Source organism: Rhopalosiphum padi, chromosome 1, assembly GCF_020882245.1.
Source record: "Rhopalosiphum padi isolate XX-2018 chromosome 1, ASM2088224v1, whole genome shotgun sequence".
Taxonomy (NCBI): domain Eukaryota; kingdom Metazoa; phylum Arthropoda; class Insecta; order Hemiptera; family Aphididae; genus Rhopalosiphum; species Rhopalosiphum padi.
The window spans coordinates 12,118,465-12,173,420 of NC_083597.1; the positions used below are offsets into that span (position 1 = coordinate 12,118,465).

Here is a 54,956-nt window from a genome sequence, read left to right on the forward strand (position 1 = left end):
TTATTGGTACTTACACATTTGTAAGAATTTATGATATATCATAATCATAAAGGGTTATGTAGGCACCAGGTACATGCTTCGTATGCTTAGTACCACGAAGGCTAAATCAATCTAACCTTCATGGTTCGAACACATTTATTAGGTAGTATTAAAATAGTTTGAGTTAATTTTTTTTCATATCTCATCTTATATAATAAATTCATTAATATTTAGGTGTAGAAAGATAAATAAATAGTTATTATAATTTACAATAAATATCAAATACTAGATATCTAACATATTATAATAGATAATGATAAGTACATGGATGGTTAATCCTAATGGACATTAAGTGTTTCATTTTTTCGATTAATTCTATTAGTTGACATATTTCATAATTATTATTTTCTTATGATCATTTTGACCATTGACAATCTTATCAAATATTAACACAAATAATTAATTACGTATTTTTATAATAGATCCATAATAAGTAGTTAATAATTAAATTAATTTATATAAATAAAAAATGTATAAAAAAAATTGTTTAACATAAGTAGTATAAGGTATTATAGAATACAACTAACATAAAAACACACAATATTATTCATGTGGCTTATAAGTAGAATTTAAACATAACTATGTAAAATATTTCTGAATAACAATAATAATTATAATTGTCATGCTTATAATTATTATGCATATACTTAGATATCTATAGTTTATTTAAACGTAATATTAGAACTTACCTACTGAGAACTTAATTCCGCTATAAACATTAATTTATATTTTATTACATAGCTACATATCATTTAAAAACCAATACTTTTTTTTTAATGTTAACATCACAATGTTTTATGTCATCACAGTGTATAATAAATACTAAATTGTTGGATTACGAATAATTAAAATAAAAGCCAATGGCCTTGGTAAATTATTTTCTTATGTTTATACAAAAAAAAACTATATTGTCTAATTAATAATTAGTAAATCAGTAACCATCTCAATTGACCAAATCGTAATATTACCGTTTAAATCACGTAATTAAAAAATGTATAATGAATAATTATCGTAAATAAGTACTAAAATAACTATTCAGTCAATGATACTGCAGATACATTAATAGTTCAAAATAGAAATATTATAAACCAGTTGGTATGAAATATATCTGTGTCTTGTATCTTATTTTTTTTTTTAAGTATTCGTCATACATTATAAATAAATAATAATATGCACTCAAATTTCAATGTAAAATATTTAGATATTATTATCTAGCTTAGTTTCAGGTTCGATATTATTCTTTTTCGGATTATTAGGAGTAACGCGAACTAATTGTTTAAACTGTCCGCGCATTATCGTTGTAAATGATTTTGGCGTTAGGTCCAAACCAAATTCTTTGCATGTATCCTCGTAAGTGTCTTTTAATAATGGAATTAAACTATGATCTAAAGCTGGAAACAAATGGTGTAATGTATGATCGCCAAATGTAGCTATTGTTAAAAATATATTATTGATCGGTTCGTTTCGTTCTGCGCTGGTTATCATTTGATGTATTCCCCAATCGATATATTCATCACTAAAAAAAAAAAAAAAAACAGTATTGGTATTCAGACAAAACAAAAGTTCGTAAAGGAAACAGTACGATGTTATAATTAATTAAACTTCTGATACCATTACTATTAGATACCAAAAAATAAAATAAATTATGACATTCGAGCAATGACGAAAAAAAAATAAAGCTATTATTATGATTTTTATTTTATTTTTGGGTGTAATGGTGGTATCATTAAATAGAAGAAATAAAGAACATCACAATCATATAAAAACAATATAATTCTTGTAATATTGTTTATACTCTAGTCTTTTGTACTACGAAAATCATTAGTTGTACAATAGCTTATTAGTTTATTACACAAAAGTTAAATTCAGTAAAGTTATTTTAAGACGTTTTTACATCGAACAACACCTATTAAATAATAATAAGATATAGGTGATTATATAAATGATTATATAAAAGTCATTATAAATATATATCGATATATATATTATTTAGAAGTTAGTTGGCAGATTTTAAATATATTCATAATAATTGTATGTCACTTCAAAGTTCAAATTATCTTATATTATCAACAAATATGATACCATCTAACTACTATTATTATAGTAATAATAATTTGCAATAGATTATGCACTATAACGAACATTGGTCTGCAATAAAGATCGTACATAATGCATAACATTGCAATAAAAATAACAGAAATATTATTTTAATGTTTATAAAATTGTTATAAAGTTGTATGGGGCCCAGTATTCATATGTATATGAAATTAAATTAAATAAATAAATGTTTACTGTACATAAAGAGTCATAATGTACCTCAATCTATTATAATTATTTATGTATATTGTATAACTACACAAATACCTACCCATATATCGAGTATATTTAATTTTCAGTAAAATGTTCTTTACATATTTATATTATACTATTTTAAATTATAACAACACTATATTATCATAATTATTAACATTTCTTCCTGTGTAAACTATATCTAATCATTTGAATTGTAAATGTAATTTGTTTTTTTTTTTACTTGACATAGTCTCCATCATGAAAGTTGTCCGGAAAATGATGAGAAGCACTAAACCCAATGAATGTAAACATAAAACTACTTGTCAGAACTACGATAAGCCAAGCGATAATTATAGAACTTAAGGTCATTTGGCCACAAAACATCAATATTGCAGGTATAACAAACATTAGAAGATCAGCTTTGTCATTATTGCACTTGAAAGTTCTAAAACAATATTTATATAATGCACAATTACAATTAATTTGTTATACAATTAAATTATTTATATACGACATAAAATACCTAATGACCAATTGTCCAGGTATAATAAAAGGGTATATAACGGGCGTAAGATAAGGGAATAAACGAACAGTAAACGGTTTGTCGTTAGTCGGAAACCAATGGATAAACGGATACAACAGTGACATCTCTAAGTCTTGTACGGTGTTTGTGTATATATGATGACTAAGTATATGCGATATTCTCCATTCACTAGAAATAAAAATAATATTACATTACGTTAACAATTGTTTTGTTCCATAAGTTGTAATAATATTACAACAATATACGTACTATATAGTAAATAATATATTGTACAACTCACCGTACAGACAATAGAACCAATTGCACGTAATACATCCTCCAGTTGTCCTTAAGGTGCGTGAAATTGTGGGCTGCAACGGTCCCTAGTGCTAATATAATGCCAGCCAACAATGCTAGGAAAAGGTTTTCTGTTTGAGCCACTCCGACGCACAAAGCCAGTGCTAGGAGAAAATATGTATCGACGACCAGCATAGACTTTATGTGGTAATTATTGCTGTCCACGTAAGACAACTTCTTTGTGACTCTAGACTTCAACACGTTATAAAATCCGTCTGGCTTAAACGTGAAAGGCGATTTCCTGGGCGACTTTGCCTGTCGCACATAGAATTTGTTCATCGCCGCCGCTGCAGCTTTGCCATTTATATGGTGTGATTCAAATAACTCTGTGATATCGGTACCCTATACATTGTGTTACAGAAAACTATGGATAAAAATATTATTCTGTGGTAATATATTTAACACAGTAACTTTTTTACAAGTAAACATTTATTGATTTGTATAGTTTATCAATAAAATTTGGTTTCGTTTTTTGTTGTAAAAGCATCAGTCATTAGTTTAGAATATCCACCTGATCGTTTGATTCTTAATTTTTGTAATATTTTATGGACAGTTATTTGAAATTGAATTTATTTTTTTCTTACTTTAAAGGAATAATATTTATCCTTTATCCGAGCATTATAAGGCCAAATTAACTTCAAACATAAAATTATCAAACAGTAAATTAACTTCAATAAAAATAAAAATAATGTTTTAATGTTAAACAAAATATTTTCCTATTCACTAATTTATTGCCTACTCGGGGCTATTCTATACATGCATTTTAAATTTTAGTAGATAAATATAAGTTAAATTTATTTCACCCGCCGATAAACATATTTTTAATTAATGACAGATATACTGTACCTAGTTATAGTATGTATCTTTAAATATATTTTATATTATAATTTAATATTTTAAAAGCAGAAACTATATGTGTTAACCGATAAATTATTCTGACTTCGTCATTCCGAATTTTCTTTAATTAAATCAACCGTCAACTATTATGTCGTTTACCTAACATTATCGAACATGGTGCCTGTTTTGATAATAGGTAACAAACATAAAAAAAAATTATACAGGGTCCTAAAATATTCACTGATCTAACGTGTTTCAAAAATATTAAATTAAAAGTAGTATTTTTTTAGTGTAATTTCTTTTGAAGTACTTATTATTATTTATTTACATTATTATACATAATTAGATATTATTTTCATTCATACAATTATATTTGAAATATACATTTTTAAGTAGGAAGGTACCTACTTTTGTAATTTCCAACCACTGTGATCCTCCAGGGTGCTTGTGAATCCATTGTTCAAGATTATACAACCCATCGTGAATTCTCCACAACTCGTCTGCGCCGTCTTCCTTTCGGCGTGCTCCAATCCAATCGTCAGCCGATTTTATATTTTTGTCTGTACTCAATATACCACTCCATACAGACCAACTACTAGTTCTCGGCGCCATAATTTAAGAACTGTTTAAAATAATAATGATGAAAAGTGTTAATTTTAATGACAATTTACGGTGTTCTGCAATTATTCAATTTTTAGTCCACGGCCAGACATGGGAAATTAAAATTTTTATAAAATGTATTAAATAAATTCTCATAAAATTCATATTTATTAATGACCTTAATATAACATACCAAGGATGGTTAAGTATTATACAACGATACTAAAACATCCAGTCACTTATCTCCCGTACCTGCTCGTACTATTATATTTTACGTCGCTATCATGCACGAGAGTATACTTAGCGAGAACCCGTGTATTATATGTTTATGAAATTTAATTAAACAATTATATGTTTTTTTCATTTCGGTATTTTTTATAGAATGACAACGGCACCATACCTGGTAGTTATATTTTAATATAATAACGCAATTGTAATATTAAATAATATATAATATTTATTTCATAGTAAAGATTCCGAATTACCAAAACAATTATAAGTAGTTTATAACAATTAAGTAGTTTGTTTTTCGGATTTAATGTTCGGATAGATTACAACAAGTGTAAATTGAAAACTAAAAGATTGGAAACTGGAAAGAAAAAATATAATATTTTAATTTTTAATAACATCGTTTATTTTTTTAATTCTGCAAAAGCCTATATGGGCCATCATCTAAAATATAAAATGTTATGCAATTTATTACTGTTCAAAAATCCACAATAGTGTGAAGGTGAACTATTCGTATAGATATAATTATATTTAAAATAATTATACTATTAAAATTACTATTTCCATAGCGACTGAGTTAAATAATAAAATGTTTGAGCTGTGTACGTATATAGACTACAGATTATCTATTAATCTAACAAGTAGAAGATAATGTAGGTTATGTTCATTCGTGCATCAGTCATGACTATGTTACCGTGATTACAATTAGGTGACCATCATTATTTGTTATGAAAACGTATTTTTTTTATTTTGCATACTTACACTATATTAGAGATTGTATATGTAATGACTGTATTTAATATTATATTACTTATCATTGATATTGAATAAATAAGATATTCCACATATTATATTTCATACATTTTATACTATAAAATATTTTTTATTCATTATAGTAACTAGTTAGTAGAAAGACCACGAAAAAAAATAATCAATAGATAATTTGCCTAATCCCGAAATCCTAATAAGATACATATTTTGCCGAAAATTATATTTTATTACTCAACATTGATAAACATGTAGGCATATTGATTGATTTATTTAAGGTATCGTTTACTTAATTTATATTATTGAGTACCTGATTTATTATACATAGTTAATATTTGCTTATGCTTATACGTTTATATAGATTAGTTGCTTGTTGTATACATTGAAAAAAAAATGTAATTAAAATTTCATTTAATAAAAAAAAATTTTAATTTATTAAATTATCTTAAGCTAGCTATGACAAAATGTCAACTAAAATCTAACGTTATAACAACTATATGAACTTTGTTCCGCAGAGCGAAATGTTTTCGGTCGTTTTTTCAGTGGACTTTTTTCATTACCTATATAGATTCTAAATGATTCGTACTTCATATTCATATATTATAGCCTATTATTTAAGTATATAATATGTTATTATTTTTATTTTATTTTTAACATGTAAGCATATATAATTAGGTTTAACAAAATAATAACGCATTGATTACCTATTGATTATATAATATACGATAAACATAATATTATACTCATCCATTGCGGCGAATAGAAAGAACGAGTAACTATCATAACTTATAAGTTAACATGATCTAATGATTAGGCAAGTATTTATCTAGCTCATGTGCAACATACACCTATTGTTTAAATTTTATCAGGTAACCTACTGATATGTAGGTATTATAAATTTAAAATTAACATAAAATTGATAAGGAATATTGTATTCTTTGTTCATTTACAAACAACAAAAAGTAGCTTTGGTAACAGGTATACCTATAACTACGAAAAAAAAATGTATTATACACAAGTAGCTAGAAATATATAATATAGATTATTATAGTTGTTTACGTAAGTACCTAAATAATAAAATAAAAACAATTTGATTTATTTTTACCTGCGACTATAGAACAATTATGTAAAACTAAGTAAAACAAACGAAGGCAATGATCAGAATCCAGCGATCGAGGTAGATATACCTACTTGATAGTCAATTAACCTATTTTATAATAATTATATATTAGCATTTAATCAACTTTTAAGGTTATGTGAATATAGATACCTATAATTTTGTTTATGTATAAGTATAATATACTTTATACCTATACAAGTGTATAAGGTGTAACACTATAACATAGGCTTATGAATATTAACATAACGACTAATCAAATTATATGGTATAGCTGATTTTAATGTTTTATCAATCATTATAATATTTTTAAGTTATTACATATGTTTTTCAAGTAAACAGTTCGACAGCAAGGCCTTGTTGTACCTACCTTCTACTACTTCCGAAGTATATAGGTGTAAGTAGGTAACTAATTCCTGATTCGAGACACGGATGCCAAACAAATATACCTATACATTTTATATCGTCATTCACGTTTCATTCGCTTATTTACATATTATTTACAATATTACAATATAATAAACATTAGATAGAGGTACCTATTCTAACGTAAGTATTGGATATTGAATCATTAAATACCTGTCTTTTTTATTATATTATATTTTTGATGTCTATGAGTTTCATCCAATCCATGACACGAAACATCATAATACATTTTATATTTTATTTATAATCTTTATAACAAGTATTTATATATAACTATATAAGTTATCATCTATAGTCTAACTGTCTAAGGTATACCACCAATATCTATAATCGCTACTATAAAGGTATAGGTACACCGGTACACGTTTTTGGTATAGCAGGTCAGCTATAGATGCTTTCTATAATAATATTTTACGCGTACCCACTCAAGGTAAACCACAAATAGCAAGTATATATATATTAGCTCTAAAACAAAATTATATTCAATGTCAATTATATTGAGTATAATCAAAACAACAAATTAAAAGTATTGTATCGTTTGAAATCTGAATAATATACCGGCGCAATTTATTTTATGTATTGATAAATTGATGAAAAAATAATTTTACGAAAATTTAAATAACAGGATATTTATTTAAAAAGATATTAATAATAATTACTCTAGTGTTAAAACAATTAAAATTATAGGTATATAATACTTTTATTTCGGTTACTCATTCATCTAAAGGAGTATTGAGATGTGCAGTAAAACATACAATATGAAAGATATGGGAACATACAAAATATACTATATTATGCTATTCGTATTGCAAAAATCACTTAAAATCAATATTATTTAATAATGTTTAATACTTACAAGCAAATAAATACGTGATAATCGTGATATTGGTACGTTGCAACGATTGAGTGTCTAGGTCAATACCTAGTCTATGAGATTTCAAGATGCATACACCAGAAAAGTGCAATTAATTTAAAACCGAAGGCAATAAAATTATTTACCTATTATTGCAATTTAAAATCAAATTTTTCTAATAATTTTTTTGGAATTATTTTGATCAAAGCTGGATATTAGTCTAGGTTTTATTTGAAAAAAAAAATGTTATAATAATTTTATCTAAATATAGAGTTGTAGGCGTTGTAGTACATTGAAATTGTTGAGTTTCTTGATAGCTATATTCATTAGAAAATCAACACTCAGCCTATATATAGATTATAGGTAGATAATATATAAAATTACCTTTTAATTATATACGGGCATAAAAGTATTTAACATGCCTGTATAATTTGATAAAAGTTCTATTGTACCTAAATAATATTATTTTTTTAGGTTTTTCTATAAAAAAAAATATATTTTTTATATGAATAGGACAGACAATACGTCATAACTCATAATACACGCTAAATATGTACGTACAACGGAATTTATATTTAATTAGTGGATAATTCAAAGTATAAACCTATATCGACTTTAAATTACGTGACTATTGTTTTTATACAACAATAATATATATTATTCTTTTCTCATTTTTTTCACTGAAATTTCTTTAAAGCAATATTATTGGAATCAAATTCCAGAAAGTATAATCGCTATTCGGTTGCAGATTCAAACTATAAGTTATAATACTAAGTGTTCATATTTTATGTAGGTACCTAATTAGCTGATAATATAATCTCCAAAGTCCGAATATTTATTTTCCATGTAGATTAAATTGCAGCGGAGACATACTATAACATCGTATAAGTATTATAGGTAAGTACAATAAATTGTATCTAAAATACATAAAATACGTCGAAAAAAAGAAGAAACTGTAGACAAAAATCTTTTCGGTTCTTTGTCATTAGTCATTATACTATGCATTTTTATATCGGTGCCATTTAGCCTTTGAGATACTTATATAAATATTTTTAATGAAAAAACCAATAATGCATATTAAGCTCCAACATAAAATGTCATGTCAATGTTTTATAATGTACCCATATATATATATATATATATATATTTTAAGGAAATATTATACATTTATATTATTAATATTATGATAGGTATAATAAATAATAATAGAGGTTTAGTGCTTCCTATAGTCCTACATCTACTTTACTTTATTGTTCGTAAACATTCAAATTTATCATCAACAATTTTTGATAAGTTATGTCTACAGCTTTTGAATTTTTCTACAATGGTATATCAATATATTATAGCTAAGTAAATAATCTATAATATACTGCTGTACTCACGTACATAACGCATCAAAACATTCAGTGTTTGATTTATACAAGACTAATGAGCAATTTTGAGATGATAGTAAAATGGTGGTCTATTCTAACTACACTAGACACCTATTGTTGGCCTGTATATTATTATAAATAATATAAATATAAATTTCAGCGTTCCTCTAATGCAACATATGTCTCAAATACGTAACTATAAAAAATACATATATTGTATTTTAAACAACTATAGAACACGATTATATTATTTATTGAACATCGGAATAAAATATGTAAGCTTACAATTTTGTATATACCAATAGACTACTAAAGCCGGCAATTGTAAGCAAAATAAAAACATTTTATTCATAAAATAGTTTAACTTACTTAAAACAAAATTCCATAAACCTATGTAAACAACAACAGCGACTGTAAATATGAAAATATTATGCACTTTTTATCACGTCGGAGAACGAAAACTAACTGGCATATTTGGTGCATTGAATTATTCGTATGAAGTTCATACGACCATGAATAAAACATAGGTTTGAAGTCAACCGGTACTAGACCGTTTATACACCCAAGGTCAATCAATTTTACCACTCGTTTTTTCTCAAAATAAAATAAAAATGCTTTGTAGTTAATGTAGGTACAACTTCTTTTATTACCGAAAAATCGAAAAATTCGAACCAAATATACACGTAGCATTAGGGCTTTGGGTATTCATTCGATGCGCAATAGTAAACCGATAATTATTAGTGCATACTAAAAACGATTTATACATAGAGATTATGTTATGGGTGTAATTTATTGAATTTCGCCTTTTCTAAGACAAATTGTTAGTTAAGATTCATACATTTAACAAGTTTTTAATAAACAATTCTCTACGTAAAATTTAAATCATTTACAGCATGTTTTTAACGTCATATTCAATCATTTCAACCTATCGTTTTCCAGCACATACTGTAAATGCAGTAGTTAAGGTTCAGATTGTCAGTTTTTTTGCACCGATTAACACACCAGTATAGAAGTTAATAAAATCATTCGACGTCACATTGACCGATCATTTTTGTTTAGATTTACCAAAACAATCCCCATCACCTCCATACCGGCATCGACCGCAGAACATACCTACTATTAAAACACGAATTAATATTGTTCGTCATCGCACTTGACATGACTATAACACCTAACATTCTTATACGGTTTTTAAGTACCTACCTATCTAACATTTTGTATAGACCATCTAATATATATATATTGTTGTGAAATATTATAATAGGAAAGCATCTAAAGAAATGTACCTAAAGGAATACCAAAACGGCAAAATACAATTGTATTAAAAAAAAATTAGTTTTATGAATTTTATAAAAATGTAATTGTAAAATATGTATTTTAAAAGTATTCTAATTCACTCTTAAAATATGTGTTCTCTCAATAATATATAAATAAATAAAATTATTTTAAATATAGTAATACTATATAGTAGTTGTTATGCTAAATATAATACATGTATATTGTATATAATATGTATATATATTATATATATACATATTATACAATATTATAGAGTGCAAAATTAAATTTAATAGGAAAAAAATAAACGTTAGTTGTTTTTTTATTTATATCTAAGTTACGAGTTTCTGTAACTGGTCCAAAATCTTATCTAGTTCGGTGTGCAATTCGTCCATGTCCTTGTCATCAACTGGCTCTCTGGCGTAGTCTCTACTAGCGTTGAGCCACACCGACGACTGTTTGTTAACCGTAATGGAAATTTTGTCGGGAGACTTAAGGCCCCCACCACCACCACCACTTGACTGCCTGTTCAGAATATCGGATAAAACTGACGATGGCGGTTCGGACTCGGATCTGGCTGGCACGGCAACAGCCACTGCAGCATCGTTTTCTTTGTCGGTGTTTACTGGTTTTTCGATATAAGTTCCGTCCAATTCTCGGTTCTTGGCGGCGGCAATTTTCGGACCCAGCCAGTAAGAAAACTCGTTCGGTTCAGAGACCAAACCTTCTCCAGCCGTCCTCTCACCATACAACGTACTAAGTGCATCCAGACCAGAGCAGCTACGAACAGTGCGCGATGACGCCTCGGCAGAAAATATTGGACTCAGGTTGACCGCGGGGATCCCATTACCTTTACTATCGGGTCTTGACACGATGAGAGGCGTGCTTTGCATACGCTTCATCTTTCCACGTCCGAACGTACCGCTCAAATGGTTCTATAATATATATAGAATATTATTATTATTATTTATTACTCAGATATGAGTAATTTCTTTAAAACGTTTTTTCAACAGTCACCTTACATGTCTTACAAGTCACCCATAGCTACTAATTCATTCCGTTGTTATTTGTGTATCGTAAACAAATACCAAATATCATATTTAATTTTCATATTTCATAAAATTGTATTTATGTTTTTACGCTAGTAAGAAAACTGTTCATTTATAACTAGTAGACCAACCAGGATTACTCTAGTTATACAGAAGAATCTAAAATTGAAACCAGTATCGGTATATTTCCGATATATTATTTCAACAATACAAATGTTCAAACTCCAAATTTCTGTTCAATTTACACAGTAGATGCCTGCATGATTTCTCACCACTAGAAATATCAAATGAATAAACAAAATAAAATAGACAAAGCCCCTCATACTCCCCAAGTGCTCTAAAGAGTTTCCATATTCATAATATAAAACAACCAAACACCATATCCAGAATAATACAAAATCAGATTTCTTTCCTTAGTTATAATAATCAAAACGTTATATGCTGATATGGATTCTTAGCCATATTGGAATTCTCAGCAATGAGATAGTTAACATCTGCGGCAAAGGAATCATAAATTAACTTGAAACCACCTAGGCCCAAATCTGTTCTTTAACTTATATCAAGGGAGCCATACGATGGCACTACAATAGTAGCAACAACGTTGGGCATACATACCTACATACAAAACTCAATGTAATACAATTATTAATAAACCCTTGACATTGATTTAATATACTAGTATATTTAATCAATGTCCTTGGCCAACATTCTTTACCAAAAGACGTACTTCATGAGGCATAAAAATCCAGGCTTATGCTTCAACCTGTGTGGAAATTCTTATAACCGTAAAACATGTCCTACTACACAGTCGAAACTATGCAGCTACCAGAACAATCATATTACGAAACATCTTCAAGAAGAACTAGAACCCGACCAAGAAAACACCACTAAAATCATTCAATTCTTAAAAATAACTAAATTATTTAATTCTATTCAACTTATTTTTCTCTTTCATCTTATATACCTAAACATAACTATTGTAAAATTCCATTCCGTTATATTTAGTCTCATGGTGTAAACTTTTATATTATTATTGTTATTAATAACATTATTGTAAACTAATAACCTGCAGAGTAGTTGAAACTCTATAAAAATTGATACAAAAAACAAAATTAATTTTGAAAAAAAAAATTATTTTGCGTAAAAATAAATTAGTAAATTATTACGAAAAGTGCGAGAAATTTGAATACTCTAAGTACCAACTAGATGCACTTTCTTATATCAGAAAATATATTGAAACATTTTATTTACTATCAAAATTGTCTTCAAACATAAAAAACACACTATTGTAAAATCAACACATTTATTGCTCCGTTAGAAAATGCCTCTCATTCTCTCAATAATTTGTTAGTTTTAAAGTAACGCTGAAAAACATTAGTTGAATATGTAGTAGATATAATTTGTAATATAATAAATTACACTAAATTTAAGTAAAAAAACTAAACATAGATTTATTTTATATATTAAAATATTAACCACCTTTAAATGTTTTAGACGTATCAACTGTCTTTCGATTTTGCTCCGATGTTGGTCTAAAAATGCTTCGAACTGAGAGTCACCACGTTTCAACGTATTGACTTCAATCTCCAACAGTCTGAAATACATAATAAATTCATTATTTATAAGTTATACAATATAAATATGAAATTTATAATTATTATACCATATTGTACATTTACAACGAAAATAAATTGAAAAAATTTAGTTTTATAAAACTAAAATATGTATACAGACCAAAAATTGGGTCATAAATATAAAATAAATAACCTGCATGGGTACTCGTTATGTTGTGCTCATATATTTATAAGTTTCAAACATAAGTAAATAATTAGTATAATCTCAACTGTATCAAGGGTATGCATGTTTTAAATATATCTAATCATTGAGTATGTAACAGTTAATGGACGCGTTAAAGAAATATAAAATACAAATTTAATTCATCATAGGTATTTTATAATAAATTTATATAACTTTAAATTATATTATTGTTATTAGTTTATTGCGGTATAATTCAATACTGACGAGGTTTGAGTAATTAAATCTTTTGAAAATATCCCTATACATTAAACATATTATATATATAATGTGGAAAACTTTCAAGTCTTTTCGAATAATTTTTTTTGAACTACATTAATTACAATACAGTACCTAAAGTTGTTATTTGAGGTTATTAATATCCAATTTCAATATTTTTTTAAATTACTATAAGAATAGCTTTTAAAGAAAGTTGTATTACATTCAAGCTTTTTCACCGAGAAAAATCTTTTTATCAACGTCTATTAAAGGACCATCCAAGATCCAACTCAACAAATTCGCTTTGACTTAAACTATAGTACATACTAATACTAGTATAACTACTGGCTACAACGACGAAAAAAAATGATACCACTAAAATTCACATGTGACTATCCGTTCGCTAGTTCTCATGATTTTTAATATTGCACGTGCCATATATAATAAACGGAAATTACTAATTACTTATCCGTTTTGGTTTAACGTAAAATAACTGCTAATGATAAATATTTTACAAAGTATATTAAGTCTGAAATATTTTATTAAAAATAATTTATGAACATTTTTAATTTAAACAACAGTTAATCGTTTTTGAAATACTAAACAACAAAATCAATTTTGTATTCATATTAATATTTGTAATTTTATTTTTTGACCTGTAGCTAAAAATAAATGCAATGTGTTACCAGAAACCAGACTAAATATTGAAGAGTTAAGCTTTTTTAGTGCTACAAAAAAGTACCGCTGCAACCGCAGAAAATAACTTTTATAAAGTTAATATAATACATATTATGTAATATATCGTGTTTCTAAAATGGATTTTATTTTATTTTTAATAATATGGTTCCCCCATTTATTTAACAAAAAAAAAATATTAAATTTTATCATTTTAATAATCATATTAAAAAAGATATACATTTCCATGACTATTTTGTGAATAGTTATTTTATGTCTTAATACGTTTACACTGTTAAGCTTGAAACAATAATTAACCATTCACCTTTTAACTATTTTTTTCTTTAATCATAAATAGTTCAACCATTAAAATTTAAATAAAAGATCAAACAAAAATACTAGGCGGTATTTATTTTTGATAAAATATTTATATATTATGTTTCATGAGTGAATAAAACATAAAATCAATTTATAAACTCTATAAATTCGTTTTCATTAAATAAACAGTAATTTAATAAAATGCTTTAAAATTTTTTTTCATTTTTCTATACAACACTACCGGACTACCCCAGTAAGATTATTCATTGCTAACTATATTTAACTTTTGAAATATATAATAATATACGCTGTTTTCCAATTATCCTAGTTTGGTCAGCACAATCTCTATGTCCTGGCCAGTCATTAAGTTAATAGGAACCGAGTTAATATAATTTAATAATAAAAATATAAAATAATATTTTATGCTAAATTATTCAAAAATTATAAATTTAAAAATTGTACCAAAATTTTACTAATAAATAATAATGTATTCATGTTATTATTAATAAATATTTAAATAAAAAAAAGAATATACTTATTTGATATTTCCATATAAACATTATACCAATTAACTAATAAATATATTTTAAGATAATATGTACTCATAATGCTATTAAGTAATTTATTTAATAATTAGTAACATTTTTAAATTCATTTTTATCAATTAAATTGTATACCTATAGAATATAATTATACATGATAATAAATTTTGACTTCTCAAAAGTACCAACTAAATCTAATTTGCTACCACTCCCAAAGTTAAAAATTGAACAATTATTCTAATATAAATTGTAGACCCATAAAATAAAACAACACATCATTGCAAAATCATACATTTGTTGCTCTGCTCAAGATTTAAAATATTTTTGTTATATTTTCTATAAATATATAAATAAGTGTATTGATTTTAAAATTATGTTCAGCATAATCTAAATATAGACTAATAAAAAATTATGTTGTATAAACCTATATAGAAATTACCAAATGTAATAATTAAAAAATGTTAGTTAAATATTTTTATAGTTTTACACGTGCTTTTAATTTTAAATATTGAGAACTCTACCAATAAAATATTTAACAGAATTAATTTTTTTGTTGATGTATATTATTCAATTACATTATTTTTAAATATATGCAGTTTTCTATTCAATCAAAGATTTATTATTTCAAAAATTAATTTATTATTATAGATAATATTTCCGTACCTATTTTCTCTTTCTATTTGTGATATAACACTCTGCAATTCTTGACGAGGTGATTTGACAGCAATGGAATCAATTGAAATACTACTCGTTTCCTTAACACTAAAAAAAAAAAAATTGAAAAAAAGTATATTAAAAGGTACATCACGCTTGACAATAACAATTATACAAAAGTTAATCAATTTTATTTTTAATAGAAAATGTTGTATGGTATTTGGTAAAGAGAAGTTATTTATAATATAAACCAGTGACAAGAAATTATTTGGATGATGACTCTCTAAAGAGAGCTTTGTCTTTAGTTAATAGTCAAACTAGTTAAAAATTTTTTCTAATTTGAGTTTTTGTTCTGTTATATTTAACTTTCTGGAGCTTACTATATAATATTAAAATATTAAATACTGTATAATTTAATTTATAGATAATCAATGTGTTATTATATATATAAATATGTCATTATGTGTATTTCATTAATATGTACTATATTGTAAAAGCCGTATGGAGTTTAAAATTAAATAAAATTAAAATTAAATAATAAACTAAGAATGTAGTAAGCCAAGTATGATATATGAATATAGATGTTGAAAATTTTTTAAATATTATTTATTTCCATTTAGTTTATTTCTTCATTAGTATTTTATAATTAAATCTAATATATAAGCTATGTTTAATTTGTTAAATAGGTACTTGTTTTAATATAAATCCAAAGACAAATATTGGTTGAATATATTATATAACAATTATATTATGATTGATATAATAATATACACGAACCAAAACTTCTTACACATTAGTATTATATTCGCTATTTTTTTTTTCTTGTAGTAAATATTTAACAATATATTAATATATTACATACATCATAAAAGTACTTGAAAAGAGCTAAAACAAGATAATTTATATAATCTCAATTGTTTAAAAATAATCATTTAAGTAGTATAACTAAAAAATATTTAAATCATCAATGTCATAGTTTCTGTCTTTTTTTTAGTTTACTTTACTTTTATCATGATACATTTTTATTAAATTAAAAAAAAAATCAAATAATTAAATATAATCTGTACATTAAATGTATATACACAAAATAAAACAATTAAAAAATAATTTAACTGGACAATTAAATTAATTTTCATTAACACACTTATGTTATCAATTATTATTTATTACCAATGTCCTCCCCTCTTTTTTAAAGCAATAAAGACGATAAACTAAAAAAACATGCTTAAAATTGAATCAATATCTATAAACAAACCCACTAGTAAGTTTAAGTTTAAAAGTAATAGTTACCTAACTATCAAAATATTGTTTGTCAAAAACATAATAATATATTATTCAATATTAATTTAATTTCTAGTATAAAAATAAAGAACTACTTAAATATTTTTACAACATTTTTATATTATGGTAAGATATTTTTTAGACATTTATTTAAAAAAAAATACTTTATTATTTTTTTTTAATAGGATAGTGTAATATATTCACAAATAAATTTAACTTTACCTAGTAATTATAATAATGGACAAGAATGTGAAGACATCCGTCAGTATGTTTTACAGCAAAATATTTTACGAACAGTGAGTTTTACTAAAATATTCAGTCTTTATAATAATTGATTTTATTCTTACACGAATACAAATATTATTTTTTCTTTCTATTTAAATTATAATTGATATGTATTTTGTTTTATGATATCTAATACTTAACTACTGAGAATTTTTTTTCTTAGTAGTTTTTTTGATACAAATATTATACTTTAAAATTTAAAGAATTCTATAAATAATAAGCTTAATAAAAATAATTTTAAAATCATTAGCTAAAATGTAGAAACTTTAAATTTCTAAATAATTACAAGATAACTAGAGTTCAAATGCTGATTGTTTTTAAATTTAATCGATTAATTAAAAAGTTCACAAATTTAATATTTTATAAATAATGGATAACAGATTATATTATAGTTTTCTACTATTGTTTCTACATCAATATAATATACGAGATAACTATAATTATTTAAATAATTCTTTAATTATTACTAATTGACTTATATTTATTTAGAATACTGTAATTATTTTGAATATATATTAATATATTATATTATAAATGTTAAACATTTTTAAATTACAAATACTCTAATTTTAAAACAATTACAGGATGTATACCAATTAAGAACAATGTTTTTTTATGTATATATATATATATATATATATATATATTTATGTTGTAGCTATTTTGTTGATCTTTCATAAATATTATTGTATATTTTATGAAATGGAAATGGCTTTTTCATAGTTTGATATTGGGTAAATTTTTCACAATGATCTTTCACTTTGTGAAATTATTACAATTATTATCATGATTTAACTTAAGTATAATTAAATATTCTGGGAAATATTCTTTATTATTATTTAATTATGTAATATTTAAAATCATACCTAATTTTAAACATCCATAAATTATAGGTGTATATGTATGAAAATTAAAGATATGTTGTAATTAGTAATATTTAATATTCTAATATTTATAAATAATTAAGTCAAATTAATTAATCATAAAAAAAATTATTTATTATAAAATAAAAAAAGTAGTTAATATATTATAATAGCCTATAATGAAATTACTAATTTTTAATTATTTAATACATATTAGGCAAGACTATGAGCACTGGTAAAGCCGGTGTTTTATATCATGATATACCTTTATAACAAACATATGTCAATCTAAACAATAATATGCATGTCACAAAATATGTTAATTTCCTGATATCACTTTGTACAATTTCATTTTTTACAATACATTTTATTATTTTTGCTTATCTAAAATAAAATTTGTTGTGACATACTGCATATTTCCAGAATTGGACTATGTGAGAATGAAAAATGTGTTAATGTAGAATATAACATGATAATTGTGCATTTTAAATATGACGTTTATCAAAACCAATAGAATTTACAGATTTTAGATACTCAGATAATAAAACTAATGTGTATCAAGTCATGGGTTTCAGTTCATATAAATGCTTTTAACACTAAACAATGGGCATGTATATAAGTTAATAGGAAATATAACAGCCATTGTCATAACTTGGTGTTCAAATTAAATAAATAAAAATTGAATTAAAATATAATATACATATATAAACTTCGTTTTTCCCTTTTTTAAATAAAATATATTTACATTTTTACATTATTAGATTATTAAACTTAATAGAAAAATGTTAAATATGATTATGTATAAGTTAGCTGATGTACAAAATCTTGAATAGTATTAAAATAGGTATTTTGATTTTAAAAATAATTAATAGCTGTCTATTATGTAAATAAATAATAATTATAATAATTAAATGCAATAATTAATTGTCTTTTTCATAAAGTCAATGACCACATTATAAAAAAACAATTGCATGAAGTAAAATTGAAATTATCATTTTTGTAATTTACAAAGTGTGAAAGATACATTTCATGATATGAAAATTACTCTTTAAGAAAATATAAATTGCATGATTGCATGAAGTTACTAGGACATATTAATATATATTATTTATGAATAATAATCTATTTAGTATAATATAGTCTTTGTATAAAATGTTAATGATTATTTTTAAATTTTTTTAGACTATTTTTAGATAATTATAATTACAAATGACCGTATATTCAAATATACCTTGTAAAAATTGAAGTTAAGACTAAATAGTGATATAGAACTAAAAAATTAATTTTAAAATGTCTTAATGGTAATGCAATAGTTCAATAAAATAATGCAGCATACTAGTTTATGTAAAAACAATTTTTTTTAAAAAACTATGTTTAACCAAGTTTACAATTTTGATTTTTAAGTTTATGAATTTCAAAAGATATTAACTTTTTAAGGTAATAATAAAACATATTAGTTAATAATAATATATCTAAACAAAATTAATTGTGACAGTGATCTAATTTTTAAACATAGAACATGATTATTTTCACAAACTAGTATTTCGGTTATTTATTTTAAATTCTTAACATTAATAATACATCAATGGATTTATTTGTGGTAATAAATTAAATAAATGTTTTTAAAAATTATCAATTTTTAACTATAGATGTTATTTTTATAAACTTAAATTATTAAATAATCATATTTGTTGTCTAACATTAAAATAAAATAATTTTAACTAATTCATCAGAAATAATTAAAAATTGTTTAATAAAATTGTTATATAAAATAGAAGAAAAATATTGAATAAAGCAAAATATCTAAACTAACATTAAATAACTGAAAACTTGTTCATAAAATATTATTTTGTTTATAGAAAACATTTAAAAAAATTTGTTCATCAAAATTAATTTTACTTAATTAATTATATGATTTTGAATATTAAATAACCATAACTAATCATGGAATTTACATTTTTAGCCTAACAACAGAATTACAATAGATTACTCACAAGATGATTATAGAAATATGATTATTACAAAACCAACTATTTCAAGAAAAAAAAAATCAAAAGAGGAAAAAAAGTCTCAAAATGTATCAAAAATACTTTGAAAATACTTATAGAAATATAATAAACACATGTAATATTACCATGTATATTAAATATATATAGACCAATTTCTATGTTTTTGGCAATGAAAAGTTGTATAGTAATTGTATCACAAGAATTATGCATCATATGATATCAATAATAATTAAATTTTTCTTTTAAAAAGTGAATACAATAAATAAGATCAGATATCACATAATAATTTGTTAAATATAATAAAATATATGAAGTATATTTACTTTTGTTTTATTTCAATGACATCAATAGGCATCTCAACAGGAAGATATCGAATTTTAGATGTTAAACCAAAAATTCTTCCTAAATAGGATTTTAAATATTGTGTGTATAACTGTTGAGGTGTTTCCTAAAAATTACAATAAGAATAAACATTAAAATTGTATTGACAAGGTTTCTTTTAGAGAATAATAAATAAAATATTATCTAATATACCAACCATCCAACAATATTCTTGCATAGCATGTTTTAATTTATGTTTTTTATTAGTGGCACCAATCAAGAAACAGTTTTGACACTGATTATAATTTACACATTTTAAACAAAAATAGCGTAATCCTATCACAGGTAATTTGCAAACTTTACAGTTCACTTCATGATTGACTGAAAAAAATAATAGTTTTTATTATGAGTGTCAGAGCTAACATATTTTAGTACAAAAAGCTTGTCATACAATAAAAACTTTCACGCCTCATGAAATAGTCAGATTTTGATTATTTTTTTTTTTTTAAATAAATACTTTGTGCTGGTTGAATTCAGCGCCGGATTGGCAAGGTATCAGCCTACCGAATTTGATTACAGCTACAACTACTACACAGTTTATATAATTCTAATCAATTATATTTTCTACCAATGTTAGTACTAATTTATCACCATAATAAAAGAAAAAAAAATACGACCAAACACTCAAAACCATTCCATATTTTAAGTGGCCCATCGAATTTTCTTTGGTAGCTCACCAAGCCAATCAGGCCCTAATTGGATTAAACTCTAATTTAAAAATAAATAATAATATCAATATAATACAAATGTTTGTGGTTTTTAATTTGTTGGTTTGTATTATACTATAGCTTTTTAAAGTTAACTAAGAATTTAATCTACTGAAATCTAAATAAAGTTTTCTTTTTTTTTTTAAATAAAAAAATCCAACTAATCTGAGGTATGCTTGCTTTTTCAGTAAATTAATTTTTGATTATTAAAATGGATTGATTATATTTTTCATGTATAGCTAAATGAAACTAAAGTTACTCGAATTTTAACACTTTAATAAATAGTCAGCTCATATAAATTTAAAAAAATAACATATCCAAATTTGTTGTCTTTATTGTATAAAAGCATAATTCATACTAAAATTTACAATCAGCAATTTTAATATTATGTTTTTAGCTTACATATTAGAGTATGATAAATATTAAACTTAATGGTAACATCTACCTAAGTCAGAGGGTTTCCACGCTACAAAATTTACTTATTGTGTATAGTAATATTACAGATAGTAAATATACTTGGATTTAAAAAAAAAAAAAAAAAGTAACATAGTTATTTTTGTTATTTTGCCAGTTTCTTACAATAGTTTAATTTTCAAGTTAATTATGAACATATTTATATATTAATATTTCGCATACTCGTAACTGACCAATAAAAATTAAAATATCAAAAAAAATAACCAATGATACAACACAGATAATGGTTTTAGCTTATAATTAGATAATGGGTCAATTCACTAATATTTTAGCTTATAAAATAAAATTTAAACTGCTGATTGAAAATGTGGTATACTTCATGTTTATAAGGCAAAAACAACATATGCGGTTGTGATATCCTCTTGATAATAAATATAATTAGTTTATTTAAACATATTATATTTATCAGTAAATCTATGATTATAAGCATGAATAATAATATAATAATCAGGTATAATATTTTATTATCTATTAATATTATAATAACACACTTCAAATTGTATGTTATTATAATATAATATAATCATATGTTTAGAACTATTATGCAGATCTTGGCTAAGAGTCTAACTTATATTAGACCTAAAAATGAAAGTATTTTTAATTAAAATATCACTCTCATAATTTAATCTTTTAACCTTACCATTTTCTGCCATTTTTATTCTATATAATATTTGTAACCATTCTAATACTGGTGGCTCAGTCATAAACCATTGCATGAATTCAGCTTCGGTCATATAATTTGGGTTTTTTAACTAAAAAAATTAAGCAATTATATATTATACATATTTATTCTGTTACTACTTACTTACATTTTGGAAGCAATTATCAATTATATTATTAATTGAAGAGGACTCAAACACATTTTTTTCTGATAAAAAGTTTAGTAATAAACTGAGATCCCTTAAAAAATTTCTAAAACACTCTTTTGTTAATCCAAGTTCATTTTTAAGACAATTTAACTGGAACATATAACCCAATCGTACACGAAGTCTATCACATGATAAACAAGCTATGACAGTTAGTGCAGATCTTAAATTTATTTGTTTATTTGTATACCTGAAAAAATATTTTAAACAACATAATTAATAACTGTTAAACTATTACATTTAAAATTAAGCAATGCAATGTATAGAAGTAGGATCATTTAGAATACATAGGTAATAAAGAGGAATGACTATCATACAATATACAAAGCAAGCAATGTATTAAGTTTATATTATATTCACTACATACAATAATTAAATATCAAACATAACTTAATTAATAATAAAATGTATAAATACAAAAATATTTAAATATTTTTTTTTCAACTCACTTTGAAAATATTTGACCCAATAACTGAACTAAAACATTAGATACTATTTCTCCATCAAAGGTTAAATCTGAGTACTCTTTTTGGACTGCGAAATAGATATCAGATACAATATCATCTAACACAACCTTATCGATCAGATTCAGGTTTTTTCCTTTATGTTGTTCATAAACACCATTTATGATGTACAATGACACTTTATCCACTAAAATACAGAGAAAAATGATTAAAAATGTATGTTTGCATTAAGAATTTTAATTTAATAGATAAGAGAGTAATAAATTAGTAAAATTCAATAAAATCAATGATTAACTACAGAACACAATATTTTGAAAAGTAGGTACAAAAATGAAAAGCTGAAGTTAAGATAAACCATAGTTAAATTTGTACCAAAAAAAAATAAAATAACAATTTAAGCTATATCACATTTTTACATAAGAGTTATAAGTGTTTAAGCTGTTTAAGGTATTTAATTTTGAATGAGAAAATATATTTTGGTAATTTTATAATAGGTATACCCAGATAATAATATACTCTAAACTTACTCTTAACTATTTTAAACTATTTCTACTCTTATTATTCTTTTAATTATCAAATAATTTAAATTTAATAAAACACAAGTTTTAATTTTAAATTAATAAGTTTTAAAAATTAATTTAATACCTAATGTATTACGTTAATGCATACATATTTGAAAACAATAAGTTACCTATCTCATCAATATGTTAAAAATGTAAGGTCATTTGAAATCCATAAATAGCTTTAATATCATATTCAAACTATTGAATGACTTTTATCACTAAAAATGATCATGCATTATTACCTATACCAGGGGTCACTGCATAAGGATGCGGACCGCAAACACTTTTTTTACGGACCCTTGTCCGCAAAGCAGATTTTAAAATTGTTAAAATATAAATAAGTACAAATTATAAGTGTGTCATATAAAATTTATATTACGACAAAAATTAAATTAATCTGTATTAAACAAATGTAGAAATCAATCAATATAAATACTAATTTTTTAAAAAATGTATTTATTAACGTGTGTAAATTATTAAGACTTTTATAGGAACCGCGGCCAGTATGATAAGGTTTCAAAACGGACCTCTGTAGAAATTAGTTGTGGTGACTCCTGGCCTATACTATAAGTAACAAAAAAATGTATTTTAATAGTTGGATTATAAATTTCTATGATTTGTAAATCTCAATGAAATTATTGATTGTTGTAATATTATAAACATGAAAAAAATACTTTACATCAATGTTTTTTTTTTTTTTAAATTAAACTATATTAATATTTAAATAGTATTTATTTTCAAGGAAAAATTTTAATTTGTTAATGTAATCTTGTATTCTTGTACTTTGCATTCAATGAATTACACATTTGCAATATGACAGGTAAAAGGTATTAACAAAATGTATTAATAGAAACAAAGGTACATAATTATCAAGAATACTCTTCTCTACATATTGATACATATTATATGATCAAAATTTTCTTCTTGAAAATCTTTCTGAACAATTATTTTGCAAAATATATTTTTGAAACAATTATTTATTATTAGAACATAAAGTATTTCTAAAATGTTAGCACTGGTTTTTTTATCACTATATAATGATAAAAATGATAACGTTTTGACATCAAAGCAAAACACTAAAAGTAAATACTAAAATAAATTTGAATTTTTTTTTAATTACATTCCAGTTATAAAATAAATAATTTTCAATACATTTATAAACATGTCTCAAGTGGTCACTACAACCAACCTGCCAATGTATTCAATTCAAACATTCCTCAAGAACTATATACTAGTGGCTGGTGGTGGTGGTTCTAGCAAAACTGGTATAGCTAATGGATTTGAAGTATTCAAGTTAAATAGAGATGGTAAAACTATATCAATGACAAAAGTAATTCGCCATGATAGCGGTCCAAATGTAATTATGAATTGTTGTACACATATTAATGGTAATACAGTTTATATTGCAGCAAATGAGAATGATAGTTGTCGACAATATATGGCTGATATAATAATAGAACCAACATTTCATAATGGTAAAGCAGGAAAAGAAATTAACTTTGAAATAAAAACAGGAGAATCAGTACTAACAGACTTCAACGAAGATGAACCTTTACAAAGAATTGTGAAAATTAATAATGATGGAAACTTTATGGTAACTGGAGGTACTGATGGATGCATTCGTCTTTGGAACTTTCCAATAGTTAAATCAAAAGATATTAAACCATTAAAAACATACAAATGCCATACTAAAGAAATTGATGACATAGATATAAGTCCAGATGGTAAATTCATAGTAAGTGTAGCAAAAGATGGAAAAGCTTATCATTGGAATACTGTTACAAATGTACAATCAACTCTTATTCATCCAGATTCAAATAATGATAAACAAATTTTCAAAAGATGTAAATTTGGTGTAATTGGAAATAAACCTATTTATAATATATACACAATTGCAAATGGTCCTAAACAAAAATCATACTTACAAAGATGGTCAGAAAATAATAAAATAATTTATGAGTTATTGTTTTCTGAGCCTACATCAGCATTAGCAGTGCGTACAGATGGGTTATATATTGCTGTGGGTACAATGTATTCGGGAAGTGTTAGTATACATGAAGCAAGTAACTTAAAAATGATTTATAATGTTAAACAAGTTCATGCTATGTTTGTTACCGGATTAGAATTTTTGAATAAAGATTTAATGCCAGATATGAAAACGGCAGTATTATCAATATCAGTAGACAACCGTGTGTGTCTTCATAGTATACCATCGATACAATTAATCCCATATTGGAAAATGTTCATCATAATACACTTCATCCTACTGCTATTTTATTTTATTATTTTTATCTTGTAAATAAAAATGTATTACTTAGATATATATTTGTTATGATTAAAAATCTTTAAAAATTATGCTCATACTGTTAACTAGATATTTTATAATATTTTTAATTAAATTTAAATAGTGTAAAAATAGTTATGGTTAATTTTTAAATGAATGATTTGTGCATATTTCATTAATTCATAAATATGTCTACCTGTATCTTCCTGTATTATATGAACAAAGTCAATTTTTGACCAAATTGAGCTTACAATATATGTGGTAAGACTTATATTTACCTTGTTTTATAAATTACCTACCCCAAAAATAACTTTTATACTTGTATACCTAATAATCCCTTAATACATTATAAACAACAAATGGCAATTTAATGTTATTAATAATCATTGGCCAATCATACATTGTATTATTTTAATTAAAAAAAAAAAAGTTATTTTCAATTTTTAGGCACCTATTAATTTATTAATTAATATTAATTTATTGAGCTACATTTTTTATAGGATAATAATTTTAATCTAGTATTAAACTTGGGATTTTTTTAAATACATGTCATATCACCAAAGAATTAAATTAAATTGTATAAAGGTTTAAAACTATTTTTGGCAATAAACAATAATTAGGTAACTTATGAAGACTTAAAAAATCATGCTGAAAAATATGTTACTAATATAATATATGAATAAGTGTAAGAAAATATAAGGTAAATGCCTAATTTGAGTTAGTTACCTACTTACATATTCCAAGTATGTTATTTTAAATTTAAAACAATTACCTACAAAAATTATAATTGTAAATAAAAGGTTTTCTGAATATTGTATTAAATACAGATAAATTTATTTTATTTTAGACATTTAATATGAACAAACATGAACACAATTTAGTTATTACATGTTAAGTAATTTTTAATAAATAGATAAGTCCCTACAAAAAATTATTATACTTTGAAACAAGTAATACTATAGGTAATATATTTATAGAAAACAAGAAATTATGTAGGTACCTAAAGTTTCTACTGTATCTTTCATATGGAACCATCTGAAAAACATAATATAATGGGCAAAGTTATAATAATATATGTACATAATACAAATTTATTTGGAAATCATTAATAACTTTATAGGTGTTCAGTATTATTAAAAAAATATAACTACTTTTCAATTAGTACTGTTGAATAAATTATTCACAAGTTAAATAAAATCATAGACTAAGACCTAAGCGAGGATATATGACGTATATACATCATATTATATCTTAGTCTGTGGATACATCACATCACTAATATATATTATAATTAAGTATAAAAAAAAATGTATACTTACAGCAAGTATATTTTTGCAAGACGGTCAATTTCAGAGCAATGCGATATGGCATGTACTTAATGTTGTTGTGACCATTTAAAGACTCAGACATGCGATCATACACATCTGACGCAGTCGTTATTATTCTAGTCATTGTGTATACCTACAAAGCAAACCAAAAAAAAAAATTAAAGCCACTGGACAACTAACCAATATGTGCGTGGCCATTACTCCGAGGACGAGTATGACAATAAACGTTATGAAAAACTTACCGGTTCGCGATCGTCGCGCGTCGACTGGATCAATAACAGTAATCAAAGTTCAATCGGAAGTAACTTTTGATAAATTCGCCCACGTCCGGTAGGTTCGACATCTACGTGTGGGTATTGCAATAATTTACAACAACGAAGACGAGGACACCTTCAGACATGGAAAAACAATATTTAAATATCCGTACGATTGACGAATACTAAGTAGTAACTAGTAAATACTATCGGACAACCGGCTATATGCTATATCAATATATTATTACGACATCCTTTCCTTATACGGTAATATTCCAATTTACAATTTTTAACGGTTACAGACGACTGATAAGAACGATAATGTTTGAAATTTTAACCACATTATTATTATTATTATTGCTGTGAAACTGCACTTGTCACGATAGGCTCCATAAACCACCTGCGTCTGTCATGGACGTGAAAAATTAAAACAATGGTATGTTTGACTCCGCTAGAGGTCACTACCAGAATACTATTTTTTTTCTTACTACTCACGATTTGGCATTTGCACTAGGCACTATATTCATTTCCACATCGGCGTAACTAGGAGGGGGTCTAGGGGGAGCTTAGCGCCCCTGTATTTGTATTTAGCCCTATAAGGTTTTACTTTTTACCCTCAATTAGCCATCAAATTATTTTTAACTTTGGTTTTCTAGGACTCTAGCCTCTGTAACTATAAAATCCTAGTTACGCCCATGCATTTCCACCTATTTTCCCCTATCGCATGAAAACTATAGGTATTTCAAGAAAGTATAAATAACGCATGATTAGATAGTTACCGGTTTATTTTTTTTTGTTACGATTATGGGATTGAAGATGTCAGATAGTATAGATAGATAATATGATCTGATAAATAATAATATATACCTACCTACCTAAATACCTAATATATATACATACCTATGTGTTATATTTAATATTTATAAATCCATTTTTGGTAGATTATTTGTTTACATTGCACATTTTTAATTGAATGGTTTTCACATCCTTATGAACGGAAAAGATAATTATATATATACTCAGTGTTGGGTAGTAACGTTAAAGTAACGCAAATTACAAATTACTATAACAAAATTATTTTTTCAGTAACGCAGCAGTAGTTTCATTACATTTTACTTAAAGTAAAGCAGTTGTAACGAAATTTCTTTTTGAAAGTAATCTCTATGAAGTAATACACTATGACGTTATTTTCCACGTTATTAAAATAATAGTTTTGAATGTTTTAATGTTTTGTATTTACAAAAAAAAGCCAATGCATCGCGATGGGATATTCTATAAAAATTAAAAATCAATTATATTTATTTCGATTCCGATAACAATTAACAATATTGTAGAACATTCCAGGAATTTTGTTTTTTTTATTAGCAGAAAGGAGTTTGATTTAAAAATAGAAGTTAATTAAAATGAATTATGATTGTCTTTGATTGTAAAATGTAAATATACTAATAATTAATAATAGAATATGGAAAGGTAAAAAAATGGTAACTGTTAACAATGATAATAATGAAAAAAAAGTAACGTTATTTGTAATGCCCTACTTTATTAATTAAAAAGTAATGTAACGCGAAAAAATAATAATAGGTAACGCAAATGTAATTTAAATAAAAATATTTGAAGTAGCGAATAACGTAATTTTATTACTTTTTAAAAGTAACTTACCCAACATTAACATACCTACAAAGCCGTAGCTAGGGCTTGGCACGACTGGCTCAGACCGAGGGCGCAGCAAAAAAAGCAGTGCTAAAACAAAATCATAATCAATTTTAACAATATACGTTTTATTTATAATATTATGTGAAAAAAATGTATAATATATATATCAATTCAAGATATATTACCGTCAAATAATAGGTACACAATGTGTGTATAATATATATTCAGCATGCACCATGCTATTATTACAAATTACAATATCAATATTTATGATTTAAAATATATGACGTTATAATATTAATTATTATCCAGAGTAATACAGTCTATCATTTTAAATTTCAGTTCAATAAATTAAATTGTTTGAGTAAATATACCTATAATTTATTATTACCCCTTTGTTAGTCGCGTGGGTAGGTACCGGGCGCGGATCCAAGGGGGGCCAAGCGGCCATGCCTCCCTTAGACTCTATCACACAGGTAAATTTTAGGATGTCTGTTTTTGGCAGCCGATAAAATACGATACGCACATGGTATTCCCCCCCCCCCACCCGTAAATTTAGTCTGGATCCCGCGCATATTTCTCCTAAAAATGCAATGTTATTTATTTTCATTTCTGGATTAGATCTCCTTATAATTTATATTACATGAAATTTATTTATATCTGCCAAAGTCGAATGGGATATTTATGTACCTCGCGTGACTAACATATTGCACATTGTCATAAATCATAATATATTTATTTTATTTTAGCAGCGTAAAATCGAGGCAAGCCAATACGATATGGGAAAAAATAGGGCCACCAGGCACTAATGTACATTTACCCTGCGACAGTGTTTGGTAAGTTCCTTATAAAAAGGAATTCGTTCCGTTCCTTATTTCTTAAAAAAAAAAAGAATTCGTTCCTTGGTCGTTCCCATCCCATGATATCGTTCCTGCGATACCCCAAATGACGACCCTGGAGTGGTTTAGGATTTAGTAGTTGGTTTCCTTACATATCAGTTGGCATCTCGTGAATCCGTTTGATCTACAATACTATATTACTATATTCCTATTAGGCACGCCACTTAAGGAAGATAATATAAGCTATACACGCGCGTAGAGCCGTGGAGAATAATCAAGGGCCTCTGGGTCAATTTTATATTTAAATAAAAATTAGGTAAAATAAAGGATCTATAGTTACTGTGGCCGGGCCCGAGCCCTCTTGAGGCCCGGGCACCAGGGCTACAACCCCGGCTGCCCCCCTCTCGCCGGGCCTACGCGCACTAATATAAATCCATAATATAATAATAATATTATTTCGTACATAATTTTTTGCTACAAAATTTCGTATCGTTCTGTCGCTAAGGTGACGCTCAAGTCGCATAAGATATATATGTTTATAAAATCAATAACACCAATCAATGTGCATATCCAACTTGGAAATATCGTTATTATATATCCGCGTAGCACACAGTCATATTATTATAATACATTTATTATATTTTCGTGATTCCTAATTCCTATACAGTCGTTTATTCGTCAACATTACTTAACTATATTCCTTTCTATTCAGACGTATACGACATGCACATGTTATTTTTTGATAACAGAGTTGTTGTACAACGCATCATCGTCGTCCTATGTTTGGTGACGTTAGGGTGGCCGCCCGCCATAGTTGCCGCTCCCATCGTGTTTGCCACCGACCACGAGCCGTCAGAGATTGGGTTAATAAACTCACGTAGAATGTCGTCGCAACATCATTGCAGTCACTGCGGCTACTCGTCCGCGATCGACAACGACGGGACTAGCCATCACCATGACCGTCGTCCGGCCGCAGTCACTGAGCCGTATCCGTCGGCCACGGCGATCTACAAATACGGTGCTGGCCATCACCACGACCGTCGACCAGTCGCGGTGACCGATCCGCGTCCATCCGCAACGAACACTTGGCCTGGTCATCACCACGACCGTCGTCCGGCCGCAGTCACGGAGCCTTATCCGTCAGCCGCGGCGATCGACAACGACGGGACGGGTTGTCATCACCATCACGACTGTCGGCCGGCTGCCGTAACCGAGCCGCATCCAGCCGCGGCGAACACTTGGGCCGGTCGTCAGCACGACCGTCGTCCGGCCCCGGTCACCGAGTCCTATCCGTCAGCCACGGCGGCCGACAACGACGGGGCTGACCATCACCACGACCGTCGCCCGACTGCGGTAAACGAACTGCACGCAGCCGCAGCTAACACCCGGGCAGGTCACCATCACGATCGCACGACCGCTAATTGCCCGATGGCCGAATCCTGCCCTATCCATCATGAACACCCGCCGTACAATAAGCTTACGCCGGCGACAGACGAGACTGTTACGGCAGACGTTTCGGCGTCCGTCAAGTGAGTTAACTTCCACACACTAAATTATTATTATTGTACCAATATGGACGAGACAATCAGTGAGCGTGCTGTGCCTATATTATATTATGGTCGCGGTCTATAGTTGTGTCGGAGCCGCGCGGGGGGGGGAGGGGGTAGGAAATTTGATGGCGAGTCCTTAGCCTCCTGAATGCAATATCTCTTATATACAACGTCTAAGAAACTATATAAGTTTTCGAAATAATTAAAAAAAAAAACAGTATATGAGGTTGAAATGTTTAATCGAGACGCCCGTCGTGGCTTAATCGTACCTACTTGGAAAAAATAGATCGCCTATCACAAAAATTGCGAAATCTTCGAGTATTCGTAATTGTATAAAAACAAAATAATATTGAGATTACAGCGGCGACAAAAACCTTACAAAAGTCGTATTACTAATAGTAATACACGTAATATTTATGCAGCTAAGCATAAAACCAGAACTTGTAACTATATAAATGGTCATAAATTAATCAAGTTTTAGTTAATTCCTTTGTTATTATAATATTATAATAGTCTCTGTAACGTTTTAAAATGATTTATTATCATTATAGAGCGACTATAATTATAAAAATATTAACTGCTGTATTGAACGTAGGACAAAAAAACATTATAATTTATAATAATAGTCATCGCTGAAATAAAATAATTAGAACGATAGACAAAATATAATCATGGTTATAAATATTGATTTTTTTTATTATTATTATGATTGCAGTTATTATGACGAAGCTGATGCAGGAGAAGACACCAACGACGACGGAGAATATCCGATTTATAATCTCGTTCCCATTATTCTGATAGTGTTGTTTTTTTTAGTATATCCAAGTCTTTATTTTTCTAGTAATAGAAGGAAACAAAAAAACACATTTAATTTGCAATCAAGTAACTGTGCATGTACTGCAAAATATATTCGCTGTTTTAAATAATCATGATTCGAAAAGCGATATATTTTGCAGTTAATCAACAGTTGTTTGCAAATTAAACGTATCTTATTATTTCCTTAGGGCTTAGATTACTAAAAAAATAAAGACATGGATATACTAAAAAAAACAACACTATCAGAATAATCGGAACGAAATTGTAAATCGGATATTCTCCGTCGTCTACTCGTGGGACATCGGGTACATCTGTTATCAGGAAAGGTTAATGGAATATTTGGATTTACCTTTCCTGATAACAGATGTACCCGATGTCCCACGAGTAGACGACGGAGACCAAAAATAAATTTACAATGTTTTGTATACAAAATAATTTATTTTTAAAATTAATATTTGTTTTTTTTTTAATAAAAAGTATATGTTTGTCTTGGATTTAAAAAATAGTAATTTTACTTTAAAATGGTTAGCCTAGTTGAGTGATTTATCTGAAAGTATACCTAAGTACCGGGCTTTGATACAATAGAAATTATGGAGTTGTTTACAAACTAAAAACATACATAATAAACAATATAATGTCGAGGTACCTAGGTATATGAATAATATTATACATCTTTAAGTTACCTTTATATACAAAGTGAATGTCTTCAGAAAAATAATACAAACTCTAAAATCAATTATAAATAGTTTATATTTGATCACTTGAAATCGCAGTAATTAGATAAAATTATAATGTATTTCATTTAAACCATATAGCTTTTTGTTATGTGTACACATATATATATATAAAGTAAATGCTTAAAACAAAATACATATTAGTAAAAAGATATTTTTGTATTTTATTCTAGAAGTATATTCTTTCAATGAATTAATTAAGACATGATTACAAATATTTTAAATATTGAACTTAAAATTCAAAATAAATAAATATTGCGTGCATAATATTGTTATACGCATAGTTTACATCGAGCGTTGGAGATGACATTAAAATAAACGCAATGAACCACCCCTCAACAGTTTTATCGTATTTTCACTACGAAAACATGGCACGAACCGGTACATAGATTTTATATTATTTTCCGTTTACCTACTTACGAAACCATGTCAACAACAAAAACCGTCTGGTAGTTATATTATAATATTATGTACGTATGTGTGTGTGTGTGTGTCTGTGGTACAATTGTACGTAGATGTGTAATAGATATTATATTGTATAAGTATTATTATATACGGGCAATAATAGTTATGAATAAAGTGGTTCACGTTACGTATTCGATTTAGTTTCGGTCTGTAAGCTTAAACGTATTGTTTTGGGGGGCCTTGGATGTTACCCGGCAACCAACACCGGCAGGTGGGAAGTATGCGTGTTAGTGTTTGAACGCGCACAGCTAAGTCTGTTGAAACGTCAAATCATCTACCGGCTGACGGTCTATCAATAACGACAAAATATAACAGTAACATAATATACTATGACACCTTTTTTTCTCTTATTACGACTTATTTGTATTGTATATATTTAAGTAATACTTCTAATAATAATAATAATAATAATACGTTAAATACGTTAAATACGTTAAACGCGGTACGGGTAGAGTGAATACTGCGAGCATGTCTTGGTCGGACGACCGTGCCATGGACACAGTCCATTGGCAAATCCTTAAAAACCATCTGAAACCTAATGTATGGCCTACATCTCGGGAATTGTTAAAATACAAGCAAGAACTCGACACTTCCAGGTGAGTAATAAACATCCGTCGTCACTACTCGATAACAGAGACAAACGTCGTATATGAATATACTTACTCGAATTTCGTACCTATTTTGTATTAGGTACACCAAATTACAATAATAATATGTACGTATATCTACTACGTTACCGTGTTTCAGACACGCTGATCTAAATCAATTTGCTAGTTCAATACAAGAAATGAAAAAAAAACTGTCCTATTTGAAAAAGACTGCGTTAGACGTAAATAAAATCAAAATAGTAGGTATGTGAAAACCGTTGTACTTAAACATAGTTTTATAATTTTTTAAATGCTTATTAAGTGATGATTAAGACATTTTTTTTTGGAGTATAAACCATAGATTTATATTTATTTTTGCGTTTAAGTTTTTAGGAGTTATTATTGTGTTAAAAAATAATTATCGTGTGTAACAATTTGCGTTAATTGTGGTAAGAATTAATAAAATATGGAAGTTCACTGTAAAAAATGACTACAATTTTCTCAAAAAATATAAACATTGTTATTTTAACTAGTTAAAAATTCTTAATTTTTGTTAATAATAAATATTTTTTTATATAAAATTATTATTTTATTATTTTATTTTATTAATAAAACTAAATTTCACGCACATTATAGTACATCACTACATCATAATATTTTGTGTTTACAAATTAAACGTTTACAAACATTTAACCGTCTAGTAATTCAACAAACGCATGTTTAGTAAAACGTATCGTAGTTTAATACAACTTAATACATATAAAAAATAAAATAAATTTATTTTAGGGTTTGAACATTTTCGAAATGATATAAAGACATTTGAGTCGAAGCTGTCAAAATTAAAAGAAGGATGCTCAAAAAAGTGAGTGAAAGTCAACTGAAATGTGTATGTATAATAAATTAGCCAGCATATTCCAAAGTATAAAGGAATATAATATTTTTTAAGATTACGAGAGGAAAACCTTAAGCAATTGGCGCTGTTTGAAGAAATTGAACGGGTGAAGCAACTAGCGCTACAGGACGTAGTTTCAAAGCCACATGTCGATACTATTAGTAAAAAAAAGAAAGAAACAAAAGCCATCTGCAAAAGAGTTCCAATTTCAAAAAATACATACTCTTCAAAAGTACAAAGATATTATGCTAAATACGTGTATACGTATAATATGATGATAAAAAAAAATATTTTTAGCATATATTTCTTCATTTCGTTTAGGAAATAGCGGATTTCTATGATTTCTGTGAACGTAATTACGGTCTTACGGGAGGTTGGTCTAGCAAAGATCATGAAACATTTTTAAAGATTCGTTCTAAACATGCCGACGCAGTGGATTTCATAGATCATGTTGTACAATCAATGCCACGTAATAATTTATGAATACATTTACATATTACTTAATACAATGATTACAATGTGTAGACTGTAGAGTAAGATATGAATGTCATAAATTACATAAATCTAAACAGCCAAATGCAATTGAAGTTATTCAATAAAATTGTTCGTACACAAAATTAGTTATAGTTACTTTAATATTACTAGTTTAATGCCATATAGTTATTTAAATATTTTAATACTCTCTTCATAATTATTAGTTTATGTTTTATATTTATTTCATTTTCTAAAGCCAACACTCATAATATGTACTGAGTACTAGATAAGGTGTAATATTAGAACATATAATTTAAAATATAAATGTGTTTTATGCTCTTTTTAGGAGATATTTTCTGTAAAGCCCAATAATATATATAAGCAATATATTTCCTATAGGCTATATTATTCTGTTTAAAAGATGTTTGAGGCGTTTTATAACAAAATAAATATGTGCAAATATTTTCTTACGAATAATAAAATATAATTTACAATTTTTAATATTAAAATTTAAAATAATTTAACTCCCTTTAAAAACAACACATTTAAGAACTAAAGTTTTAAATAAATTCAAAACAGGAATATTATTGTATAATTATAAATTAAGAGTATTCAGAATCGTTTTGCTTGAGCGATGTTTTATTATTCGCATATGTATAATTTTATATGCAGATTTCAAGTAATTATACATATTTTATCATAAAGTTGTTTCAATGCTCTAATTCTTGTAAGTTGTAACTACTCACCCATCTGTGAAATATTTCTAACAATTAGCTGAGGATACTTGTTAAAATGTAACAAATCCTATAATAATTAAATGTTTATTAAATATAATAACTGGAATTAATTAACCCTATATCAGAATTTAAATTAGTATTATACATTGAAATAACAGCTGTAAGCGCATACAACTATAATATATTCTATAATATCAACATTTTCATCATAAAAACAAATATGTACCTATACCTAATGCGTTTGTAGATGTTAAGATAATACGAGTCTTGAAAATGGTTAAGTTATTTATTATTTTAAAATAAATAAAACAATATTGATTTGTAATGCGATTTAAACATTTAAGTTTATTATAATTAAACTTATAGAATTCGAGATAATATAATGTTAATAAATTATATTGTATATACAGATATTATCTCATTTATACAGAACTCCGTAACAATTTAAACAATCTTAACATTATTTTTTGATGATTGTTCTTCTATTACATATTCTTGACTTAAAAAAAAACTGTAGATATAACCGAATATGCTGCACGTGAACATGAAAACTGGTTCGTAAAATTCGAAGAACTTAAAGCTAAACAAAAAGAAGCAATAACGAAGTGGAAAAAGGAAAAGAAAAATGTTTTTGTGCCTGACTGCAATACAAATAATTGTGACATATTGAGAAAATGTACAGATAATGATCCAGAAATCACTCAGAAAGTAAGATCAATTTTAAATTAATATTAATTTCTAAAAGTTATACCTATGCAACGCATAATTATTATATATTTTATTGTACTTAAAATTAAATTATCAATTACATATTAGTATGAAATCATAAGTCATTATATGTTTTCTTATATGTGATTATTTTATCAGAATCTTTATTTTATAATTATTAATATACAAGTACCTTATACCAACAAGAAATTATATATTTAATATATTTTGTCAACGGCAGTACATTAATTTATAAATTCAAAATATATATAGTTTAATTTTTAAACTATGAATAGGACGAATAGCTAGGTACATGCAAATTTCGTTTTGAAACAATTTGAAAATATTCATAATATCACTTTAATGATAAATTAAATATCTAATATTAATAAACTATACATATTACATATTTAATATAATATGATGTATAGTAAATAAACAATAATATATATAATATCAATAGTTAAATTCGGAGATTTTCGTAAATATAATATGCTATAAATAATGTGGTTAAATGAGTAATATTCATTAATATTACTTAATCATAAATATCGATAAAATATAAAAATTAGATGTTTTATTAAAATTAATAATATCAAATGCATGCATATCAGATATTTTGGATGATTTGTTACTTAATAAGTAATATAATATGTACTATATTTACTATTGTGTAAACTATTGTAGACAAGCAAATTAATAATATACTTTTTTTACTAGGTCCATAAATAAATATATAATATAACAATCAATTTTTCTTCTAATTTTTTAGTTTTCCAGTGATAATTTGGAAAAACAAAAAAATGTAAATCACAATATTAATAAATCTCAAATCGAAGTAATTGAATCGAAAACACTCGATAACTGTGGAAAAACTTTGCTACAGCGTTTTAGGTGACAGCAAAGAATAACTATTGAATGATAACATCTAAAATTAAAATATAATCGAGATTTTTAACGGTAATTTTCCAGGGAAAAAGATAAAAGATATATAGAGTCTAAAAAAACAAATAAAGAACGACTGGAGTGTCAGCGTAAATCGGACCAATTTACAATAGTTACTATGCATGGAAATTCAGAAAAATATGCTGAAATTGAATCACTAGAAAAACTTCCAAATGTACACTTAAGCATTTATGGTGCACATAATCAAGACGTGTATGTATATAGGAATATACTACATACTTATAAATATATTCATCGACATGCCTACTTACACAAATTGAATAAAAATACAATTTAAAAATAATTTAATTTATTTTTTACAGGAAAGTGGTGTTAAAATATCAATAAACTAAAGAAAAAAAAGAAATTGTTTATTATTTTTTTTTTTATTCAATGTCATGTTATTATTATAAAATATACATTTTCATAATCGGAAACAAAAATAATTCATCAAATACAAATCATTAATTCTTATTATAATATATTGTGTACAAATAATGATCAATAGTTTGCAAATCAGTTATAACCACTTGAAACTCTGTGGTTACCTAATAGGAAACAAAAAGCCTACAACCTTCACTTCAATTACACTTAAACATATCTTCAAAGATTGTTTATCATACGAAGAAGCAAAACTAAAGTCTTAAAGATATCTCGAGCGATTTCTTTACATTGCTTATAAAGATACCGCATCGGACAAATAAAATTGAATAATTACAATTAATAAAATTATTTATACATTACTATTTACTTCTCGATTATATAAAAAAAATATTGTATATTACGTATATTTTTCATGAATTTTATATTTAAATATTTTAAATGATAGTTATTAAATGTTGTGATGGGAAGGGTGATTATCCTTGGGTTATGAGGGTGAAGCCCGCGGGTGGATTTAGGAGGACCGATGGAAGGTTGGTGAGCAAGGAGAGCCGAGGATATAAAGTATATATCCATATATCCATAGCATATTTATAAAAATGTAACTGAATGTATTTAGACGTTTTATGAAAATTTTCTAAAATATATAAATTGTATAGGTATATTATTATTGTTATTATTATTACAGTTTTTCGATACCTACCAGATATAATATTATGATTATGATTATAAATTGTATTAGTTTTATTTATTTAATCACTATATACCTAGGTACATAAAAAAGCTTAAATAAATTTAAATAAATCTCCATTCGTATTTTTTTTTTTAAGTGGGGGGAGACAACACTCAAGAGTAGAATTACTTCAGAAAAACTATACAAGAAGATAGATTATTATCATCTTAAGTAAACAAATAATTGTTATTTACTAGTTATATTAGTTTAACTTTGATTTTAGGGCATATTAATTCAATGTGCTCTATTCAACATTTATAGAACACTGGACATTTAGATTAACATTTTATATTTTTTAATAAACTGCAAAGAAAAACCAGAAATCGCATTTTTTTACTATAAAAACAAAATTATTCAAATTAAAAATGTTAGCATTTTAGACTTAAGGTATTATTTAATATCTCTTGCGTATAAACAAAGTTCTTAATACGCTACAATAAGTAATCTATTAATAAGACTACATACATCATTATTCATTATCATACACTTGGTGTAAAAATATTGTTGATAACGTATGAATCTCCTTACAAACAAAGTATTAAGTAAATAAGTATAATATTAATACTATTATTTGTTTTTCGTCACATTCGATACGTTATTGGTACTATTACATTTATATCGCTCTAAACACCACGTTGTCCAATTTTCTGCAGAAGTTGAATTATTAAAAATGTCAGTGTTTACATTTTTATAAGTTTTGAGATAAGTTTCAAGTTTATCGCCTGGAATCAGTGTTGATATGTGGTATATAATCCTAAAAATATAAATTATTTATTAAATAAAATATCTAGATCCTTTGTATAATAATAAAATATATTATTATATTAAATATTTAATTTATAAAACCACATTAAGGTACAACATTTTTGAATATTTAATTAATTTTATAATTCAAATTTCGTTATAAATATTAAATATAGTATAATTATTATGTAGGTATTAAAAATATAAAGAGGATTCTTTAACCGTATGTTTTGCATTCGTCTTACAAACGTACAACATATAATAAATAATAATTATTATATAATATCCAATTTTCGTTCAGCAGATACAATTTTATGACGTTATCTTTAATACATGTAATTAAATTTACCTATAGTTAAAATTAAAGGTAAACTGGTAAAATAACATTATTTGCGCATGTATGCAATTTTTTTTTTAATTTTTAAATGAGTTATAAGTATGCTAAATACTAAAAATTAAAATTTTTTATTATATACCTAAAAATGAAATAATCGTAAAAATCTATGCAAAATAAAAAAATAATTTTCTTATCTTTAAGTTGTATTATAGATCAATTCATTCTAATATCAAAGCTAATAATACCAAATTTGATTCTACTGAACGCAAATTTGTCATATTGTACATTCAGACGTAAATAAGACATACGGTTCTAATGTCCCCATAATTATTAATTTATTATTAGAGTTAGTTTGAAAATATTGATCAATATTCACCAGTTAATCCAGAAGGGCATTACACCAGCCTTTTCTGCCACAGAAATTTGGCAAGCTATTCTTTCTATACATTTTTCCGAATCCAATACCTTTTGGAAGATTTCCCAAGTAGGATCAAACATCATCGAAGATTCATTTTGTTGTTTACTAATTAAATTTGAATCGTGAACTTTAAAGGATGATAATTTTTTTTCCCCTATTTGAACCGTTCTAGTTGTTATTCCTGGACGGCCTGTTCCAGTTGCTGTACTTGGCAAGCCTGTTCCAGTTGTTCCACCTGGTAGTCCTATTCCAGTTGTTCCCCCTGACAGGCCTGTTCCAGTAGTTCCGCCTGACAGGCCTGTTCCAGTTGTTCCGCCTGTTAGTCCTGTTCCAGTTGTTCCACCAGGAAGGGATGTAAAACCAGATAGTAAATTACCAGGTTGATTTTGTAGAGTATTTCCAGGTAAATTTATCATGCTATTAGATGATCTCATTAAAAGTAATTGCACTAATGTTGGTAATAATTGTAGAATTAATAACGGTAATATAAGTATTTTGGAAAACTTCATTAGTTTCATTATTAATAAAAATTTAATGAATACCGCAATCATGTACAATTTGATCTTAAACAAAATTAGGAATAAAATTTTTAGAAAACCGATTGCCTTTAATTTTACCAAACCCAGTTTTATTAACGCCATTATACTGATTGTATGCCAATCGATTTTCTTTTCTTTTTGCTGTATTGGTATACGATGATCTTTTATTACTCTATTCAGTAGGCTAAGTTCATTATACCCGTGGTTTCCGATTCCATGGGATGGCTGATTCCAAATATCATTACCACCTGTCCACAACGTTGTTGGTTTTGTATTTTCAGGTCGACCTATAGTTTTCCATCCAATTTCGTCAGCAGAAATATGATCTTCTGTGTAGCTATAATCATGCATTTTGTTCGGTAAATGTAAATCGTATAAATTAAGTTGACCAGTTGTGGCTCCCTTTTTGGCTGCCACTATATTATTTGTCACTGTCATTTTGTCAACCATTTTATTATGCTTTACTTCCCTTAAAAAAAAAAAAAGAAACAATCATTTCAATAGTCACTTCTTTTTGAGGCATTCAATTTATTTATTTACCTAAGTCCATCGCATATATATACACATTATATTATATAGCCTATATTTACAGGATCATGGTAATTTTATACGGTATTTTGTAACAATTCAAAACTTGAACAATTTGAATTTAGTTTAAAAAAAGAGTGCTTATATTGTAATGTATTTATATAACAACTTACAACTATGGTAAATAATAAGATTTCACAAATGTATGTTGAAATTTCCTACATGTGTACTAGATGTGCTTATTGTTCAATTACGTTTCGTTAACGTTTTGTCAATTTTTATTAATTATAAATTATAATGTAATAGCTATGTGTGCAGAAACGGATTTACACAATCTCCGCCCCATTAAACTTATCAACGAGAAAACGTATTTTTAAGTACTTATTTAACATAACTACTAAAAAAATAAATCATAAAGACTGATACTAAACAATAATTATTGGTTATATTTATAAACTGTTCTAATCAATAAAATAGTATACCAATAATACAATATTTATTAAAATATAATCTATCACCATTGTTTTGAATAAATTTGTCACCCTAGCCAAATGCCTACTTTACCTGACGCTAAATCCACCACTGGTGTGTATTGTGTTTATTAATTATATCAAGAGAAACCAACTCTTTATCACGTGTAGTTTTTGTAATTTAATTTTTCATGACAATTGAGTCTATACATCCGATATAAATGTATTAATTAACTTTAAATGGTGGAAGTATTCGATCCATTTTGATAATATATGATTTTGTCTACTCCAAAGAAGTCTAATAGTGCAAGACTGGTGTATTCGTGAAGTAAGTTAAATCATTAGAACAACACATAATTTATTTAAGCAGTAAATACAGTATATTATACTAAACATTTTAATGAAACTTTCCTCGCATAATATAGTGGATACTAGTTAATATAGGTACAAAATATTGTTATCTAAAATATACTGTTTCTTAAACGACACGAAAACTAAGCCTATTAAGTTTCAAATATGTTGAATGTTGATATAGTATATTATGTATTTTTATATATTATTTTAAGTAATACAAAAAATGTATACGATCATCCTGAGATAGGTTTACCTGATTTTTGCTGGATGTATTTGTGTGTGGGTGATTTCCTTTAATTTATATTTTTCGTCATTATCACTAATGGTCGAATTATTTTCGGAAATGTGATAGTTGATGGTCGGATACAGATTGTTATTAATGGCCGTTGAATTAACCTCTTCGAAAACTGTACCATCACTGTAAGGCTGTACAATGATAGCAGTGTTTGTATTATGCATCACCGGCATCACATCAAAGCTGTTATTCTGGACAGTGTCGTTGTTTAGAGACTTGCTGTAGAATATCTGCAGAAATTCTGCAGTCGAATCGTTCTTCAGTTCAGATGCTCTGGTCACTTCTGGTGTCTGCAAGCTTTGGAAATTTGTGAACAGCGCATCCTGGATTTGTTCATCTGGACGATCTGTAACGTTTATCTCGGAAACGGTTATTTGAGTTGTAGTCGTTACTAGAACCTCACCGCTGTAGCGTTCCGTCTGTCCGCCAGCACTTTCTGTATGATTGTCCGCGGGGACAACGGGTACCGAAATGTTGCTATTACCAGACTGAATGCACAAAAACGATATAATCGTCACGGTCACTGTGATCATTGTCGATACGATCAATATTTGTCGAAAACATTTGATTAATTTTCGTCGTACATCATGTTCATCGTTTTCAGGCCTGTATTAGGTATACACACTTTATTTGGATGAACAAAACTAAAAAAACTAATAATACATATTAATTCAACTGTAATTATGGTTGTGTGCTATTTACTTAAAACAAATAAAATTACTAAGTAATTTAGTATATTGTAAAATAATTTTATAATGTCAAAGTTTGAAAATGTAATAAACCAATTTAAATATATTACACGTTTGAAATTAAAATTAAATTAAAATAGTTAACGCTACCATTAATATGATTAAAGCGAGTATTCTTCTCCAGATGATATGTTAACTATAACATAATAATATATTTTATAATAAAATCACTATTAATATGATCCTAAATGAATATTGTATTATTAAATAATATACTAATTGGTGATTACCTATCGCATATGACCACACATGATGTCTAATTTTTCTTAAATAAGTACGCCGCAATATTATGTACATAACACTAATCAAATTATGTGTTAAGAGGATGCTACACCCACATGTGTATGTAACCTAACCGTTTCACAAATGTACAACATGACACATTTTTGTTCAATAGAAGTTTAATTTAATAATTACAGTGAATTGATCTATTATATACAACTTGAAGGTAAGAACATTATCTGTGTTTTCTCCTCAGTTTTTTACGGTATTTTAATTTTTAAACGATTTATGAGTATGTATAATATTAATATTTAAAAATGCTCATAATTTACTTAAAAATTAAAGTATCTTTAAAAACCTTTGAGAGAACATAGATAAGTACTACTGACCTTTGAGTTTGATAATAGGTCATATTACTCTAATATTTAAGCTAAACCAACGGAATTGGTTCTACTAGACGTAAATTTACCGTGCTATACGTTTGTAAAACAGAAACAACTTATTATTATCAAGCGGGTGTCGCATTCTCTTTATATACAACTTTATATTCAAAAATAATATATTTATTATATTTTGTAATAATTAACTAAGTGTTAATAGTTATAAATGTTTACTTACATAATTAATTAATATCTTAAGAAAATTGTATGATTATTTTCCAAAGATTTAAAACAGCACAGTTCATTTTCCACAAGAGTGAATAAAATTGTTCAAGGAATGCAGTCACAACTACAAGTCTGTATACAATGGAAGATGTTTTATTCACTTGGTATATTTTATTACTAATAGATTAATGAATAAGAAAAAATCAAAAGAACATAAATAATTCCCACTCATTCAGTATCTATAATTTTAAAGTATAGCTTCGCCAATAATATTGGAACATTGAAAATATTATAGTATCCGTATGGTATATACAGTAAATTATTTAATTTACGCAATTTGTAAAAAGACGATTTGTGTTAATCTATAATGTCCGTCTTAAGTACTGTTATATTATGTTAACAACAAAATAGTGTTTTAATGTTTAGGTATAGTTCAACTCAATTTTCAATTTTGTGACCAAGGAATATATATTTTTACATGGATATAATATAATAGGTACAATTCATTCATGCGTTCTGTGTATGACTAAATAATAATTTGAGTCTTTTAAAACTTAAAAAACTAAGTATTCGATAATAGTATTTCATGTATGGTATGATATTATATTAATATATAATATGTACACTGTACACTGTACAGTTATAGTTATGGATTGTTTCGCTTAATAAGCGCACGGTGATACTATACTTCATCCATATACTTTCAGTTTATTCAATTCAATTTAAGTTTCTAATAAGTCGTTCAAATTTATAACTGTGTTGAATATTGTTTAATTTAGACTATTCCAATAACAGCACATAATAATGTTAGATAATGTTTTTGTTATTAATTTTTGTTAGATATCTTAACTCACAGTATTTAATAATAATCAGCTTAAAATAATGACAATGTCTAGGTGACTGACTATAGGTATTAAATATTTTTACCGTTACTCTAATTAGCAATCAAAATGTATTTAGTCATATCGCTTCTGAGATTTTATTGAATACCTACTGTCGGAACTTGTGCACAACTTAATTTATCCTTTGATATACTATATAATGAAACACTGTGTAGTTTTTTAATATAAGAAAATGTTTATGTAAATATAATATAACTAAATCATTGTGTAAAAATAATAAATCTATACAGTATGTCAGTATGCATATTATAATGTTATAAATTATAATAAAATATATTGTCCTCGCATGACATTTTCCGTTATATTACACATTACATACTACATAGTGTGTTCATCTAAAAGTTTCGAGTGTACAACTTTGGTATATTATATAGAAACATGCTTTTTATTTTAACTTATATTTTATTATATATTATACTTGACATACTTTCAATTTCGTCCATCAATCCAGCACTATAAAACTATACCATAAAAACATTTTTTTTTAAATAGTTAAAAAGAATGATATCAGCATTTTTAACGTTTGACAAATTTCTTATTTCCGAACATATGGAATTGCTTTATTATATAAAATCATAGACATAATTATTAAAGATACTTAAATGATACAATAAAAATAACGATTTTCTATAATCTTTTTGCCATGATATTTTGTGGAAAATTAAAATATAGCGTGTAAATATAATATTTTAAATGCTGCTACATTTTTACTTAAGTCATTAGAATTTGATGCAATTTTTATAATATTGAAAAAGGTACGCAATTAGAAACTGTATAACTTCTTTTTTAAATTTATATGTATTTAATGAATATCCAAGGCTACTAAATGAATACATTTAGATTATTTTTTCCAATGGCGTATTTTCAAATTTCTTTTCGATTGTGTGGGGTCTAAAAAGTAAATAAGTTAATAATACATATTATATAGTATTATAAAATATACAACATATTATGAGATATGAATTAATAATTATATTATTTCATTGTTATTCTAAATACAAATTAAGAGTTTATCATATTAAAAAAGGTAAACGTTTTTTTTTGCCAGTTCATCAATAATTTCTTCAAGTGTTATGAACCTTTTTTTTCTGGATGGGGCGAGACCCGGGACCCTCTCCTCCCTCGCAAATACGCCACTGTTTTGTCTATTATCATTTATCGGTATAATAATATTTATTTTTTGTAATAAATTGCAAAATAAAAACCAAATAAGTAACTTAGGTAATTATAGACAGGTAATTGCATGATGTCATATTTAAGTGACTTTTATTAAATTATACCCATGAATTACTATAATTAAATAAAAATTTGAAATTATGCACCTGTTTTAGAAAAGAAAATTAAAAAATAACATAATACGGAAAGATCTAACACGAAAAAAGTTAAAGAAAATAAAGAAAATTAGGAAATCGCTTTGCCGTGCATTAGGTGTCTACTTCAACTCGCTATTATGTAATTCACTTTAATAAATGCTTTAAATTTTATAGTTAATTAATCATTGTATACTAATGAAAAAAATATCTGATTGAATATGTTCTGTCAGTCTATATTATTCAGTACATTTAATAATATATTTCTATTGCAACGATAGACGTTTATTAAACTATAAGTAATACTACCTAATAAGATATAGATTCAATTATTTGTTGCTGAAAACATTATATTTTAAAATTGTTGTGATATAAATATATAAATAAGTAATAGCTTGAATGAGCTTAATATTTTTGTTTTCAAAATGCTATTGTTTATCTAAAATATATTAATATATGTAAAAATGTCAAGTCCCTTAGAGGCTTATAATAATATTTTTGAAAAACTACAAAATAATCAAATTTGTTCTTCTATTTTTAAATATCTAGTTTATGAACTTTAATTATTATCTATATAATTTATTAAAAACGTCGATCACAAATTTATTAAAGCAATAATTCTTAATACATATTTTTTTATTGATAAATCACATAACCATGATCTAATTGTAAAATTATTTAATTCATAGATAAATACACAATTACATAATATTTAACGGTACATATTATAATAGAAATAACTATTCTAAAAAAAAAAAAAAAATACTGATTTCCATTAAATATTAGCATATTATACAACAACGTTGAAATTTAATATTTCTGTATAAATTATAATTTTGATAAATACATATTTTTAAAATAAAAACAATCTTCAAACAAAAATAATATTATTATCTGTTATCTGTATTACTGCAGTCATAACGTTCAAAGCACCAAGTTTCCCAATTATCTGGATTTGGTGATTTCGTTTGAATTTCATTAATTACATCATCATATGCTTTGAGATAATATAATAATTGTTCGTTAGGAACAGGTCGTGATACTTCATGTAAGATCCTAAAACCAAACAACATATTAACCATTATTCGATGATAAAAATAAAATAAAATATGATCAATTATTTAAGTTTAAATTAAAAATATTTACTTAATATTAAACTTTATGTTATTAAAAATAGATTTATGAGCAAGGATCTACATTGAATTAATACGTAATTTAAATTTTTAATTATATTTATAGGTATTCAATGTTATACTTATATAATAATAAGAATAATTTTTATTATCAGTTCTTACCGATTAATCCACATAGGTATGATTCCAGTTTTTCCAGTCGCAGCAATTTTACAAGCTATTCTTTCGACACATGTTTCAGAATTTAATTCATTTTGGAATAAGTCTAAATGAGGATCTAAAACTTCTAATGGCTCATATTGCAGTCCACCGAGAAAATTAATGTTATCAACACCAAATGGAATGTTTGAATTAGGAATAATTTGTATTGGTGATCGACCCGGAATGGTAGGAGCTGCAGGAAGCAGTAAATTATTTGACGGTATAAGTGTAGCATCACTTGAAGGAATAAGTATTGTTTCACCTGAAGGAATAAGTATTGTTTCACTTGAAGGAATAAGTATGGTTTCACTTGAAGGAAAGGGTAATGTTTCAATAAGAGACATCGTTTCGGGAGAAATTAATACTTTTTCATTATTTGGTATGGGTGTATTGAGATTAGAGAAAATGGCCGGATTATTATTATTGTCTAAGGTATTCATTAACAGTGTATACGCCGGAAATGCTTTCATTGTAATAAGAAAAATAAATGCGACGAGTGGAAAAAACAATAATTGTAAAATCGAAAACTTTACCAATTTCAATATTGAAAAGAATTTAAAAAATAATACCATGAGGACAAATTTAAGTTTAAACAGAATAAGAAATAAGATTTTTATGAAACCAATTGTTTTCAGTTTGACTAATACAAGTTTGATAAAAGCCATTAAACTGATTCTTTGCCAGATTCTTTCGTTTATTAATGGGGTTTTTATAATTGTCTTCTGCGGCGAGCTCGAGATGTTATTTTCTACATTAGGGATATTAGGGGGTTGAAGAATCAAACTATCTTGTTGTACAGGCTGAGTCTTAAAGTCAAACTCATTTGTCAGTGAAAAAGATTTCATTAATTGTCGCTCCGGAATCTTATGATCTCTATTTACATTATGTTTAAGCCTGTATTCCAAGTCTTTTGTATTCTGGTAATGTGTCCTTAATCCAAAAGGTAGTTGATCTAAACTACCACTTTTCTCTGGTGTTTTCAATAACCACAATCTACTTGGAATAATTTGTCCCGATCTATTGAAAAATGTTGTCCAACTAATTCTGTCAATCGAGTTTTTATTTTCTTCTGAACCTTTACCACTCACATCATAAGTTAAATCATATGCATTTTGATTATTACTTAATACTTCTTTGTCGGCTATGGGTTCGTCTATTTGTATAATAGGATAATCGTAATTATTTATTTGCTTGTGGTTTAGTCTGTCAACAAAATATAAAATTTAGCGTATTATTATATAATAATAATAAAAGAAATAACATATATTTTAGTTTTAAATTTTGATTAAATGCCGATTATGTGAAATTACAGTAAAAAATACGAAAACAAAAAATTAAATTTCAAGTTTAACACTATAAAATTAAAATATGTTCTAAAATAATATTATTTTTTACTAGGTTAAGTTTTAACAATTTTTATTTAATAATAGCACCTATCCAACGATGATTTAGTAGGTTATATTTGTATACGTATATTTTACACACACACACACACACACATGCGCGCAAATAAAAACTCATGTGTGCAGCACTTTCGTTAATTTAAATTTAATGGAATCTGATGATATTTAATCCTCTAAAAACTATAGAAGAGAATTTCTTACCTGATATCCATTTTATGCAAAATTCGTGAAGTATCGGAAGTGTTAAGATTTTCATCAACTGCTGTGCTGGTATTACCACGGTGATAGGTTGAGTAAGGAATTTTTTTTATTAATTTTCCCCGTATGAATAACAGTGGAGTTCTATTTTGAGACATGGACGGTCCGATTTCTAAACGGTTATCTTGAAATACGTCAGCGTTTTGAGACCGCATAGTGACACGTGATTGTTCGGCATGCGGACGGTGTCTCGACGCTCGTTCACCTGTCGGTTCTTGAATCGCTACCGGCGTGGAAGTCCAAACCCATTCCTGTTCACTGCTAGTCGTCTGATGAACTGAATCTTTGACAGTCACCCGATCTGACCGGACCCACACGAATGTCGCGGCAACAGTGAATAATATGACGGTTGATAATATCCTCGCGACGCTTCCGAAACGATTGTTTCGTCGATCGGAATCGGACCTATAAACACACACGACACACATGGATAGATTATTACGACCTATGTGACCGATCAAACCAAACACACCTCGCTGTATTATCCGTGCCAAGTTAAATATTTCACGAACATGGTAAAACAAAGTTAATCATAATTGTAGGTATTCGGCGATTAAAAAATCATAAATATTTTGGTGGTAATTATAGTGTTTTCATATTCATATAAGTACCTAGAAACGTTGAACCTAACTAATAATCGATTACTACTATGTTTTCTATACTTTAATTTATATTTGATTATTATTAATTTATAGATAGTTGAACGTCATAATTTTTACATAATAATAGTACATAACAATGCTATAACCATTTAATGCATGTAATTTTGTTTATTTCGAATAGAATACTAAAATTAAATTTAAATTGTAAATGTCTATTTATTTATTAATAAGTTTGTTGATATTTTGTATTTAAACTCAGAATCGATGTCCAATTGTGGTATAACTTACCGTAAAAAAAATAATAAGTATAGTTCTATCTATGTCATAAAAAAAATACTCTTGATAATTATTTAGTTGCAACTTACATTGTTTATAACTAAGACGCAGTTTAACAGCCGACAAACACCAGTACACATGTACACATTAACTGTGTTAATGTAATCTCGAATTGAATTTATGAATAGATATTTGAATAATATTCAAGTATATTATGATTTTCTTTGGATGTATATAAATCATAATAAAATAGTATATTATTATTCTGTTTACTCCACGTATAGAATATAACTAACGCTTTTTAAATACGCATTAGTATAGGTATCTCCCCACCAGCTTAACGTCAATTATTTTCACCATACCTAATAAATAATAATCTGACTCCGTTAAGAATAATACAATATATACCTATTCAATAAATTGTATATACATAAATATAAATAGTAAGTAACTATATATACAAATATACAATATGTCCCAAAAGTCCCGTATCACCCTTTAGTATCTTGAAAAATCAATTTATTTAAATTAATATATTTTAAATTCTGCAGATTAAATGGCAAAAGATTCAATTTTTTTTTTTAAATTCAGAAATTAACAAAACATTTTTTTATGTAATTAAATACCTAGCAAAACATGAATGAATCAATTGCATGATTTAATAAATTTAAATTGGAAAGCTGATTTTCTTTATGACCATTTGTAAATATTTAATTATTAGTGAAGCTTGAAGTTAAAATTTAAAAATTTAAATTTTTGATAACCGGTATTTTGTATGTCAATTCACAATAATTTAAGAAAAATTAGTTGTTTCACATTCCAATAACAAAATATCTTTTTTAGTCTAACAATACCTTATACATACCTAATTAAAGTTTTGATTTGAATTTAAATAAAAATAGCTGTATCTTACCGTTAGATTAATCTCAACAGCGAAACTGGTTACATATTTTTAAGTATTATAATTATCGTGATGTGAACCTAAAATTGCTAAATATAGGAATAAAAGCTTTAATTAGGCATGTATAAATATTAGTAATAACATTAAGTATGAGTATACTTATTACTATGTATAAGTAGTAAAACTTTTTTAATTTTAACTGAAATCTTCACTAATAATTAGATATTTACAATTAATTGTCATAAAGAAAAACAACGTTTCAATTGAAATTTATTAAATCGCGCAATTCGTGTTTTTCTAGGTAACATAACTTACATAATTATTATTCTAAGAATTTCAAAAACATTAATGGCTTCAATTTTTATTTATTTTAATATGTTTTTTTTAGCTGTTTTAAAAAATATGATCAACATAATATAGCTATCTTGAAAACTTAATTGCATAAAAAATATTTTTGTTAATTTTTGAATTGAAAAAAAAATGAAACTTATACCATTCAATCAGAATTTCCATAGTTATTACTATTAAAAGAAATCACATTTAAATATACCTATTGATTTTCCACGGAGATAGGTACTAAGGGTGATACGAGACTTTTGGGACACGCTGTATATAATGTATAACTGTATAACTTGTCTGTCTTTGCTCGTAAAGTCGTAACATATATATTTTTTACAAATTACCTATAATTTAATATAGTATAATATATTATTTAAGAATTAGGTACAAGTGACGTGTCCGTTCCATCAAAATCGAACAGTTGTTTACATTTTACACATAATATGGTCCAGTATGCGCATAACAAAAAAATATTTTGGAATAATATTGAACATTGAGGCGGATTTTCTGTCGACTTCAAATTATCATGACTTAATTAATTCATTCATTTTTTAAGGAAAAATATTAGAAGAAAAAATACATAATTTTAAGTAGGTATAAATAGTTTGTAAATGGGTACAATTTTAGTCAAAAAAAACGTTTGGAAGATAATAGATACTATATCTTTTTATGGAGAAAAATCAACAAACATTGACGGTGGAGAAAATCTCATTTTTGAAGGACCCGTCCAAGGAGTTCTTTTTATTATTTTTCTGTGTCGTCAAATTACGGCTTAAAGCCTTAATAAAGTGGCTTTTTTCTTTTTAATAACCCAATTATTATGATCTATACTATATATAAAATAATACGTTTTTCAATTGTTACTAAAACTAAATTAATATATCAATAATTGCGTCTTACGTATTTTAATGTAAATAGAATGCAGCAAATTTACATGAGCTAACAGTATTCGACGCAAACAGTTTTCTTTTTCTATTAAAAATAAAAATAAGACAGATAAACTGCAAGATTTCAAACAAAAAATAAATAATATACTAATCAGTCAACATCAACACAATCGAATTCTTTGTTATTATTGAAATAGATATATAGTCCAACCTATACCAATAATATCTGATCAAAACGACAACGTGTAGGTAATAGGTATATGACCTAAATATTAATTGAAGAATAACAAAAACTTCTTTATGGACGAGTGTAGATGCAAAACTATGTAGTGAAATTGTAATAAATCATTATACAACTAGTTGTATTTATTAATAATCACCTGGCCTATAAGGTAGTAACTAGTATTTGAATATATTTAACTATTTTATTTAATATATTTATGTTATTTTATTAATATTCTTTGCGCTGAGCCCTTTATATAATAGTGTATAAAACATTTATATATATATATATATATAACTAGAAAATTTATTTTACTTATTATGCTAATATTAATACAAAAATACATATTACTTCAAATTATTTATTAATTTAAAAAGTGAATTAAGGATATTTCAGTTGTAAATTGTAATAGGTTAACCATACGTTTTACAAATATTAAGGAGACAATGTACTAACCACGAATTAAAATATACTTTAATATATATAATATAACATCTTGAAATTAAACTATTGCAGTATCTATCATATCTGCAAAGCAATATCAATAATAAAAACAAATTTATTATTATAAATATAATCATTATTGTATACCGATTATCTATGGTTCCATAGTTACAGTATATCCATAGTTACCTGTATCATTATTATTCATATTATTGTTATTTAACTTTAATATCATATATTGTATTTTGTATTTAAAAAATAAAAATAAATTATGTGCGGAGTTATAGTGTTTAAAAAAAACCTTGTAAGCGGAGTTAAGGTGATATATTATTACAAATGGACACGATGCATGCGCAGTTACGGTGTACCGCAATTATGATGGCAACCGAACGTAAGTAACCGATTCCGTAACTACGATGAAAACGGTTATTGTACATTTTTTAAGCCTCAACTATTCTGCTAAAGTTTGATCGCTCCTTCCCCCTCCCTAAAATAATTGATTTAATAGGCCATTTCAAATTCGTTTATACTATAAATATTTGTACTTACAGTTTTTCCTGAACCGTTTGGTGTTCTTACTATTATATCTCTTCCACTTATAAAAATTGGTATTGCATAATTCTGTATTACAGTTGTCTTTTAGTACTGAAGGTGTGACAGATTGACAGACACACTTGCATGGATACCATTATATACTTCATTGCTGTTTGCATTTTTTTAAATTCCACGTTATTCATTCCATTTACTGTCACCTTCTGTATCTTATTGTTATTTGAAATTGTATGGATTTTTTCAAAATTTGAAGAAATGGAAGCCGATTTATTTATAATCTGCTCAAGATTACTATTAGTTCCACTACTGCCAGGAGAACAATAATCTATAATAATAATTGATTAAATTATAATTATTTTTTTTTCATTTCACAAGAAATCTATAAAATTGTAAAGCTTCGTTGGTCATTACCTAGCGTAATTTATAACCATTTTTCAGGCAGTTATTTATAATAAGTAGCTATTAGTATATTTTATAATTATACCGATATTTAAATTTTGTTCAACATCAGACTCAACATCACTTTCCACATCTATAATATTTTCGCTTGTGGTTGTATTGTAAATACGTACAGTCTTAAAATATTTATATAATGTATGTATAATATAGTTTTATTAACGTACTTTGAGAATTTGAGATTACTGTATCAGTATGAGATGAAAATGAGGATATGTCATCTGTTTCAACACATAGCATTTGGTGTTCAACGACTGAGACGTTTCCAAACAATAAATTAGATCCGGCTTTCGTGTCAAGAAAATTAGTTTTTTATCCATAGACATCTTTTGGTCTTTGGTGTACTAGTCAAAGTATATTCTCTAATAATTTACGTTTTAAATAATTATTTAATCATAGTACGTAAGTATTGTTAAATATAAATTAAATAGGTATAGAATATATTTATGGTTTTAATGTTTTATACATATAATATATTATGCTTATGCATATACGTTAGGTATACGCATATTCACTGCATACAAATACTCACTAGTCACTCGTCCTGAAAACAATCTATTACTTACAATTCCGCTGATGGTGTTATTGTTTTA

At 26.2% G+C, this 54,956-nt stretch overlaps 6 protein-coding genes and 1 long non-coding RNA gene across 9 annotated transcripts; 4 read left to right on the forward strand and 3 right to left on the reverse strand.

The window, feature by feature from the left end:
- Nucleotides 1–216: 216 nt before the first annotated feature.
- Nucleotides 217–10,040, reverse strand: LOC132923393 (cytochrome b5-related protein-like). Its single transcript, XM_060987375.1, has 6 exons — nucleotides 9,783–10,040; nucleotides 4,457–4,670; nucleotides 3,156–3,553; nucleotides 2,855–3,043; nucleotides 2,573–2,776; nucleotides 217–1,555 (listed from the first exon to the last, which is right to left on the reverse strand). Exons 2-6 carry the CDS (start codon nucleotides 4,658–4,660, stop codon nucleotides 1,237–1,239), a joined length of 1,314 nt encoding a protein of 437 aa, XP_060843358.1. The 5' UTR covers nucleotides 4,661–4,670; nucleotides 9,783–10,040; the 3' UTR covers nucleotides 217–1,236.
- Nucleotides 10,041–10,932: 892 nt separating this feature from the next.
- Nucleotides 10,933–28,103, reverse strand: LOC132923386 (utrophin-like). The gene is made up of 10 exons (XM_060987363.1): nucleotides 27,690–28,103; nucleotides 27,439–27,580; nucleotides 23,258–23,459; nucleotides 22,752–22,998; nucleotides 22,583–22,694; nucleotides 20,919–21,082; nucleotides 20,704–20,828; nucleotides 15,952–16,050; nucleotides 13,220–13,334; nucleotides 10,933–11,626 (listed from the first exon to the last, which is right to left on the reverse strand). The coding sequence occupies exons 2-10, from the start codon at nucleotides 27,569–27,571 to the stop codon at nucleotides 11,024–11,026; spliced, it is 1,800 nt and encodes a 599-aa protein (XP_060843346.1). The 5' UTR covers nucleotides 27,572–27,580; nucleotides 27,690–28,103; the 3' UTR covers nucleotides 10,933–11,023.
- LOC132923410 (uncharacterized) lies at nucleotides 17,210–20,698 on the forward strand. The gene is made up of 3 exons (XR_009661171.1): nucleotides 17,210–17,349; nucleotides 17,409–17,519; nucleotides 20,335–20,698. It is a non-coding gene; the product is annotated as an uncharacterized LOC132923410 (long non-coding RNA).
- On the forward strand, nucleotides 24,870–26,392 carry LOC132923402 (prolactin regulatory element-binding protein). The gene has a single exon (XM_060987385.1). The coding sequence runs from the start codon at nucleotides 24,998–25,000 to the stop codon at nucleotides 26,132–26,134; it is 1,137 nt and encodes a 378-aa protein (XP_060843368.1). The 5' UTR covers nucleotides 24,870–24,997; the 3' UTR covers nucleotides 26,135–26,392.
- Nucleotides 28,104–29,546: 1,443 nt separating the features above from the next.
- Nucleotides 29,547–32,810, forward strand: LOC132932352 (uncharacterized). Of its 2 annotated transcripts, none has more exons than XM_060998676.1 (3): nucleotides 29,547–30,190; nucleotides 30,906–31,722; nucleotides 32,459–32,810. In XM_060998676.1, exons 1-3 carry the CDS (start codon nucleotides 30,163–30,165, stop codon nucleotides 32,667–32,669), a joined length of 1,056 nt encoding a protein of 351 aa, XP_060854659.1. In that variant the 5' UTR covers nucleotides 29,547–30,162; the 3' UTR covers nucleotides 32,670–32,810. The 2 variants fall into 2 exon arrangements, with proteins under 2 accessions (XP_060854659.1, XP_060854660.1); XM_060998677.1 differs by having other exon boundaries at nucleotides 30,943–31,722.
- Nucleotides 32,811–33,938: 1,128 nt separating this feature from the next.
- LOC132918327 (coiled-coil domain-containing protein 112-like) lies at nucleotides 33,939–39,256 on the forward strand. Of its 2 annotated transcripts, none has more exons than XM_060979507.1 (9): nucleotides 33,939–34,354; nucleotides 34,506–34,609; nucleotides 35,132–35,207; nucleotides 35,292–35,469; nucleotides 35,559–35,706; nucleotides 36,966–37,156; nucleotides 37,929–38,050; nucleotides 38,129–38,314; nucleotides 38,425–39,255. In XM_060979507.1, exons 1-9 carry the CDS (start codon nucleotides 34,227–34,229, stop codon nucleotides 38,447–38,449), a joined length of 1,158 nt encoding a protein of 385 aa, XP_060835490.1. In that variant the 5' UTR covers nucleotides 33,939–34,226; the 3' UTR covers nucleotides 38,450–39,255. The 2 variants fall into 2 exon arrangements, with proteins under 2 accessions (XP_060835490.1, XP_060835491.1); XM_060979508.1 differs by having other exon boundaries at nucleotides 34,294–34,354; nucleotides 34,449–34,609; nucleotides 38,425–39,256.
- An 8,240-nt stretch (nucleotides 39,257–47,496) lies between these two features.
- Nucleotides 47,497–50,804, reverse strand: LOC132932281 (uncharacterized). Its single transcript, XM_060998575.1, has 4 exons — nucleotides 50,651–50,804; nucleotides 49,627–50,088; nucleotides 47,984–49,225; nucleotides 47,497–47,744 (listed from the first exon to the last, which is right to left on the reverse strand). Coding segments are annotated over exons 1-4 (1,872 nt in total). The 5' UTR covers nucleotides 50,653–50,804; the 3' UTR covers nucleotides 47,497–47,578.
- Between the last annotated feature and the right edge of the window lie 4,152 nt (nucleotides 50,805–54,956).

Coding starts and splice junctions, on each gene's coding strand:
- LOC132923386 (XM_060987363.1), bottom strand. CDS start 27,571: ATGACTAGAATAATAACGACTGCGTCAGATGTGTATGATCGCATGTCT. Junction 23,460..27,438: donor CTTGCAAAAATATACTTGCT/GTAAGTATACAT, acceptor TCTGTATTTTAG/TGGATAAAGTGTCATTGTAC. Junction 22,695..22,751: donor TTGATAATTGCTTCCAAAAT/GTAAGTAAGTAG, acceptor TAATTTTTTTAG/TTAAAAAACCCAAATTATAT.
- LOC132932281 (XM_060998575.1), bottom strand. Junction 49,226..49,626: donor TTGCATAAAATGGATATCAG/GTAAGAAATTCT, acceptor TTTTGTTGACAG/ACTAAACCACAAGCAAATAA. Junction 47,745..47,983: donor ATACCTATGTGGATTAATCG/GTAAGAACTGAT, acceptor GTTTGGTTTTAG/GATCTTACATGAAGTATCAC.
- LOC132923393 (XM_060987375.1), bottom strand. CDS start 4,660: ATGGCGCCGAGAACTAGTAGTTGGTCTGTATGGAGTGGTATATTGAGT. Junction 3,044..3,155: donor TTGGTTCTATTGTCTGTACG/GTGAGTTGTACA, acceptor TTTTATTTCTAG/TGAATGGAGAATATCGCATA. Junction 2,777..2,854: donor CCTGGACAATTGGTCATTAG/GTATTTTATGTC, acceptor ATATTGTTTTAG/AACTTTCAAGTGCAATAATG.
- LOC132918327 (XM_060979507.1), top strand. CDS start 34,227: ATGTCTTGGTCGGACGACCGTGCCATGGACACAGTCCATTGGCAAATC. Junction 35,470..35,558: donor AAAATACATACTCTTCAAAA/GTACAAAGATAT, acceptor CATTTCGTTTAG/GAAATAGCGGATTTCTATGA. Junction 38,051..38,128: donor ACTTTGCTACAGCGTTTTAG/GTGACAGCAAAG, acceptor GTAATTTTCCAG/GGAAAAAGATAAAAGATATA.
- LOC132932352 (XM_060998676.1), top strand. CDS start 30,163: ATGTACATTTACCCTGCGACAGTGTTTG. Junction 30,191..30,905: donor TTACCCTGCGACAGTGTTTG/GTAAGTTCCTTA, acceptor CTTTCTATTCAG/ACGTATACGACATGCACATG. Junction 31,723..32,458: donor GACGTTTCGGCGTCCGTCAA/GTGAGTTAACTT, acceptor TTATGATTGCAG/TTATTATGACGAAGCTGATG.
- LOC132923402 (XM_060987385.1), top strand. CDS start 24,998: ATGTCTCAAGTGGTCACTACAACCAACCTGCCAATGTATTCAATTCAA.